Here is a 60,948-nt window from a genome sequence, read left to right as displayed (position 1 = left end):
AGACCAGCCTGGGAGACTACAAAGTCCCGTCTCAGACAAGAGCATTAAATATTGTTTGTATCCTTTTTCCATTTAATCTTATAAAACACCACGCTCTGCCGTTTCTACAAACATTTAAAGCAGTCCCAAACTAGCTTAATACAAATAATCCAGTTTGTCTTAACGCTAACCCCAATTTCCCACTAACTAGAAAGAGGTAATGTGGATGATGAGGTTTAATCACAGAAAGATCTAGAACACTGCAAAGGTTATATTTTCAAATTGCTTTCAACGGGCTTCTAACAAAGCTGGAGCAAATTTAAGTCTTGACTTGTAAGGTTGGACACTTTGACTTAACCACTGTATTGAGCTGAGAAATGGTCCTTTGTGGTGGTTTCAACCCCCAACCTCAGCGTGCTGGGAAACAAACCCAGGATGACTTCACAAATGCTGGGCAAGCCTACCACTGAGCAATGTTCAGCCTGCTAACTTTGTTTGCTATCCTCAAGTGATTAGTCCATTTAAAGCTACTTCCTGGGGTTAGAGAGATGGCTCAGAGGTTAAGAGCACTGCTCTTCCAGAGGTCCCGAGTTCAATTCTCAGCAACAACATGGTGGCTCACAACCATCTGTAATTTGATGCCTGTCTGAAGACAGCTACTGTGTACTCATACTTAAGTAATTCTTTAAAAAAAAGCTACCTCTTCCACCAATCTCGGTTGAAACCACAAGTTTGGTATTGCTATGGTGTTTTGGCCAGAAACTCTCCACATCAGCTACTCCACCTCATTTGCTCTCACTGCTTCCTAGCTATCAAAAGTATCACTAGACTTGTCTTGTTTACTCCTAGTTCTACTAACCCGAGTGGGGGAGACACTACACACACCACCTCACCCTACATCACACCAGCTATAACACACTATGTACATATTTCCCTCCTCCCAACACACCATCTAGCCTCTTGCTCAGTCTTGTTTAGCAAACACACAGTGGAACTATACTACTAGATGACTAGTCCAGTACCCAAGATGAACTACACTAACAGAAGCCAGCACATGTACACGTCATGTGTACGAGTCTGAACACTAACAGAACTGAACTGTTGCAACTGACTTGGTAAAGAGGAAAGAGACAGCCACTCTGTGAGCACTGAAACCATTTCCAATCAAGTAAACCAAAGAGGCGTACACGCAAAATGTCAAGGTCTATACTGTCGTTAATGCAGAGAGTTTCCCACAGCCACTATGGAAACTGGTTAACTAGATTAATATTATTATCTATTCATCTTGGGTTGGGCCAAACCTAAGAGAGAAGTGGCCTTTTAGAATCTGGAGGAAGGACACTTCAGTCACAAAGAACTAAGTTTGAGAAGTCTGTCCCTGTCTTTCTCTTTCCTGAGACCTGGTCAGAGAGACAGCACACACAGTGGAGTCCACTGGGATCCATGCTGATGCTGCCGATTGCTGGGAAGCAGCTTGTTAGTTTTGACTGAATATCCACACAAACTTTAAAAAAAAAGTCTTTCTTAATTATGCACAGGTTCCTGAGGGTGGGCATGTGCACGCCAGTTACAGGCCATTGTAAGCTTCATGATGTGAGTTCTAGGATCTGAACTCAGGTCCTGTGTTCCAGCAGGTAACAGCATACACGCTAACATAACAGCCATTTCTCCAGTACCACACATACATTTCTTAAGGAAATGATACAGCTTTTTAGAAAACAACACACCAATGGCTTCAAAACTGAATGTTAGATACTCCAAGAATATTATTAAAAAGGGAAAAAAGAAAGCCAGGATGAAGCTTATTGGTAAAGAACTTGCCTAGCATGTATGCTCAAAGCTCTGAATTAAATGTCCAACATTACCAAAGGAAAAAGTGAAGGGGCACAATTAGACCCAGTTCATCTTCCTCACTCACCTGAGCCAAATGAGCGGCATCCTCCTCCACCTCGTTCATTTGTGCGAGCTGCTCTTCCCTTCCCGTTCCTGTCTTGGGATTTATATACCAGTCAAGCATAGACTTAGATGTCTAAACTCCAGATCTGGTGCCATCTCTAACCATGAAATCAGATAATGGTTCATCTTTATACACCTCAATTTTCATAAAAATACTAGATTGGCTTTATAAATTAAACAAGGAACACAAATGTTGCAGGTTGACATAGTGAAAGTTAGTAAGTACACTTTAACTGTACTATGGCAATATCAAATTTAATGTGAAGAATCCAATCCTGACACAAGAGTATGTGATGAACAACTGAATAGTGACAAAGACCTCATGAAGACGTCTTAATCATGTTCAGTACCAACATCAAAAGCAGAATTAGGAGCTGAGAGATGGCTCAGCAGTTGCTGCTTTCAGGACTGGGGTTGAGATCTTTGCACCCACAGGCAGTTCACAAACCCTGCAACTCCAGTCCTGGGGAATATGGTGGTCTCTTGGGGTCTGAGCACCAGGCATGCACATGGTACACACAGAAAGAACAGCTATAAACACAGACACAGGGCAGGTTCAAAGAAACTCCTCTGTGAATGAATTATTCAGATTTAAGATATGAATATTCTGAAATTCACTGCACCAGAGTACACAACATTAAAAGCTCTAATGGTCAATCACAAAGGGCGCTCACAGTTAAAAACCAACCACATGACCTGCTGTCACTTACAGAGAACATACTGTATGCACATACTGAGGCAGGCAATGAGCAATCCAGCGTGTTCACACGAAGGGAGGCACATGAAATGTACTTTGCCACAGCTCAAAAAACTAGTTTGACAACAGGAAAAAAAAATTTTTTTCTGGTGTCTCTATATAGACAAGAAAGAAAAGAAAAAAACTTACCTTAAGTAAACAATTCTAGTAATAATTGAAAATATACAAATTTATAATTTCAGAATCTTAACAAAAATTAATGAACAGCCAATTTTTCAAAAAATTTTTCATAAATAACAATGGAAAGTAGGTATAAATTTTTTTCTACAAAAATGTTCTCCTTAAACAGCTTTGGGTTGTTTTTGAGAGTATCTTGTAACCCAGGTTGACATCAAACTCAGCTGATGATCTTAAATTCCTGACCATCCTTTTTCTGCCCCCCAAATCCTGAGATCAAAGATCCATGCCCTATACCTGGACATAAAACATTTTAAAGTAAATCTTTGTACTCTACTAACGTATGTAATCAATATTTGTAATAGTGTCGAGCATGGTGGTGTACACCTTTAACCCCAGAGCTCTGGAAGCAAGGCAAATCTCTCTGACTTTGAGGCCAGCCTGACCTGAGTTAAAACAAAACAAAACAAAAAAAGTCCCAATACTAAGGGACAGTTTTCAAAGTCCATCTGTGTAACAGAAAACTATACAGTCACCAGTAGTCATGCTGTCAAATTCATTTTTATTCAAACATAATAGTCTCAATACATTAGTTGAAAAGAATAGGTCATAACATTTATGTGCATTGAAGCCAGGTTTGGTTGATAACTTTGAAAAGATTACAGGTAATTTTTTCTTTTGCTTCCCAGTCTCTTCCGGTCTCTTTAGAAATTAATGTTTTAAATTTCCTACAGTGATTATATAATTAGGAAAACTGCTATTAAAATATATGTTTATAGTTAACTCTGACCTTTTTTTATTGCCTAGATATTAATGTAATCATGATGCTCGTTACTTTGGTAAAAATCCAAGAAATAATTCAACACATTGGAAATGGTTTAAATTGATATAAAAGTCATCATTTCCCAAAAAACTTAATAAAATTTTTAAAGACACTACTCTGTTTAGCAAAAAAAATTTATTAGGATATATTACAGACCACAATCTGGTTTTAGAGTGTTGTTTCAGAAGACAGCACTGCAACTCATATTGCAATGTCTCAAACTCAGGCCAGCCTCTGTGCTTGAGGCCGCATGTCTTTGGGTGGAACGTCAGCAGTGCACACCAAGGCCATGGAAGGCCGACTGGAGAAGATGTAGTAGTGATCACTACCAGAACAGCAACAAACACTTACAAAACCTTTGGAATGTTAAAATAATAAGTACTACTGGGCATTTCTACAGCCTGAGTTCCAAAGGTCAAGTCAATACTGAGTCACTATCAAGAGGAACCTGCCACCCCACAAACTGTGTTAAATTCATACATGTGCAAAACTGATGTGGATTTCTGAGAAGAAAAAAAAGAGAAACAAGAATGTAAAAGCAATGCTATTTTTAATGTAAATTATGCATTTTCTAATTCAGTCAGAATATATTTCTAATATATTCCTAATCCAGTCAGAATATATTCTAATATTAGAATGTATTAGAAATAGTAAGCTATTCTGAATAGTTAACTCTTCTGAATAACTATTCTGAAGCGCTCTAGCCAGTGCCCTACCAGATACAGAACACATACCTGTTTCAATTTCAACAACAGTGGAGCTCTACCAGAACATAGGACCTTAATAATTCACACATCACTTACTTTGTTTCTAAACTTTAAAACTTGTTTTGCAAGAGCTACATGATATAAAACAAAACTTATATTGTCACTTCCTCCCCAGGTGTCAGTGAGAAGAATGCAGGGAGAGCGCATGCCGAACTACTGAGGACAGACAGCTCTTCCACACAAATGTCAAAGCAGGACTGTTCACGGGATCCTGAACTCAAAGGAACAAGGTGTGCCACTGGTGTTTGGAACTGTTTTCCAAACTTCTTAGGCCATCATAAGCTAAGCACAAACTTTAGTTAAAAATGTAAAATACTACCTCAGAAATATAGAAATGAAGGTCAAAATTTTTGGAAATGTTTTAGGACTAACCATAACCTAGCAAAGCTTATTACTTACCTAGTGCAATCACTATGGGTTAAGCTCTCAAAGTTAGCCTTCCTTTCAGAGCTAGCTGGAGAGCACTATGCAGAACTGAGAACCAGGTTGCTTGTACCCTAGGGAAGTCCAGTCTCACAGAGACCACTGTCCTCGCTAGTGAATGGGGAGGCCTCGCGGGAACATCTTCTCAGCTACTGATACCTACTGAAGATTGTAGCTTCCATCCAAGTTTATTATAGGAAGACTTTGTAGACATCCATGAAAGTACCAGTGCCACAGCACTGTGAACTTGGTCCTCATGAACATTAACACAGTAACTTATCTTCATGCTTTAAAAAACAAAAGCCACAAGCTCTAGTCCCTGATACCTATGCAAAGGTAGCATTACTTAATTACCCTTTCTCCTGTCAGACAGTTATAATATCTAGAATCATGCAGGATGCTACCAATCAAAAATCTAACACTCTGCTCCCTACAAACCACTAAGGAACTTCTGAAGTGAGAAGAGCCTCCCTCTGACACTGTGACAGATGAACAGCAACCTGAAGCCAGGGAAGGAGGTCTTGTAATCTATGCTAGGCCCCCAAAAGGAAGATCACCACCTAGTGCATTTCTCCAGTTGGCACAAATAATTTAACGTCACTGGTAAACAGAAGGTACAATGAACGAACATAGTTTTGTTTGTTTTTTTTAAAAAAAAAAAAAAAAAAAAACTACCCTTTTCCCAAACTAGTCTTCTAAATTCAACAAAGCTTTGAACAGGCAAAGTTGTAATGTAGCAAATCAAACCATAACTGTTTTTCCCCCTGGGTTGGAAAAGAAGAGCAAAAAAGCAACACACACTGTGACCTTTATCTGGTGACAAAAAAGGCGAGGAGCACCTGCAGGTTTGAGGCTAATTCTTCCTCATGATGATTTGCATCTATCTAAGCCATTTACTTAGATATGTGCTTCACAAACACGTATTTGGGACCTGCACTTGGCGTGTTCTACTAATATCAGATAAATTTAATAGCAATACACTGTTTAAATTTCTACAGTTAGAAAGCGCAAGGTCCTAAAGATCATACTGTTTCAACCTGACAGAATAAATGTATTATACATAGATACAGACATGTCGTCCACGTTCCTGGTGTACTCATCCCACTACTCTCCTAAACAGCTATGAGAGCACACTCCTGATAAAAACGCACATCCCGTCACACCCTTGATTTTCCCTTGAATCTGTTTTATTGGGGTTGAGGTTAGATATAGAAGTTGCAGTGCACAGCTATATAGTTTGAACAGAACATATCCTACAATAAAAAAAATAATTTTATCAAAACCAGATTTCCATCACAGTTGTGTATGATTTCAGTAAGGTACACGTTGAATTGCACTTTACAGATATCTTGACAGTGTCCTTTACAGTGCTCTTGTGTCAGCCTATGTTTTTTTCGGTAGATACCGGTTCTTCCAGAGTTTTCTTCTGGTTTCCCTTCCGTGAGTATTTGTACTTGTCTACATAGGCTTTAACCAGATTTGCCACTTTAGTAGAATTTACTTCTCCACTCTTACTATGACAGACCTAAAAAACAAGGGGGAGGAATGTTTTTCATGTTCAATGCCAAAAGGACGGCATTATGAAAACCCAACAACAAGCAGCTTGTTTTCATGTGCACACCTCTACAAATCACTCAAAGCAAAGAACACAGCAGAGGTGGCACACTGCTCTGCACTGTAGCTACACTTACTTTGTCCACTGCCTTCCGCACGATCTCTTTGTACTCTTCCTTAGTGATGTCTTTATTCTGGTAAAATGGTTTAATAGCCAGTTTCACCTCCTGTGCTGCCTTCTCTTGGATTTGCAATTTCTGATGAGAAGAAAATGTATGATTATCGTCTGCCAGTCTTACACTCTTGAATACTTTCTAGAAATTTATGCGCTTAGACATTGTAAGGACCTTTTCATACGACATAAACAGGATACACACACATATCCAACACTTCTAAAAATGGTGCAATATTAGAGTAACTCACCAAGCATCAACACCATCTAGACAAAATCCAACTTTGAATTTCAAACTCCCAACCACAAATCCCTCCACCTCTCATAAAATCCAAGCTGTCATTTGTCCATCGTTACAGAGTTGTGTGGTTGCTGTCAACCTTGAACTTGCCTTGTCTGTCCTCGAGCTATCTGCGCTGGCTTCCACTGTAACACTTACTTTGCTTTCTGCCAATTTTACAGCAGCGTTAGAGGCTTGGACGTGACTTGATGACGAAGTATTACCAGAACTTGGTCCCTGAACTGATCCCATGTTTGCTGGGGTTGCTGACGGAGCAGGCAACACTTGTGTATTCATGTTATTACTTACATGAGAAGCACTCGGAAGGCCCTGTTTTAGAGTTAAATGAAAACAGCTTAAATATCTGTCAATAGAGTACTGTACTCAAAAGAAATATGTATACCATGCATCAGGAATGATAGAAAAACAAAGTGATTCAGCCTTATTCTTAAGAGAAGCACTTATTTTAGGAAACATATACATAAAGGGCCAGTTGGAGAAGCACGAATGTATTCTTAAATACAGCCTTTATTTCGATGTCAAATGTCTTATAAATTATGCAGATGGAGGTATCAAAATGGCCCGAAGAGTAAAAGTGCTTGCCACCCAAGCCTGCAGACCCACATGATAGGGAATCGGTCCTAAAAGTTATCCTCTGACATCCACATACTCACGTGGCAATATGCACCATGCCTACATTCCCTCTCACACATTCACACTCTCTCTCCCTCCCTCCTTCTCCCTCCCTCTCTCTCTCTCACTCACACACACACACACACACACACACACACACACACACACACACAGAGCAATAAAAAATAAAATCAGTAAAAAAAAAAAAAAATTACAAGCACCAAAATGTTTGCCAAGTATCTACATTTCTGCCTCCCACAGTGATTCATCTTCTTAGTGCAGTAAATCCAAAATGAACATGGAGCAGATGGTAATGGATAATGTCTTTATCCAAAGTTTACCCAAGCAGGACTTCCAAAAGTACTCACTAGTTCCCAACTACCTTGCTCCAAAAGGCCTTTAAAATTGTAAAGAAAAATTTTAAAATGAACTGAAACTTGATAACCAGAATTCACTAGTTTGATCGAGCCAACAACCGAGGGATGTTTGGATATAATAAGGCAAGCACAAGCTTGTATGGCCCTGGACAATGTTCTGGGGATGAGAATGGGGATTGGCCGAGAATAATAAAAAGGGATGATAACGAATAACTTAGCAAGTATATAACGAAACATACCACTATTTCTACATGCAAGGAAGCCCTTTCTTAAAACATCTGTCCCTAGCTGCTATGTTTATAAGGACTATTGATTTAATGCAAGCTAAGAACATACCTGTACTTGCTTCCCATCTGGTTGAGAGGCGATGTAGCTGACCTGCTGGGATGGCGGGGGAGGGGGTGGTGGTGGCGGTCCCTGAGGTATACTTGCAGGGGCAGCTACCTGCATGAGAGGTACTCCTGTGTGGAGATGCAGGGGCATTGGAGGGTGCATGGTGAATGGGTTCCGCTGCATATTCATCATAGGGGCATGAACACCCACTGGGTACGGGAAGATACCCATAGGCTGATGCTGGGCATTCACTGGAGGCGGCATTATGCTCATGTGTGGCTGCATTATATTTACAGGTAACTGAGAACCATCAACTTGGTTTGTTTGGTCTTTTAAGTTAGAATCTGTCAAAAGAAAAAAAGCTTTGTAACAACATCAACCAAAAAAAAAAAAAAAAAAAATGATGTTATACTCATCACAAGTGCAGAATCAGAGCAGTAGGCTCGGGACAAAACCAAAAGCTACTATTTTTAACAGCAACAAAAAATGCCCACAATTACTAATGTCAGTTTACATAGCATACATCAAAATTATCCAAAAAAAGCTGTAAGTGATGGCTCCTGCTTTTTAACCCCAGCACTCAGGCACACCTCACTCAGCTCTGAGGCCACCCTGTTCTACTTAGAAAATTACATAAGGAGACACTGTCTTTAAAAAAAAAAACGAAAAAACTAAAAATTATTAATCCAAAAGACTTGTTTTTAAAAAGTCATAAATTACAGAAGTTATCTTTATCTTTTGTTTTAGAAACAAATGAAATACAAGCTAAATTATGTATAGTAACAATGCAAATTCCACTAATGTACAAAACAGCACATAAAATATTCAAGCCTTTGGTAAAATTTGGTGCTTAAAAAAAAAAAAAACAAAAAACCCTCATTTAGCATGTGAGGTGGTTCACTCAGGAAGCAGAGGTGACGACTCTGTGAACTGAAGACCACCTGGTCTCCTACCAGTTCCAGGCTAGCCAAAATCACACAATGAAACCCTTTAATGAATATATATATAAATCAACATTGATTTTATTATGTACCTGTGTAACTAAAAGTGTCTTGGACTTTGGTTTGACAGTGTAAGTTTAGTTACTATTGAGTTAAAGATCATTTCAATTCGAGCTGTTACACTCACAGCATCTTTCCCCCACAAGTTAAACATTAAGAACAAGCAAAGAGTGTTACCCTGCTCAGGTGTTTCCTCTTCCTGCCTCATCCACCCAGACTGTGGACCTGAAGAATTCCTGCCGCGCCGAGAATAATAGTTTTGCACATCTGCTGGCAGAGTCTTTCTTACTGCCCAACTAGATGCAGATGTCCACCCTGATCTGTCTGCTGGTGTGCCAAAGGACAGTTCTTGCTCACTTTTCCGCTTAGAGGGCTGCTGCTCCACAGACTTGAAAGAGTCACTCCCTGAGAGGGGTGTTCGGCTTTGCCACCTGTTCTCGCTCTGGTCACCACAGGCAAAATTACCTCTGTAAGCACCTTTCCCACGGCTCCCTCGACCACGGCCGGACATCCAGCCTGGGCCAAAGTTTTTAGTCCAAGAATTCCCTGAATTTTCATTTCTATTTTCTTCCCAGTGGGATTCTTTTAACTTTTCTGGATTTCTGGTCCTTGGATCTGGCCCAGAGTTTATTTTTTCCGTTACCCAACTGGGACAATCATCTCTATTCTTGTCGGTGGAACTGGAATCATTGGTATCTGCAGTGATGTCTTTTTTTTCATTTCTTGTATTTTCATTCTGCTTCTCTGAATCATTCCTCCGGTACCGGTCATTTCCTCTGGGACACCTCCAACCATCATTTGTCCATTTTTCCCTCCACCGAGGAGAGTAATTATCTCTTTCATTTTTACCAAATGATGAACTCTTACTTTTTGTTCTTGATCTTGAAGGTGATCGAGAGCGAGATCTGGACCGGGACCATCTTCTAGCTCTCCTCTCCCGATCTCGGTCTCGATCTCGGTCTCTCCTCTGAGCATCTCTGTCATTTTCTCTCTCTCTGCTCTGGGACCTAGATTTTTCTCGTGAGGAAGAATCTTTCACTCTGGACTGAGACCTCTGGTTCTCTCTAGAAGCATCTCTTCTTGGGGAGCCTGAATCTGACGTTTTAGCTTCCCTTGCATTCTCTCTCTTTGGAGACCGAGACTGCCTCCTTTCTCTTGCTACATCTTTTTTTGGTGAGAGAGAACGAGATTTTCTTCGTCCTCTGGCAGACTCTCTTTTGGGTGATGGTGACTGAGAATGTTTACGTTCCACTGCAGTCTCTCTTTTTGGAGATGGAGACTGAGCACGCCTCTTTTCTTGTGCAGCATCTTTGTTAGGAGACCAAGTTGTAGACGGAGAATGGAATCTAGATCTTCGAATACGAGGCTTTGGGGCTTTATCCACTAGGCTTTCAGCTGGTTGAGCTACAGTTTCAACATTCTCAATTGCAGGATCAGAAGACAGCTTGCTGTCAGAACTGGGCATCACAGAATTTTCACTCGGTTCTTTAGAGTCAATATTTGCCGACGAATCTACTTCAGACTCATTCTGGTCACTACAGAAGGACTCGCACTCCATAGGCACTGTTTCATTATTATCTTCACTGAAATGCTTCTCACTCTCTCCAACCTCTTGGTGTGGTAACTCTGTATGGATAGGATGTTCAACCAGAGATTCTGTCTTTTCTTCTAAAGCTCTATCCAACTGAGTGTTGTCGAGATTATGTGTTAATAAGTTATCTTCACAATCCTGAACAGCACCAGAACTTTCATTTTCTGAAGTGCCACATGTTGGAATTATTTCTGTATTTTCTGTTTGAATATGCTCAGGCAACTCGGTGTCTGAGCTGGGAACACAATGTCTGTCCAGTCTGTGTGTACTTTCACCCTCAGAAGATTCAATTTTGGGGCTCTCTACAAATGTTTCTGTGTTTACTGCAGAGTCATTCAAATCAGTCCTTTCTGCCGTGAGACCCTCCTCTGTTCTCTCGTCACTAGCCACTGGTGCATCGTTGTCAGACTCTTCACCCAGGGGACTAGACGCTGGTTGGTGTCCTTCATTGTCACAAGGTGGACTTGTAAGAAAATCCTCAGGTGGACTCTCCGTACACACGAGTGCCTGTACCTCTGACTCTGAGCTTCCAGACACCTGCTCTTGATTTTCTAATGGATCACTTCCTCTTAGAGAAGTATCTGTGGAAACATCATGGTCTACACATAACTCCTTAGCCTCTATCCCTGTACCCTCTTCAACAAGCGCTGGAGGATACTGAGTGCAAGATTCAGAATTTAAATTTTCTGTCTGTTCCTTGACCTCATGATTTTTGGTTTGTTCATTTTCTTCTGTCTGTTCACTGTAACTTTTCAAGCACATAGCCAAATGATTCTCTTCATCAGTTTGAACAGAGCAAATGCTACTACTTTCTACACATGACTGTTGCTCTTTCTCTAACACGGGTGGAGTGTCAGAGTCCACAGTTTCTTCCTCTACTGAATCGCTTGATGTTGTTTTCTCAGCAGGAGGTACAGATTTCCGAAGTTTCTTTTTCAATAAAGGCGGTTTTCTTCCTCTCCTTACAGACTTCCGTTTTGGAGCCTGCCTTGTTTGCTTTTCTGATTCAGCTGGAGGGGAAATACTTACAGAGGAATTACTATTCCCTGGGGCATCGCACTCAGAGTAGTTTGACACTGGGGACTTCTGGGACTGACTGTTTGTCTCAGTTCGTGTGTTTCGTGTGGACCTCCTTGTAGGAGCAGTTGTTGCAGGTTTTCGTCTTGATCCTCTGGTATTCGATGTGCCAGACGTTTGCTTTTTTTCTCCTCCTCCTTGGGTATGTGCTAATGCATATCCCTTATGAGAAGTACCTGATAAGATAGAAAAGTAAAGGGCTTTCTAAAGGTGTTTCAACAGACAATTTGACCATAGTTAGTTTCAGAATAAGTAACTAAAATACAATAAAACAATATATTTATGAATCAAACTGTGAAGTGTATCGCTAACAAATGAGTAATAAGAGAGTTCATCAATATCTAGGAGACAAGAGATTGAAAATCTTTTCTGTATCCAAGGTTAGCCTTCTGTTCATTATGTAGTCAGGAATGACCTTGAGCTCCTGGATCCTCCAACCTCCCAAGTAGGGGTCACAGGCATGTGCCACATCACATGCAGCAGGTCACAGGCATGTGCCACATCACATGCAGCAGGTCACAAGCATGTGCCACATCACATGCAGCAGGTCACAGGCATGTGCCACATCACATGCAGCAGGTCACAGGCATGTGCCACATCACATGCAGCAGGTCACAGGCATGTGCCACATCACATGCAGCAGGTCACAGGCATGTGCCACATCACATGCAGCAGATCACAGGCATGTGCCACATCACATGCAGCAGGTCACCAATATCTCTCTAATGCTACTGACACAAGGGCACAGACACATTATGAACTCTCGTTTTCTAGGCAAAGGAAACAGGAAATGCTACCCATGCACGAGTCTTTAAAGAACTCAGATGTGATTTCTAAAGAGCTATGATTTAGACATTGGAAGCCTAAACAAAAGATTTCATCAGTTTCTCTAAGTCTTAAAAATGTAGAACAGTTTTCCTAGTTAGAAAATTAAATTCATGAAGCTGTATGTATTTACCATGTAAAACATGATGTTTTAAAGAGCAAACTGTGAAATGACAAAAACTATCTAATTAACTCATACACGCTCCATGGATATATCTGTATGTATAGTGTGGATGTTTCATACTCACTCAGCATTTTCCAAGAGGATACTGTTAGCCATAACCACCACTTGTAACACTAGGTCCCTTTCCCTTATCCTTACTCAACCACACCCACCGCACTTCAAGGTGATCTCAATCCCACAGGAGTGGAATCACTGTCATTTCATGCCAAGATTATGCAACTTAGCATAACCCGGCCCCAGGTTCACCCATTTCAATAGATAGAGTCCCTTCTTTTAAATGGCTCTATAAATAATTCATTGTGGATGTGTAGTCTAGTAGTAATGACTTTAAAGTAACTGATGGCCAAAATAGTTATAGAAGTATCCAAACTCACTCTTTCAGTTTTCCTAAGACATCTATACTCACGCGTTTGAGAGGACAATTGGAGCTAATAATTATATTTAACAGAAAGTAAATTCACAAACATTACCAAAATTTTCTAGTGACATGGTACTTGCTGGAAAAATCATCCTTGGCAACGCTGAGGAAAGCAGAGGAAGAACCGCTGTCTCCACACTCCAGGGGACAGAGCCAACACTGAAAATTTAAACAAAGATTTCTTTAGTTATGTGGTCTAAAAACTTGAACTAGGAATTAAAAGCTACTAAAGTCTCGAAATTAGACTAGCAACATTAAAATACAGTCCTTACTTTTTGGCTCATTAACTAAACATGTAAGCTCTAAAGTTACTCATTACCCAAACAAGGCTACAAACTGTTTTCGAAGAAAAGGAAACAAAATAAAACAAAAAAAACTTTGTGTAAAAATGAAAGCAAACATTTGTCTTTTAAATAATGGAATATTTTACACAGGCTTGTTTTCCAGGGCCTGCGGTGGGGTGAGTTGGGGGATAGAATGACGGCTTAATGGTTCAGAGCACTTGGTTCTCCTTTAGTTCCCAGCATGCAGGCTGTGTGGTTCACAACCGCCTGTAACTCCAGACCCAAGAGACTGATGGGTCTGGAGTTACAGGTCTCCAAGTGCAGTCACACAAATGTGCATATACTCACACATGGACACACACACACTTAGACATATTATATCTTAAAATATATTTATATATATATAATTCGGTTTTTTTAAAAAAAAATTGTTAACTTTTTTTCCTGCTACTATAAAACATCAACTTTGAGGTACAGCTGATGTAAAATATAAGTTCGTTTAACTATACAATTTGATGACTTTTAAACCACGAGGGGTAAGGGGAAACATTTTTATTTCTCAATAAGCCTCCTCTCTCACTCACTCTTTTGAACCCTTCTCCCTCCAACAGGTCAGTGACTAAAGAAATCTTTATACTATGTTTACAATCTAAACATCCTTAAACTGACAGTGATGTCTTTTCAGTTCTGAGGATTGGTATAGAGCAGGTAAAATCCCCAGATTGTCTGCATTCAAGTTCAACCCACTTCGCAAGTGTTTTTTAAAAAAAATTTAAGTCTAACAAAAGACCGCTTCAGTTAGTATCAGAAGAAATTCTAAAAGAAGACTTGAAAGAGAATGTATAACTCGTGTATACTTGAAAGAGAAGTATAAAAGCAGGCAACTGTAAACAATAGTTCGGCCTATAAACATCTGTAAGTCAGAACTCATTGATTTCTGTTCACACAGAGCTCCATCACAGTGACAGGTAGCATCTGTAAATAAGGAACAAACAGGAAGCTCAGGAATGCCTATCAATGCAGGCAGGAGCTGAAGTTACCTGTCTGTGCTTGGCACTGTACCAGCTTTGGGATGATTAAAGGAAAGACCGGATTATAGAAAGTCCTGAAGGCAAGGGCAGAGCAAGCACTTGACCAAATCATTACTTAGAATATGTTTGAAACAGAAATACAGAAACAACGCTTCAGCAGATAGCACATAGGTATTATTTACAACACCAAGTTTAATTTATTCAGAATCTCCTTAAGAAGCATAGATAAAATCTATAAGAATTTTGTGATACTTTTCTGTCTGTTGTAGATATAAATTTTAGTGAACAATTTTTACCTATTAGGAAACCATGACAACTCCAGTTCCTGTCGTTTCTGCCTAATCAATGCACTGATTTCATTGACTTCTATAGATTCTGTACTAAAAAAAAAAAAAATAAATGTAAAGTTTCATTAGAATTCCCAAAACTAACAAGTTATTTAATAACTGAAAAACTGGAAAAAAATTGAGTTATGACAGTAACAGTATAGTTTCCACAACAGATAAACACTTTGAAAATAAGCATATCCCTACCATAAGTAGAACTTTTACAATACAAAACTATTTAAATGCAGAATTCTCAGAATCCTGCATGAACTGGCAGGATGTTGTGAGCCTTGTGAGAGTCTGCCCAGATACAAAGTCATCCTGCACTGACTCTGATGAGGACTGACAAAAAGCCATGAAGACCAGGGCAGAGTGGGCACTTGATCAGTTATTAAGACAACCTTCCATTCAGACACTAACTCCAACTGGTGAGACAAATTCTTACTCAGGACAATCATGTCTGCTTTAGCCCAAAAAAAGAAAATAAAAATGGGTGTCGTTGTCTTGACCAAAAATAGATTTACCTCAGCTTTTCATAAAGGTAATCAGTGTAACTGTTCCTTAAGCATTGTGCCAAGCCCCAAAACACCACAATTCTGTTCTTCTTTGTTGGCTCAATTAAGTCTGTGTGATTTTAAAACTTCAGTATTTAAATCACACAAATATATACCCAACATCTACCTGTCAATCATTCTCTATCCAAAGATTCCAGTATCAGCTCTAACAGTTATTTTAATAGGTACTACACTTATGATTTCACAAATGCCTTGTTTCCCAGCATATATCAAAATTATACTCAGCAACTTACTAACTCAGGCAAACATTATAGAACACTGAGTAATTCACAAAAATAGCAAGTTCTCACTTTTGCTAGTACTAGTTTTCCACAAGGAACAATAACAAAATGAGTCCTATCACTTTAACTGAGCCCAATTTAAGTTTCTACCATAAGTCAATTATGACTAAAACATAATGTGTAACAATTACAAACCAAGGACAGTAAGCACTAACCAAGAAGCTCTATAGGTGCGAGATCCCCAACTGTGGCTGCCACATGAAAACACACCAGACATGTCATTTCTGATACAAGAATCTGTACACTGATTTGATCTTTGAACCTAAAAATATAAAAAGTTGTTAATACACAAAAATACTTTAAAGGATTTGTATGCACCATCAGCACTAAATCACTAAAAGTATTACTAAAAAAAAGTATTCCTTTATTTCAACAAACCTTATTTGTCTTTACTGTAGCATTTTTCTTTCCACCCATTTTATTGTCTGAAAAGTTTCCTATAAAGCAAGAAAACACAACCTGGTTATGTGCCTCAAATTTTATTTCTAAAGTCTGTACACCTTTGACATTGATAAAGACTGTCAGAATGTCTAGGAGTTTACATTTCTAATAATATTTATGTTAAAAACTTTGCAAATGCTAGTTGCATTTTATTAGACACAGACAAAAGAAAAACACACACAGTTATAATAAATACAACCATTATACTCACAGCATCATGAGTATGATTCTGATTAACACGTTTTATTACCCTAAGCAAAAAATGTGAAATACAAGTCTTTAAGCTAGAAGTGCAATGAATTATATTTAGGGCTCCTTATCTACCTATCACTTAAGATAGTTAGTTACAAGCTCGTCTCAAGTAGGAGCTTCCTAAGGGAAAGTGAGGTTTGGGCCTGACTAGTGGTCACCTTTAGCTACTAAGCCTTCAGGGCAAGTACCTCATTCTTCAAACCTACTGGACAGAGGTGCCGACTGGCACTGCTTCTCTGCAGCAATGCTGCTGTCCTGTTGCTTATCACCTTCTCTTTTCAGTTCTTTTCCTTTTCAGTTAGTCTCATCAGGAAATTATTTCTGTCATTTCAAATTTGGTAGTGTAAAGCAAATATTCTTTTTGTTTAGATTTGTTTTACTATGTTTAAATATGTATGGGTGTGGTGTCTGTGTATGGGTGTGTGTGTTTAAGTGCTGGTGCCCAGTGTCCAGAGGCATCAGAGTCCCCTTGACTGGAATTACACAGGCAGTGAGCTGAATGTTGGGAAATACACCCAGGTCCTCTGGAAGAACAGTACGTGATCTTAACTGCTGAGCCAGCTCTTCAACCCTTTATAAAACATAAATTCAAGAAAGATAAATTCTATTAGCAACTTTATACCTTATGAATTTTTTGTTTACTAAGCCTCATGTATGTGTGTATACACATGTTCATAAACGTGTACCATGCATGCAGAGACTAGAGAAAGATCAGGCATCTTCTTCTACCACTTATTCCCTTGAATAAGAATCCCTCACTGACTGTGAAGCTCAGCACTTCAGTTCGGCTAGCTAGACTTCCCAGGACTACCTAGCTCTACCCCACACAGACAGGAATACAAGCTTCACTGCTAGGAATTTACACGGGTACTGAACACTCAAAACTCAGGTTTTCACATTTGCACAGCAAGTGTCTGACCCACTGAGCTATCTCCCCAGCCCAAGAGGACAATCAGTGTATTTATGGTTCATCTTAAACTGTTGCTGATACAATCACTGGTATTTCCTAAGAGTGGTAGGAAACATCTACATTGTAAATAGCAACTGCAGTCTCAGGTGTGCTTGCTTCACAAAAGGTCTACAGATCATCCCATCACTAAAAAACAAAAGCAGCTGGACAAAGTAGGGAGACCTCTTTCCTGTTATGCAAGACCTTGTCCTCTGTTTTCTTATGTTAACACTGCTGGTGAAAGCATATTTTCTACTTAATAGTACAATAAGGTCTATATTTGATTGCCATCAACACTGATGGTGTAACAAATAGAATATGGATATAGGAGGCAAGGAAGCTAAGACTCGGCAACTTACTGTGATGCATAACTGAGAGAAGAAATCATTTTTTTTTTTTTTTTTTTTCAAGTCAGGGTTTTGCTGTGTAGCCGTGGCTGACTTTTCCTGGAACTTGCTCTGTAGAACAGGCTAGCCTCCAACTCAAGAGATCTGCCTTCAGAGTGCTAGGATTAAAGGAATATGTCACCATTGTCCAGCTGAAACAATGATTTTTTAGTTCCTTAAAAAGCCAACAGCAAAAATTTTAACTGAGTGTCCAGCTACAGTTTACAAATAGTCACATTTTAGTTCAACACATATAGAACTGCTGTGCTGTAGTTACACTGTATCTTTTATGTCTCAAAGGCATTAAATTGTTTAGATTCATCCACTACTTAGTAAATGTGTGTGTGTGTGTGTGTGTGTGTGTGTGTATTTTACATAATGCTGTTTGTTCTTTTAGAAACCTTTGAGAACCTGTCATTAGACAAACAGCTTGGTGGAGAGAACTGTTCATTTTCTACCAATGTTAAGTACTGAGAGTTCCAATGACACTCCTTAAAGGATTCAGCGCTGGGGAAATGACAAAGAACAACTAGGTTGCAAAGGGACAAGGTCTGGTTCTCACCACCCATAAGGCAGCTCACAATCATCCAGAACTTGAGGTCTGGGGTAAAGAAAGCCTGTCTAAACTTCAAGGGCACCAGACAAAACATGAGTACACACAGAATAAAAATGAATCTTAAAAAATTCTCTAAATTGTGATTTTTTTCTAGAAGTAATTTCACATACCCATTAATCTTTCTAAAATAATCTACATATTTTAGAAAAACAATACCATCTATTATTCAATTTCTACTTATCAAAAGCATTCATCAAATTTAAAGTTTCCTGCAATGTTTATTTTATTGTTTTGAGAAAAGATCTCACTCTATATTCCAGGCTGACCCTAAACATAAAATATAACCCATGATAACTTAGAATTTGTAGTAATACTCCTGCTTTGGTCTCTCAAGTCCCAGTATTAATATAAACCACCTCAGCTTTAAAGTAACAACACTTTAAAAAGTGACCAAAGGTAAAGACCAGACATTTCGTCATTTGATTTAATATCTCTCTTTACCACTGTGTCCTCTGTGTTCTTTTGTCTAGAATTTCACCTAATTTAGTCTCTACTCCAGTGAAATCCTGCAATCTAAATGGATAATGATATCCCCTTCCTCTACTCTACTGAGGTATAAGTATCTACTAGAGGAACTGTACCTTTAAAAACTGTTAAGCACAGCATAATGGCGCTCACCTGACACAAACACTTGGAAAGCTGTGGAAACTAGGTTTCTCTGAATTCCAGACCAGACAGTTTTACAAAGTGAGCTCAGGACAGCTAGGACTACCTAGTGATAATATTTTTTACTTTAAAAAAAAAAAAAAAAAAGTAATGTAAAAAAACTGTTTCTTGAGCCAGACAGTGGCAGCATAGGCCTTTAATCGCAGCCCTCGGGCGGCAAAAACAGGTACATCTCTGAGTTTGAGGCTAGTCTACAGAATGAGTTCCAAGTCAGCCATAACTACAAACAAACAAACAAACATTTAAAAATGCAAAACAAAACTATCACCACGCCTCCTATCTATCTAAACCGGTGAACTGACTCTCAATCGTTAACTCCATTCTCCCTATGAAAGGCTGAAGTCTCTGCTAAGGTGACTTTCAATCCCTCTTAGAAAAATTACATTCAAGCTTGTATTTTAAGGTCATCCCTTCCGTGCTCTTCCTTTCCTAGTTCTCTGTGTGGCTTAAACGGATGTTTGGTCTGTTATGCTAAGCTGGAAGCATGGCTTGTCTTTAATTTGGAATTTCCCTGTTAGGGTACACAGTGTGAAGTAGGTCTCTGCATATTCGACTGTTAATTCTGTACCAAAGAGATCTAATGGCCCATCCTTGGTCTCATAGTTTGTAAATATTTGTTCTTTCTTCTCTGCCTAAAGCAATCTAGAGTTGTACCTGATTGACTGTAATAAAGAGCTGATGGCCGATAGCTGGGCAGGAAATAAAAGATGGAACATCTGGGAGGAGAAAGAATTCTAGGATAGAGCTAGGCCATCAGCCCAGGAGATGTGAGGAGATGAAAAAATGGTACCTGAACACAGGCAACCAGACATTTGGTAGAATGTAGGTTAAAATACTTGGGTTATCTAAATTATAATCTAGTCAGAGAAGAACTTAGCTATATGTCCAAGGTATTCATAAGTATATTTTGAGTGTTGAGTATTTTGAGACCATGCAGCTGGAAGGAAGAACCATACCAACTTCTAGACTAGGGAGCCAGTGAACACAGGGTAAATGTACAGAAAGATGAAAGCCAAGAGGTAGACCTGGCCATATAGCCAACACAGTGCAGAATTAGTCAGATTAGAGTAGTCAGGAGATTGCTCAGTATCATTATTTACATCTTTGGCGGGTCTGAGATAGTCCCGTTATATCTCCCCAACACATTTCAGTAAACACTAATCCCAGAGACATTTTATGAAAAATCTTTTTATGGACTAGGGGCGAGCTCAGTGGTAAAGTTCTCATCCAGACTATAGGATTTTCTAGGGTTGACTCCCAAGCACTTCCAGGCAAGTGTAGGAAAGAAATCTTTTGTACAATATAAACTAAGATAAAGTCTGAACACCAAACAAATTTGTAATTAGATAAAGATAGTGTGTCCTAAAGAGATGCCTGAAAGGAGCTGGAGAGAAGGCTCAGGTGTTCAGTGGTCGCTGAGCAAGCATAAGGACTTGCATTTGGATCCTGAGAGCCTCCATAAAAACTGAGTGCAGGAGGATGGCTGGGATTCCAGAGCTGAGAAGGTAGAGACAAGAGCCCAAGGGATCAGCAGCTGAATAATTTGATAATCAAACTGCAGGCTTACTGCGAAACCCTGTCTCAAAAACTAAGGTTCAGAGTGATTCAAGAAGACACCCAACATCAACCCCTAGCCTCCAAATGCAAGTACAAATACACACACAGGCACATTTTGAACCAATTAGTACAAAAACCCTAATGTGTATTAGCATGATCCTCTCAGTCTCGGAAACAGAAATAATCAAGTGACTATCACTCTTGGTATTAAATTCTTATTTCTCATTATATTATTAAATCAACAGATTGGGAAATTTTCTTTTGTTTGATTTACCCTTCTATTTTAAAGGTACTCTGACACACATGCTCTCTCTCCCCTTTCCTCTCCCACAAGCATGTGCCATACACATATACCCACCCCCAAAAAAAGGGAGAGACTTTGGGGGAGGGGCTGAATTTACTATAAACACAAACAGCTTGCCTTTAAATAAACACAAACAGTTTGCCTTTAAAGACAAAATGCAGGGACCTCCCTGAGATGATACTCATCCAAAAATCACTGCAAATACTCCAAACCCAAAATGTCTGAGACCCAGGCATTTTACCACCTCCCCTAGATATATGGAATAAGACTACAATACAGGCTACTAAACACAAAATAATCAGGAAATGTTCTTTCTCTCAACAATACTTCCTTTCCTACCTTCTCCCTTCAAACTAAAAGAAAGGGAAGGGGGAACAGCAGAAATGACCTCCATGAAAGCAAAACAACGTAGAAAGTATGGTATATTGTGGAGATATGTAAGCAGTTCCATTATCAACTATTTTCAAAATCAAAATATTACTAAGAAATATAGCATTAACTGTGAGTTACAATACAAACAGAAAGGACACACAAGCAGAGTTACTTACTATACAACACCTTCGAGTCATCAGATCGTTCACATAATAGATCTTCTCTAATGGTGTTTCTTTTTCTGTAGATATGAGTTAAGTTTAAAAGAATTAAAAAACGAAAACTTTGTCCAGTTATTCTTTAATCCACTGACGATCACCACTCAGATCAAATACACAGTGAGTTCTATTATGTTAGTATTTAAACAATAATCTTACTGATTTTCATGACTGCCTACTGAGACATGAAGAATAGAGGTTATTACTTGTTTAAAGGAAGGATTGGAAATGTCTAATACAATAAGGTCTGCACGAGTGCCACCTGCCATTCATTTAATGCTCTTCCCTTGGTCGAGTGACCGCCACAGGAGCTTTATCCAGGCAAACATTATTTCTGCAACCCTTTCTTAGGAGTGGAAAGAAAAACTCTCACCCCAATGTCCTACCCATCTGCAGGAAGCACCCACATTACTCTTCACACTTACGTAGGTCACACTGAATCCCAGTGGAAAATTAGTCACTAACCTTTTGTCACTTCTGGAACTCTCATGATGAAAGAGTTGTTTCTTAAAAGGCCTTTCATTTTCCTTGTTGTCTATTTCTCTCAACTGTCTCTTTATTTGAATCTATAAGAAAAGCAAAACTACCCATTAAATAAGTACACCAACATTGCAAGAGCTTTTTCAAGTCTCCCTTGTAATTACAAAATTAAAGAAAAAAGCCTGTCACACTAAAAAGTACAGTGACAGTCTAACACTATGGTGTACACCTTTAATCACAGCACTCATAAGACTCAAAAACACAAATCAAGAACGAAGACCTGCCTATGCAGAAAACCATTGTCTTTAACAATATGATTTTATAAAGATGGTTGGAAAACATTTGTCTTCCAGACAATCTACTCTGACTTTTATTATATTAATACCTAAGTATGTTTTGTGTAAGATAGGATAATCTGCATAGGTGAAGACATAAGCAATCACACAGGCAGATCCTTTGGTTTTGGGCATACAAGGTCATGTCCAAGTATGAGCGTGCTTGTATAGGACAGAGGAAGACTTCTGGTGTTTTTCCTCAGCACTGTACATATGTTTGTTTGCCCTGGAAGTAGTAATGAAGTAAGTGGTGCTGCTGGCCAGTAAGACCCGGGCTGGGATTCCCAAGTACACACTTTTATTCCAGCTGTTCTTTATTTTTTTTTTTTTAATAAATGACTTTATTTTACAAAACAAAGATAAATGTACAGATTTTAAACATTTTTTGCTTAAAATTATACATTTTTGTCAGTACTGTTTTTTCAGATATTAAAATAATTTTTACATAAACCTATGCGAATATATTTTTTAGTCAGTACTTGATTTTTTCAAGGGCTTGACAGTATGCATTGAAAACCTAATAGTTACCAGGAGCATAAAGTACATGCAAAACAAAACGCAACATGGAAATAGTCAAAGTCTTCTTGTTTTGTAAATATATTTTTTTTTTTTGTTTTCTTTATTTCTTGGACTTCAGTCTGTGAGTTGTTTCCGGGGGAGTGCAAGCCTCTGGGGTTAGCATCCCACTATCAGTGACTGCATATTATGTCTGTTCTTTTGTGACTGGGTTATCTCACTCAGGATGATATTCTCTAGATGCAGCCATTTTCTTAAGAATTTGGTTAAGTCATTGTTTCTGGTGGCTGCCAGCTGTTCTTTAAATACAAGGATGGACTCAAGGACTCATGCTATGGCAAAAAAAAAAGGGGGGGGGGTCTATGGCCCTAGTCCTTCTCTAACAGTTTTTATGTGCACTGCACACTGTTTGTACTTTATATCAGGACTCACAGAAAAGGAAAAATCAAAACAAGTTAGAAATGCCTAAACTGAAAACTAATGCTAAAATAATTGTTTTCCTATAAGCAAACTGCCATAGACTACAGTCAGTCCCTCCCTTAGTGTCATGTACTGTACGTGTGTTATCATTTATTTTCATATACTAGTTCTTTCTCATACATCTGACTTACCACTTTCCTACTTTCTCTTTTTTCATGAACTCAGCAATGTTTCTATTTATTTTCTTCTTTATGACAAGCAAAAAAAAAAAAAAAAAAAAAAATCAGCAATAAAATAGTAATCATTTGTAAGGGCCAGAGAAGAAGACCAAATCTCCTAGAAATGTCAGAAGTTCACCCTTCAGCAAGGTTGCTTAAACAAGATCTTAGTAACAATGACACCACTGGACATTCTAACATAGAATGGGCAATCTCACGAGCCTTCAACCCTAGGTGAAGAACTAGTCATCTAAGAGATGTTGTTCCCTTGGAAACAGTCCCCTAGTTAGTTATCCAATACCAAGAGGTCAGCACTGAAATCATACATACAAGTAACATTATATAGACTGGGCAGACTCTAATTATATATTTAGGAATACGCACGCACGCAACTATGTAACAACAAAGAGGCCAGAGTTAGCAAGGCAGGAGGAATACCTGGGAGAAGTTGGAAGGAGGAAAGGGTAAAATGATCTAATTTTATTTTAATCTGAAAAACTAAAAATGTTTTTAATTATAATCATGACTCATACTAAATAACAACACTGCCACGTAAAAACAAAGATATCAATTTATGCTTAATTTTATTTATCTAATCTCCAAATTATGTTTTTCACTACAACAGTTTTTAAAGGTTTATTTATTATGTATACATAATACTGCCTGCATATACACCTGCAGGCCAGAAGAGGGCATCAGATCCCATTACAGATGGTTGTGAGACACCATGTGGGTGCTGAGAATTGAACTCAGAACCTCTAGAAGAGCAGCCGGTGCTCTAACCACTGAGCCATCTATCTCTCTAACACCCATATAAACGGTTTTTAGATATCTGGAGCCTAAGTTTTATGGAAATTTATCTTTAAATCCAATACTTCAATTAAAACATTTTTGATGAAAAAATGTATTCAAAGTGTTGTCCAACTAAGATGTTTTGAAATACAAGAAACATGCTGATATTTTGGAAAGAAGGCAAAGGAAAAGCAGTACAGTATTAATTATTGGCACTAAAAGCTATGACTTGCCATGTTCAAGAAAAATGATGGCACACATTAAACCTAAAGGTGAACAATTTTTAAAACTGCGTTACCTAGAAATCTATCAAAGCAAAGCAGCTGTGGTTAATACCATGAAGTCATAAACTCAAAGTAAAATCAAAGGCTTACCTTAGCACAACCTTCAAACACACTGAGTTCAAATACGGCCTGAAAAGGTTTCCGATCAATTGGACAAGAAGCCAATATCTGAGAAATGAATACAAATGTGTCTTTAGAAGAGATCACAATTAAACTACACTAAATACAGTCATAACTCCACTATCATAGAAATATATTTTTCTAATTTCAAAAATAAAGGAGAGGAAATACTTTCAGACTGTACCATACCACAAAGCAAAAAACACTGTAAGTTTGCTTCACTCTTTCAAATGTTTGCTGACTGTGTAACTGGAGTACAGTGACCATGTGAAGTCAAATATCCACTCCTAAGGCCCCCTCACGACATGCTGCTGCAGTGAGAAGCACAGGTGACATCAGGGCTGAGCCTCGTCTGCTGTCACATACAGCTGGCCACACAGAGGGCCTTGAGCAAGCCATCTCCACATTCTGATACTGAGATTTAACATTGTTGTCAAACTTACTACACTGACTAAACAGCTGTTAGCAATGAAACTGTATTTAAGATATGAAGCATTTGTCCAGTCTCCTTGAACCTAAATAACACCCCTAAAGCTAAGGACTTAACATACTTTTGCAGCTACCTAATATACATTTATCTTTTTAATATTACAATTTACATGCTGAGTTCCATTTTATTTTTTTCTTGTAAAGTAACAATACATTGGTTCACAGTAACTTTTTTTTTAACAGCATGGCATGTCACAATAGCTAGTTTTCATTTTCTTTAAAAGACACATAAGATTTAGCATATTTTATTTTTAAAAACATACTCAAGTTTCTTTTTATCCATCCATACTCTTTACCTAGTTTTTATTAGGTTTCTGTTTTTTTCCAAATTGAATTATGTGTTCTTTATTTTGTAAGAAAATTTGTCTTTCAATTATTTTACAATTATAAATTAATCTAATTTTGATTTATGTTCCTGTTTCAAAATATATACTTTATATGCATCAACTATAATTCCATTATTAAATGTATGTAGAATGTATTTATATTATTAAAGAAATTTAAGATAGACTTTTGTACTAGGAGGAAAGACTACAATTTAATGAGGACATTACTAATTCCTATAGTTGCACAGGTCAAAAGAGAATACTAGCAACTTAGCAACACTCATCTGAAAGATCAAAGATAAATTTTAGAATGTAGGTAATTTACTTTATACTATTCCTTACTGGAAAATGTGATTTTTGCCCATATTTAAATAAGCTTATAGAACAGAGTATGTGTAGCCCCTAATCATATAACACATTTCTACAAAACTCATTGAATTCTTAAAAACAAGCTAAAGTATCAACGAATTACTTTCTACAACTTGAGTAAAATGTATACATTTTTAGTAAATAGGCTCTGACATAAAAATGCTTCACCACTCGAAAAGAGAAGATGAAGAGTTAATTACTACAATAAATCAGTCCTGACAAAACTTTAATGTACTTCCAAATTCTCAGGATTTACGATGCTATAAATTTGCTACCAAAATGTGTTTTAAAAGTAGCAAAAAACAAAGTACTTTACATCTTACTCATAATGCATTTCAAATTTAGTGAAATTTAGCTATTTTAATTTAATGAACTAGATATCCTAACAATGCAACAGCTTGTTGGCAAAAACTATAAAATTGAGGTTACATTCTTACACGTATATTGAAAATATATAAAGTACTTTCTACTTTAAAGGTAATTTTCAAAGATTAAACAGTTAATAAATAAAAATTAGGTTTTCAATGTGTTTTGAAAACTAAAATGCACAGAAGCACTGTATTTACTGTCTTACACATTTTCTCTTTTGCCCAAACTCTGGCTCTGTTGCATAAACTTTTTGTGCGTCATGTATAAGAACTTTAAGGTTAATTTATGGTAATTGACTGTTAACAATTCTTAAGAGGAACCTGTGATATACATTAGTTCCTACATAAGAGTCAGTCTAACCACACTGACAAAAACACAAAAGGACGATCTACAATGTGATATATGAAACATGAGTCCTTAAGAGATTTACTTTGTTGGTCTACCTATAATAACTTTATGAGCCAAAGAAATAGATGTATCAAATCAGTCGGTAGCTGAAATTACACAGTCTCATTGTGTTTCTTATTAAATTTCCTTGACATCAACTAGCCATCATTCCTTTCTTTGTAATCTTTAAAGTACCAAGATTTTAACCTGATCCATTCATGCTTTGGCATGTTCCAAACATACAGGTTCTAGGCAAGATCTCCATCTTTGATCCCACGATGGCTACCTGGTTTGGCTCTGACTAGATTCAGTGAAAAGGATCTCCACTACTATAACAAAAACATATATACAAACAGAGTAAAACAGGGAAAAGTTGGCAGTAATGAGAAACTCCACTGTGTCATAATATAGACACACTGAACAACTCTCATAAAGAGGACTGAATTAACATTAGAGAACAATCTAATTCACTTTGACCCAATCTTAGCAAATGGGGAAAAAAATTACCCTAAAATTACATTATCTTCTTCAGGTATAAAAGTTTACTTAAAGAAATAAACCCAGAAAAGTAGATAAAAAAAAATCTTTGCTGGGGCTAAGAAACAATGCTACCTGCATGTAAACTTAAAAACATACTGTAAAAGAGTACTTCAGAGAGGAAACGGCAATCTATCACTTATTCTCTATTTTCATAGTTCACATAAATTACAGAACTCAGTGAAAAAATCAAAGCATGTTTTAAAAATTAAAAGCCATAATTTTCCTTAATATACCCTTTATGCTTAGTTTATTTAATATATACAAATATCAATCCACGCATCACATAATAATTGCATTAACAGAAAAATTTTACAAAAGGGTTTTTGTTTTGTTTTGAAAATGCTTAGATTGGCTATTTTACGCCATTAACAGGGAATTCTCATCCCCACATTTAGCAGATAATGAGACAATCCCAAGATACTTTGGTCCTCAAAATAGTGTTTTCAGAGTAAAGTTTGTTTGGCTATACATACTAACCTAATTTTCAAGCTGCAAATTTTTAAGCATTCCTATTTAAAGCTAATGTATAGAAAAATTAATATTTTAAATGAGTTTAACTTTAAAGACTATCAAACTTTTTATATTTAAAATTTTAATGTTCACCATTTTGATTACTTTTACAACAAAAATATCTTTACCTGTTTAATGTAACTTTAAGTAATTTTTAAAATATCTAATTAGTTCCATAATCAAAAGATCTAAGAACACCATTTAACTTTATGATACAACTACAAAGTTAATGAAACTTGCTCACTGTTTTACGAATAATGTATATTAAAAACAGAGCACATATCTTACAACAAATGCTCTGTAGTACTATTACATTAGGAGGAAATCTTGATAGAAAAAAAAGATCTTTCCTAATGATTTCAGTAAAACATACCCTAGTATTCTGGAGCGTTGTAAATTCCCAGTTCAGACAAACTCATATTTAAATATAAGAACAGGAAGCCTTCCTTATTTGAGAATTCAGGATTCTTGGTTTCTAATATTTCTTGCTTCCTGATGCTGCTCTATCCTCAATCACAATGGCTGCCTATAGATAGCCCCTCCTAGAGAGAGAGAAGCAAGTGTTAAAGGAAGTGTTTAAAACTAAGTCTCAACACCTATGCTTACTTACAGGTCAGTTTTCCTGTTCATGGTTATCACCGCCTGTCTCTGCCACTAAGAACTAAAGCATATTGTGTACAAAATTACAGTTCATAGTCAATGGTGACTTAGGGATGCAAACCATTAGAGGTCGGTGCTTACTTTAAAACTGTTGACCATTATCCCTTCCCCAGTGATAGTACCAACACAGCTAGCCATGGATCTCCAAAGGGCTCACCAGGAGTCAAGCTACATGTTCCCTATCACATCTAAACATCCATTCCAAACAGCCTTGTCAATACCCATTTGGTTCTTTACAGCGGCTTTCAAAAGCATATCCACTAAATTAACAGTTGTCAGTGATAAAATTAACTCTAACAATACGTTCAGTACACCCACTCAAAAGGAATTTTTTCACATTTCCCAAGATATACTGTAACATTAGGGTAGACTTATTCTTTCTCTCAATGTCTTCTGACATCTAATAATTGAGGCTTTTTTCCTAGCATACAAACAGAAAGTTCAGAAAATTGCCTGTATAAATCATTTTAAATATTCTGACATTTCCAACTGGCCTATATAGAAATATATATGTATATTAATTTACCTCATGGGTGAAAAGAATATTAGATAAGGATTCTCACAAGTATTCTTATATTCTATGCAACAAATGTCAACTGCTCTGAGATTTTTACCTTTGTTGTTTAATCCATCTAAAAACACACTTGCACCTGCCTGTATTCAACACTGACCTTCAGGAGCTCTGGGTCACCTTGGGAACATCTTCATTTCTATTCTCAGGAGACTGCCTCTGCTAACTGTCCATCTGACTTTCTTAACCTTTCATTCTCAAACTGAAGCTGTCAGCATCCCATAGGTATAGAGGAAGTTCAATCACTTCTTTATGTGGACAAACTAATTACATTTTTTAAATGCTTAAAATAGTTAAAAAGAAATAATGTAAGAAGAACTGGGGCTGGGGAGATGGCTCAGAGGTTGAGCATACTGGCTGCTCTTCTAGAGGTTCTGAGTTCAATTCCCAGCAACCACATAGTGGCTCACAACCATCTGTAATGAGATCCAGAGTCTCTTCTGGCATGCAGGCATTTATGCAGCCAGAATACTCTACATAATCAATAAACCTTTAAAAAAATAAAGGAAGAACTTCAGTAGTTGTCAGACTATACTAGTTATACACACTGTAAGTACTGCACGTCCTTGTAATGCAGCACATCTTAGAGCATTGCTTTTAGCATATTCAACACCTGAGGTCTTAGTTTAATCCTCAGCATCAAAATGCATAGTAAGAACTATTAAATCCTTTAAACACGGAATGCTTCTAAGTTCTCAAACGGTAACTCTCTAAACACCAAACTTTTTTTAACTTTCTTCTGGTGACTGTGCCAAGGTAAAAAACTTATCCTCATTCAATACACAGATATTTTGTCTGTAGAGGATCATATATATGACCAGCTGTCACTATTTCTATTGAAACATGACTTTTCTAGCCTTCATGCACATGAACATGAAAGTATGTCTGTGCAGGAGCCCCAGAAGTCAGAAAATCATGTCAGATCCCATGGAACTGGAATTACAGACTATTGTGAGACACTGTGTGGATACTGGGAATTGAACCAGGTCCTCTGTAACAATGGCTAATGTTCATAATTGCTAAGCCATATTTCCAGCTCAGAAATAAAGTATGTAAGATGAAGAAATCCTTAGGAAGGGTGGTAAACATTAGCACACTGCTCTTAGCATACTTGGCAGTACAAAGGCTTTTCTCAGTTTCAAGATTCTTAGCTCCAATAGTAATGGTTTAATAAAAATGTCAACAGGACCCACCTGCCCATTACATTTCTGTAAATATCCTATTTCTCTTTCTTCTATTCCCCATTTCTCTTATTTAAGACAGAATCTTGGCATTCTGTCTTAAATAAGAGAAAGACCTAGCTAGCCTGTACTTGCTATGTAGCCCAAGCTACCTCTAAAATCCTCCTGTCGCAGCTTCAAAAATACTGAGACTGCAGGTGTACAAAACCATACTGGCTTTTCAGAACAATATATATTCTGGCTACACTGTTAAGCTAAGAGGCTTGCCACCTATGAATCCTGTAACTGACACCAATATAAGAGACTCAGTATGTTCTAGTGGACCTATGGTGGGGCCATTAGGTTCTGGAGACATCAACATTACCATGAATGTTGACATTCTTTTTCCTAAGTAATGTGGGTTCTACAGCATACCTAAAGAGCAGATGGTCATTTACTTTAACACTTCAATTTTGCTTATTTGTTTAGATAACCACGAAAACAAGACCTTAAAGCATAAAGAAGCTCAAACTCATTTTTATTTAAGGAACAGGTATTTGGAGACATGAAAATTTTCAGGAGTGTGTGCAATATAAAAATCACCAGACTAAAATGAATTCAATCTTTCAAAATACCAGTTTCTTGTGATAAAATTTCTTCACTGACTAAATAAGGTAGAGAGGGAAGGGTATGCTTGATGCCCTTCTTTAGTCAGTCTTTAGTGAACTTCAACTACACCCTGCAGCAGAGCTAAAGCTCTAAAAGACAAGACAAGATCTAGGAAAAATGACCCAGAATGCAGTCTATGCCTTTTCTTAACATACAGATTTCCAAGTACAATGTTGCTTTGATCCCTATACTTCTCCTAGAAAGGACATTAATAAAATTTTAAACTTTAGAGTCTTAAATTTTAACTTTGAATTACACTTGAGGTATCTGGAAACAAATTAATACTAGAGTCCAGAGCCTTTATTTTGTACTTAAAATAAACATTAAAATAGTAGATTAAATGAAAGAATGTTGACTAGAACCTTCAAAGTCTCTACATATATACATTCATTTCTAGTACTGATTCTAAAACACACTGCATACCTCTTTAAACAGGAAGTTGACAAGAATGAGAGCAAAGTCCTTTAATGATGGCAATGAAAGAGATGACACTAAAATCTATTTCCCAAGGCAATATACTTCTAATTGTTATCACAACAAGACTAACTGAAAATTGAGACACCTAAGAAGATCTGTAAGCATGTTATTCATGGTTTATAATGAACAATATGAGGCCCACCATTATCTTAATGCAAAGGTTGTCAACCTTCCTAATGTTGCAACCCTTTAATACAGTTCATTTCTCATGTTGTGATGCCATGAGAATTATTTTCATTGCTACTCTATAACTCAACTGTTGCTATTGTTACAAATCATAATGTAAATATCTGTGTTTTCATATGCTCTTTGACAATCCCTGTCATAATCCATACGTTGAGAACTGAAGACTTAATGGCTTACTGGTGGCTGCTCTCTCCACTAGGGACAACGAAATAGTTCAGAATGTTCTCTCGTCTCCCCTTTCAAAGTTAATTACTTTGTTAAACAATAACACAACTCCACACTACCCTGTAATCAGTACTTAAGACAGCAGTACACAGAACTTGCTTTTGAAAAGCAAAGCAATTTCACTTCAATAAATTATTTATTTTCAAAAAATTAGGGGCTGGAGAAATGGCTGAGCAATTAGAAACACATACTGTTCTCTTAGAGAGGATTCAAGTTTGGTTCCCATGTTGGTAGCTTATAACTACCTGTAACTCCAACTCTACGGGCTCAGACATCCTCTGCTGGCCTTTGTAGGCATAGCCCCCCCCCCCCAATTCCCCTCCACACACGCACATATATAAAAACAAGTATTTCTTATAAAATAACAAAAAACAAAGAATACATTACATGCAAAAAAATGTGTTGACTTTTATATATACTACCAGGCATTTTCAAATTTAAAATAAATGAGCTGAAATATAGTTAAGTTTACTATTGTTTATACATTAAATATGTGCAGTCTATAACCTAGCAATTACAACTTCTCAATAAACCCAACTTCCAAAGAAACCTGTAACACGTACATCATGACAAAGCTTATAGTAAAGATGCCCTTGAGGTGGTAAAGGAGGGAGATGTCTACACATTCTTACTGTCTTAAAAAAACACACATCTTATTGTTTAAAATTCCTAATTGTGTAGTCACTGAACATAATCAGGAAAAGACCAAAACCTTTAACTCATGCAGAAACAGGGTTTCTCAACTACCACCTGGTCAAATATATATATACATGTCACAGTGCACTAATCTACGACTGAATGACAGAAAGGCATTAGTCATCACGACAGCTACATATGGAGATTTACCAACAGTATTCTGCCCAAACTCATAGTATTTTTCTCAAAATACATTTTCACCTATTAGTTAGGTTTTTAATCTAAATTATGTTTCTTCTTGTACTCTTATTAATTCAACTAGTATAACAAATCTCTTACATAAAAGTTAACCAGAAAGACAGCATCCACTATACAAAGTCAGTTCTTTCAACAATATTAAGGAAGATAAGTACAAGAAAAAATAACTTTGAGATACACCTAATTCTTTACAAACTGTAACATAATATAAAAAATGGTAAATGTTTTATTGTATAATTAATAATAGCAAGGCTTAAGATTAATATATACTTCAATGTATCTGGCCCAAACTGATTTACTATATAACAGTCAAAGCCTAAAATATCTTGTTTTTTAATTACTTTTATAAAAAATCTTAAGTAAAATCTCTAATGCAGATTCTGAAATTAGTCCACACTAAAGATCCCTAAACCTTAAAGTGAAAGAACACCATGGCATCTATTCTGATTATTCCAGAAGTTGACAGAAAGAAATCAAATAACCTGTGTAAAAATTCTCTGAAAAACATAAAATAAAAAGCAGACAAGGTTGTTATTAGTAGCAAGCTGGTAATACCCTGTAAGGGTCAGAAACGGTTTGGCCTGCTCTTTGTGTAAGGTTTTCTTCAAAGTATAAATTAAAATTAATTATAAAAGAATGAAAAGACCAAGAAAAAAAACAGTTGGAAGAAAATATGCAGACAGAATGTAAACAAATGGAAATGTGACTAAAGCAGAAGGGAAAGAACTTAGTATAAAATAATTTATAAAAGGCAGTAGCAATAAGCAAAATAAACTAAAAGAAATTAAATGCAGTAATTACCTATGATTAATGCTCATCTCAGACTTACCTCTGCCCATTTAAGAATACAGGACATACAGAAGACATGATTACAACTTTCTGGAAAACCAACTTCCTTCCCTAATAGGCAACTAAGACATATTGGACATCTGTCTGCTTCACTGTACAGTAAGCCAGCGGTATCAGCATTATTTCTGATTTCTTCACCTGCAAAGAAAAAGGACAGTCATGTTTTCAAAGGCCCCAAAACCAATGGTTTATGCTTCTAAGCAATATGGCTACCTACATCCTCAAAGGGCCAGCCCTACCTTTTTGCAACTACATCCTTGATGTCAAATGACAAACACACTCTTAAAGTTCAACAGCACCAGCATTTATTTTGTGTGTACTCTGAATGTGTGTGTGTAATAGGGAGATTCTAGGAAATTTAACCCAGACCTCTTATATACTACATACATGTCCTACTACTTAGTACATTCTCAATCAACTTTCTTATATATTTCAGTGAAGAAGGGAGACATACATGGACCATGAATTAATTTTAAATATTATTTACCTGGTTCAAAATTTATAAGTAAAAATGACTACAGTGACAAACCTAGTCACACACCCATCTACTTCTACTATATCCAATAATAACTTCTTTTGTTATACCAGTATTTTTAATGCATAGAAAAGCAATTGCTTCCCTGCCTTCCCTCAGTTAAAATGAGGTTTCTCGGCCTCATGATGATGAGCACTCCTTTAGCACCAGCATTTGGGAGGCAGAGGCAGGTGATGTCTCAAGACAAGCTTGTTCTACAGAGTGCATTCCAGGACAGCCAAGGATGAACAAAGAAAAGTTATCTCAAAGAAACATTTAAAACAAAAAGTTTCTCAATACATAGGTTGGCTTCAAACTCGGGATATTTCTATCTCAGCTTCCCAGGTACTAGGAACACAGGGGTGAGCCAACAAGCCAGCATATATACATTCTACATCTTTTCTTTCTTCACACAAACACTGGAGTACTAATCTGCCTCTTAAAATAACTTATGAATGGACATTCATGTGTCTTCCACCATTGGCTATGACAACAAATGCTGAGGATAGAACCCAGAATCCCATTAGGCAAATTAAGAACTCAACCAGTGAGCTTATATTACAGCACAATTATTTCAAATTTCAAAAAGTGTATCTACAGATCAAGTCTTTAAAGATGGAATTACTAGCCAGGTGATGGTGGTGCATGCCTTTAATTCTAGTATTTGGATGGCAGAGGCAGGCGAGGCCAGCCTGGTCTACAGAGCAAGTTCCAGGACAGCCAAGGCTATACAGAGAAACCCTGTTTCAAATGACCAAAAACAGGAGCAGTGTGGAGTCAACATGTATATTTATAACATAAGAATAAACATGCCAAATCTGTCCCTGTACCAATTTAAAATCCTATCAGTAAAGTAATCAACTTACACAAAAATGTGTAAGCAAGTAATAGGAACTGTATAATTCAATATAACCTGGAGCCTTCTCAGGTAGGATAAATTAATCTAAAAGATCAGGACTAAGCCAAAACACTCAAATAGAGCCCATATGGTTCCAGTATGAGTTTGGAATGAAGGAAATACAAATTCTATAAAGAATACCTCAATTGGGCATTTAGGATTTCAGATTAAACTTAACAAATACAAACTAAGATACACACATAGTACACAGACATACAATGCAGGTAAAATACCCATATACATAAAATAAGCAAATAAATAAAAAGATTAACTTTACAGGGAGAAGAAAATATTAATGCTATTATAATTTTAAAAAGGAAGAATGCTCATGAAATAATGTGCTTGCCAATTCCCAGGAAAAAAAAAGGAAAAAAAAAAATTTTTAAAAACTTGGCCAAGTAAATGTGGTTCCAGTGCTGAGAAGACAGAGACAGGCCAATTGCTGAGGTTTGCTGACCAGCCAACTTGGAAATTCCCAGGCCAGTAAGAAACCTTGTCTCAAAAACAGAAAAAGTGAATGGTTCCTGAGAACAACATCCTCAACACCCAAGTTTGTCCCCTGGCCTCCACATATACACAAGTACATGTACATATGTGCCTATACACACACACCCCTACAAAGAAACACACACAAATAATCCATAAATTCCAAAAAAAAAAAATCAAGAATTCAACTAAAAATGTTCAATGAAAGCATTAGAAGGCAAAGTGTATAATTCTTAATTCTTATATCATTTGTTTCAGAATATTTTTAAAAATGACAGAAAAATTTAGAAACCTTAATTTTAAAGTCTAGTAACACTATTTGATTTTCAACATAGGCTTTATAACCATTTACCTTCCATATCTTCACACTCCTGATCACCCACATTCTGATTATATACAGATTTCTTCTTCATCTCTCCTTGTGGAGTTTCCTATAGAATAAATAATAAGAGAATGTTTGTTTGCCATCTCCCAATCAAATGAATTTTAAAAGTGTTGAACCATAAGAAACTACTTTATACATAATGAATGAGCCAAACCAATCAGTTTGTGAACAACTCAGTATTCTTATTAAAAGTATTTATCTATCTACTATTATTATGTGTGTAGGGTGCACACTGAAGTTCATTTGCAGCTGTGGAGAGAGTTGGTTTCTCCTTCCACCTTTTAGATGGGTTCTGGGGACTGAATTCAGGTTGCTAGGTGTGCTGCAAGTGCCTTTATTTGATTAAGCCATCTCGCCTACTCAATCATCCACTACTCTTTCATAGTACTTACACATCAAGAAACAAAATGTTGCCTAATTGACAAGACCTAGAATCACCTTAGAAACAAATCTCTAGATATATCTAACAAGGATTATCTAGCTTAGGTTCAAGTGGGAAGATCACCCTGAATAAAATGTGGGTAGTGGCATGCTCTGAATTACAGAAGAGGATGGATGAGCAGCTGGCCTCCCAATCCTGCCACTTAACCCTCCCCTACTACGATCACATTTATCCCCTTGAAGTCTAAGGCAAAATAACCCCTTCCTTCAGTTGGTTCTTCTCAGGTATTTTTTTTAACAAAAACGAGAAAAGTATATAACTAATGTAAGAAGTTTTGTATAACTGTTAATTAACAAGTAAAGTAATAAATTCCGTAACACAGACCTAAGACTGTGGAAAAGAGATCAACGTAGAATGGAATTATCTGGTAAACTGAGGTGATGTGTAGAACTTACAATATTCAAGAAACAACAAAATATGGAGAGATATTTGATAAGTTCACAGAAATCCCCACGTCGCATCAATAACCACGTGTAACCTACCCTGCTATCATCATCATCCCACACCAGACAGTATATCTGTTCCAATCAATGAACCTTACCTAATACAGTATTATCACCCAAGTCCACAGTTTGGATAGAGTACACTCTGGGTGTTGTACACTCCAAGTGTGGACAGATGTAAGACTTCTAGTAGCTGTTTACAGCTGCTGTGTCTAAAGAGGTTCAGTACCCTACAACTCATCTGTGTTCTACCTATTTCTTCCTTCCTACTCCAAATCCCTGACATCGTTTTAGTCCCTACAGTTCTGCCTTTACTAGAACATTATCTGGTTAGAATCATAGCTTATATCCTTTTTCAATGGTTTCTCTTAGTAACACATGCACTGAGGTTCTCTTTTCCTTAGCATATATTACTTGTATGAGACAAGGAGTTTTGATGTGGTGTTTCCCTACATGTCCATTTCACACCGAGATCATGGTCATATTCACCCTCCTCCATCCTGCCCTGGCTCTTCCCACTGACCCCCATGTCCTCCCTAACAGTCTCCTTCTGGGTTTAGATCTACCAGTACCTTTTCTAAACTCAGATGAGTGAAAACATGTGACACTTTCCCCGAACCTAGCTTTTCTCAGTTAACACGATTTCCAGTTCCAACCATTTTTCCTGAAAATACCATAATTTCATTTTTCTGTTACCATCAAAATGACAAAGTCAAATCTAAAAACCTCAAATTTTATTTTTTTAAATCAGTAATTCCATGATGCTTATGCTACCTGATGAGAAATATTATATGTATAAAAAAGAATTGATATTTAACAGATTAAGCCTATGTCTATTAGAAACAAACAAACAAAAAAAGACCACTGAGATGTTACAGGCTTATTTCCTAACCAAACACACCACACACACACACACACACAAACTTGTAAGGCAATGAATCACAAATCAGTAGTATACCCTCACATTTGGCAAGCAAAAGAACTAAGAGAAAAAGGTAGATGGCAATATCTGAAATGGAAACTCAAGGGTTCTTTGAAGAATCAGTTGTGTTGGATGGTGTTTTCCTGAAGTGAAGACAGGTGAAAGGCTAAGGCAGACTCGGGAAGGAACATTTTGCTGAAGCAGACACGGGACAGAGGATGTTCTGCTAAAACACACATGTGAAAGGACATGTGATGACTGATTCTTTGCTAATGACACACATGTACTGGTCCGCCTTACATTGAGTAGTTGAGCTGCATTTGTCAGGACTCCATAGAAAGAAACACACCAAAAAGCTTCTGGTAGTAGACTAATTGACTGAGCGATGTCAGCTGAGACAAACTCACGTGGAGTTTTGCTAAGTCTGACTTCAGTGTTGATGCAAGACACTTGGTGAAGCAGGACCCGTGGAGGACACATGTTTGGAGGGTATAAATAGGACTCCATGGAGTGATGGAGAGAGAACTTAGCTTGCTGGTACAGCTAGCTGTGCAATGCTTGTGGGTCTCATTTTTGCTGATCTTTGCTTTGCTGAGAAAGGCACAGCCAAGAACTTCTACCATTTCTCCGGGTCCCTCCTATTGACTCGCACCAAGGCTTGAGGCCTGGCTGTCTCTGCTAGGTTCCACAGTGGCTGATTTGTATTTGCTATCTACTGGACTGAACTGCTGGTGTATCCTGAAGTGTTTGCGAGTGCATGGAGCTGCCACTGCTGACCTGTGAACTGAACTGCCGATTTCCAGACAACACAGATGGGAGTTGCTGCAAAAAAACCTTTCTAAACAGGTCCACTCCCCACCCCATCGTTTCTTTTCCACTACCTCTGGTGGGTGGTGGACTACAGGGGAAATTAAAGCATTTAAGAATCTTCATTAAGGGATGGAGAGATGGATCAGTGATTAAGAGCACTAACTGCTCTTCCAGAGGTCCTGAGTTCAAATCCCAGCAACCACATGGTGGCTCACAACCATCTATAATGGGATCTGGTGCCCTCTTCTGGTATGTCTGAAGACAGCTACAGTGTACTTATATAATAATAATAATAATAATAATAATAATAATAATAATAATAAATTTATTTTTAAAAGTCCCTAATACAGTAATCATGGGACCTTTCTTTAAAAAAAAAATCATCATTAAAATAAATTTTGAAAAAAATTAAAGTTAGAAGTAAAGAATAAGATTTGGTCATTTTTGTTGTTGTTGCTGTTGTTAATCCTTCTCTCCCAACAAAAACATGACAATGAACAACTAACTGGTAATTCCTCCCACTCCACCAACCTTCAAAAGAATGGAAAAATAAACAAATCTGTCTCATTCCATTTGTGCTACAAAACACTTGACAGTGTTCTCCATAAATAATTGAAACTTAGTCCTCACAGTACTGTCCTGGCAGGTCTGTATTTCACAGAGGACTTGTTTCTGCTTTCTAAGATGGTGCTTTATTGTAGTAGCATCACATGACCTAACGGACAGATGGGCAAAGGTGGCCCACCTAGTCAGGCCCCTACTGCCCTTTAAAAGGAAGTGACTAATCCCATCCAAGAGGGCAGAGCACACATGGCCTAACCACCCCCAAGTGTCCATCTCACTAAACTAGGAACCAAAAGATTCAACATGAAATCTGAAGGAGACACACATACTTAAACTATGACAAAAACTCAAGAGTCCAAGATTAAAATTAATAAAAATAAATAATATAATTATGAAATATAATTATCATAAAGAATGAGAATAAACTTCATCTACAATAGGAAGAAAAAGAAAATGTTCAACATGCTGTTTCTGAATTACACTTTATTCTTTTTAAACAAAACTTTTAAATCTTTAAGTTTTAATTCCAGAACTAGTCTCTCGCTGCAGTGACCATAGTAAAATGCCTTTTAGACATGTAAAAATATCTTAGAATACCCACTATGCCCAAGGCTGCCCCTGGTAACCAGAACTCAGTGACATCCCTCACTCAGGTAACCAGACACAGTCTAGAACCCCATGATGCACACTGCACAGTATATAAGCACAGACCAAGAGCAACGCTCTGCTCTGCACATCTGGAGAGACACCACCTTGATCTGCTCTGCATCCTTAAATCAGTAATTCACATTCCTTAAATAAGCATTTGACAATCTCCAGAAGTTCTTGGCTGTGCCTTTCTCAGCAAAGGGAAGATCAGCAAAGATGTGAGAACCACGATCGTTGCACCAGCTCAGTCTCCATCAGTATCCTTGGAGTCCTACTTATACCCTCCAAACACCATGTGTCCTCCATGTGCCCTGCCTCAGTACTGTGTCTGTCTCAGCTGACATCACTCTGCCATCAGCTTGAGTGCAAGTAAGCAGCAAGAAGCAGCAGCACACCACCAGAAGCTTTTTGAAGAGATCCTCTCTATGAAGTCCTGACAAATGGAGCTCTGCTATGCAATGTAAGGTGGACCAATCAATACATGTGTATCACTAGCATCATGTGTCCTTTCACATGCTTGCTTTAGCAGAACATCCTTTCTCCTGTGTCCACTTCAGAAAAATACTCCTTCATATGTTCACCCCAGCAAAACACCATCCAACCCAACTGACTTTCCAAAGAACCTTAAGTTTCCACTTTAATCAAATATAAAAAATTTCTACCACCCTAAAAAAGAAACTATTCCCTCTCAAGATGTACATTAGGTGAGCAATTTCTCTGGTGTCCTTTCCTACCCACGTCCCCTGAAGTTCATCACTGAATTCCTTCTCCCTCTCTCATCTCCACACTCCCCTATCTGTCTCAAACACAGGAAATAGTAAGGACCAAAAACTGAGCTTGTCCTCTGACCTCCATATATGCTGTGTTATATATATATGCCAATAATACACAGAGAGAGAAAAAACTGAATTGTATTCCTAACTCCCTAAGAAACTCACTTTATGTACCAACATAAAAGTATAAGTCCCTTTGTATAAAATATGGAAAAACACGCCACACAAACAATAAAGAAAGATGGAGTAGCTATGTTATTAAAGCATACTATTTACTTTGGCTTTCCCAATAATTCCAATATTATTACTTCTGTGGCAGTGTTAAGACTCTTTAGATATGTGGATGTTTTGCCTTATTTAAGTCTGTGTATCACTCACATGCCTGGTGCCCAGAGGCCAAAGGGCCCCTGGAACTGGAGTTACAGCTGTGAATCACATGTGGTGCTGGGAACTGAACCCAGGTCCTCTGAAAAAGGAGCCAGTGCTCTGAAGAGTTCAGTCATCTCTCCTGCCATCTGTAGCAGTTTTGAAGCAATAAAGACAATTACTGCTTCATATATTTCATTCATATTATGTTACTGTCTGATTAACTGTTTCTACAGAAATACAGTACTGCACTAAAGTCACCCTACCCAAAAAGTTCTTTCAAGTGAATGACAGCTTACAAATTTTCTTCAAGTTAGTAACACTATTCTCCATTAGTACACTAATGTTACAAAATGTTTTCTTACAAGTTATCAGGCATACAACAGTGCTACAACTAGATTTACAATGAAATACCATATATAATTTGAAAGATTCACTGCTCTGGGAATTTTCAAAATAACATATTGTCTTAATGTTTTCATTATTTTATACTGTTGAACAACTACTGTGTTAGGGTATGAAGCCTGACACAGGAATATAAGGGCAATGTAAATTAAGATACTGTACTCTTTTGTATACATAAATACGAAAAATGAACAGAACTTCAAAAAGTGCCAAATTTTTAATATGGATAAGGAATGTCTAAGAAATTCAGAAGAGAGTTAACTACTAATTACAATTTAAAAAAAAACTGTTTAAAAACATTTTCAGGGGGCTGGAGAGATGGATCAGTGGTTAGGAGCACTGACTGCTCTTCCAGAGGTCCTGAGTTCAATTCCCAGCAACCACATGGTGGCTCACAACCATCTGTAATGAGATCTGATGCCCTCTTCTGGTGTGCCTGAAGACAGCTACAGTGTATTCCTATATAATAAATAAATTTTTAAAGACAAAAAAAACATTTTCAGGGCTAATTCAGTCAAATTTGTTTAGTCTGGGCCAGAAAGAAATGAGAGTGAATGGTAAGCACTAGTCTCTGGATGACAGTAAGAGCCTGGTTAAAACGCAGCTCCATCTAATAATGCAAGAGTCATACTTTATCCTGTGCCTAGCAGTCAATAGAAATAGTACCAACACTAGTCTTTAAAGACTGCATTAATGAATGCAGTGTTATCTATCAACCACTGCTGGGACCTGTTGATACAGTTCATGTTGTAGTGACCCCAACCATAAAATTAGTTCATTACTACATCATAACTGTGACTTTGCTGTTACAAATCGTAATGTAAATATCTGATGTGTATGGTATCTGAAATGTGACCCAAGAAGTCATGACCCACAGGTTGAAAACAGCAGCAGTGAGCGATAAGTTGTCTTAACTGTCAAAGTACTTGCCTTACAAGCAACCTAAGTTTTATTCTCAGATTTGTGTGCAGAGTGAGTTGCATTAAGCAAGAACTGTTTTGAAGGTTTCTAAGGATGCTTTTCCCTGGCATTAAACACAAACACTTTCCAATATCCTTAAGTTCTGTTTGCTCACAGTTGAAAGTTCAGAACATATACAACTAAGTACTTTTTAAATAAAAGACAATAAAAGTCTAACCTTACTGTTGGGGGAGGAAAAAAGACTTGTGGAGCTAGTTCCTGGTATGCAAGATGCCCAACTTTTTCGTCTCTTATTTTCTATCTCACATTCAACACCCACTCATCCCAACCCTCCCCCTAGAAAGTAAGTTCTCAACATACTCAAAGCAACTGAAAAAAAGGCTAACAGAAACAGCACTAAAAGACTCTTTCACTGACCAAATCTGGACATGTAAAGATAAATAAATAAGAATCAAGTTTAACAAATGGGCCTCAGAATTCTTTCCTACAAAATACCAGTTACTAAGACCTTAAGATTTTCTAGGTTAACAGTCTAAAGAGACATTAGAATGAAATGTAAACCGGATTGCTTTTGTTACAAAATTACTAAGGAAATTAGCAAAACAATGAGGTCTGAGGCTAGGTAGTAGTAATATACCAAGACTAATTATTTGACCTTGATACTTACATTATAACTAGTAAGAGAACTGGGTGCCATGAATCCCAGCACTTGGGAGGCAAAGGAAGGTGGATTTTTGTGAGTTTGAGTCTAGTCTACATAGTGAGTTCCAGAATAGCCAGGGCTACACAGTGAGACCCTGTACTAAAAAGCAAAATCAAATTACAACAGAACAGAAATGTATTCATTTAAGATGAAAGACTGCATCTGCAATTGAATCAAATGGTTCAGGGTTTTTAAAAAATGCTTAGACTTACAACTCTTCTAAAATTTTTGATTAAGTAACCTACAAAACTTACTCTAAAGTAGGTTTAGAGCAGTGGTTCTCAACCTGTGGACCATGACCTTTACAGCAAATTCTATCTCCAAAAAGCATTCACATTACAATTCATAGCAGCGGCAACAAAAACAATTTTATGGTTTGGGGTCACCACAACATGAGAAACTATATTAAAGGGTAGCAGCATTCAGAAGGAAAAAAAAAAAAAAAAAAAAAAAAAAAACTCACTGTTTTAGAGTGAACATTTTTCCTTTTGGGGGTGGGGGTGAGGAGTTTAGAGATAGTCCTTGTACCTATTAAGCTATGCTCTACCATCCAACTAAATCACCAACCCCTTCACTTCTGCTTTTTATAAGAGTTTTCGTATTTAGGAGATTCTCAATGACTTATTCTATAACTACCAAGGTTCAGTCAGGTAACCAACCACAGGTAACCACACTCTCCAGTTCCCCAACACCAGCAGATGTCTTGTTCTCAGCAATGGAGCTAGACAGACAATATTTACATGACAGAACTGTCCTGGACAGCAGTGATCTAAAGGCTGGAAGGACAACTGACAGAATGCCTATCTAGAAGGCGACATTAGATGACCCTACAAACAGAGAAGGAGCAGAAACTACAACACTTACGTCATTTTATCTAGAGGTTCAAGTCACTTCTGTAAAACAGACTAATACATCTATTATTACAAAGGTACTGCAAATAAAAGGTAAGGTATCTACAGCAAATTGGCTGCCAGTAATTATTAACATCAGGTGTCTTATATACTTTGGGTTAATAATTTCTTAAACTGATTTCAGCACTTTTAAAACTAGTTGAGCAATATTACAAGCACCAATTTGAAAAAAAAAAAAAAAAAAAACCAAAAACTAAAGGTCCTACTTGGTCAATAAAGCCAATGTGTTTCATACTGTTATATCTAACAAAACTGTAATTCTTATCCAATGTTAATCCACATTCGACCTTACTAACTACACTCCCCTTGAGACACTTTGTGGCTTCTGTAACAACACATTCAACTCAGGCTCCTCTGACCTTCAGTGTTCTCTGGGAGCTCACATTCTTCCAGTAAACTTAAGATCACTGTGTTTCCATTCTAGGGCATCTCTATTTTTCTTCTAGTTACAATCCCTCCCATGGGCAATTTCATCTATATCTATTATTCCAATTACCTAGTCAATGTTTTACATCTCCCCTGACTCCTGCTGAAAGCCTCCACACAGATCTTCCATATATACTATTGCTGCCTCTCCTTCAAGGCCTAGCACCATAATGCCAATTCAGTCTATCCTACCAAACTATCAGAAAAAAAAAAAAAAAAACCAAAAAAATCCAACAGAGCTTCTAAAAGAACTTTCTTAAAAGCAAAAGACAGGTCATACCACTTTGCTTTTAGCTAAGTACTCTAGGATTTCTATGTTTCCACAGATGGCAGATTGAAGGCCATAAACTGCCACTCTTCTCTTTAAAAGGACTCCTGGGCTACAGGGGGTTAGCTCAGCAGTTTAAAAAAAAAAAAAAAAACACTTGCTGTTCAATAATAAGAAGCAGAGTTTGAATCCCAGCCATCAAGCAGCTCACAAGCACCTGTAACTGAAGTTTTGACCTCTGCAGGCACCTAAGTGCACTTGTGAACAGACTCAAGAGACACATACATGTGTGCACACTTAAAAAAAAGTGGACTCTGTGAACATGTTCTATATGCATGAACGTAAATAATTTGGCAAATTATTCAGGAGTTGAGACTTACTAAACTTTAAAAACCTACAATAAAAACTATAATTTAAAAAACTATAATACTAGCTTTAATAGTTACAGAACACACATGAATCCATGAAACAGTTGTCACTTATCTACTACAATGCTACATGTTGTTCAAATTTATAGGAGTAAAACATTGACAAAATGGCAAACCCTGGGCCAGTGAGATGACTCAGCAGGTAAAGGCAATAATACAAAGTCTGGTGCTTTATTCTGATACCTAAGGTCCTTAAGAAAATCTCTTCCCTCGGTTGTCCTCTGAACTCCATTCATGAGCTGTATGTGCACACGCACATACACTTGCAATATGAATAAATATAATAAGAAAGAAAAAAACTAAGACAACAAAAGCCTGTTCTTACGGAAGCCGAATTAGACTGAAGAAACTGATAAACTTGTTAATAATTTAACAGTAGTATGTTAGAAAGAGATAAAATGCTTTGGGGAAAAAAAACTGACATAAAATGGAATAGGAAGCATGGGAGATGGGGATGCTGTCTCAGATGAACAGTCAGAGAACACTTCTGTAGCACTGGAGAAATGTGGTTGGAGAAAAGGTAAAAGGATGGAGTCAGAGAAGAAGCCTAAGTAACTTCAGAGCATGTAAAGGCCACAGTGAGAACTATGGATTCACTGAGACTGAGAAAGAAAGCCATTTAAGAAGATAATCTAATACAAAAGGCTCATTCTGCTGGAGTATGTTAAAGACTGTGGGTTAACAAAGATAAGTGTGGTGCTGTCATGTTTGTCTTTTCAGGAAGTTATTTTCCAAGCCAAAAAAGATTAGTGTTTTAAAATTCTCACACTGAAATTTTATTGTGCCAAAACTTTAATTTTTAAAAAAGAACAAAATTCAAAGATAATTCTTAGGTATAAAATTCAAGATCTATTTTTCAATTAATGTATTACTATTGTGCTAGGGGTAGGGATGTACAACATGCACACTTACTAAGGCCAGAACAACTTTCATCTTCATATGTGTTCCAAGGACTGGACACTCCAGTGGCCTTTACCCAATGAACCATCTCAAGCCCACAAAAGTCCCCTACTACCAGACTGACTATTTTAACACTAGGCTCTTCAGGTTACTACAGTCACTGCTCCGACGTAAACAAAGTGCAAGGTGAGGAACTGAATTTTAAGAATTTGGGTTTGGAAACTAGAAAGATGGCTTAGCAGGTCTTCGAAAGAATCAGAATTCAGTGGTGGTTTTGGTAGTTCACAACTGTCTTTAACTCTAGCTCCAGATCACATGTAGATTTACGCTAAGTCAGTACATGACTGGACAGGGAGAGGAGGTGGGAAAAAGGAGAGGAAACAGAAGAGGAGGAGTCAGAGGAGAAGTTAAAGAGGAAGGAACGGGAACAGAAAGACAGTTAACAGCAATTTATAAGGGATCTCTTAGGAGGGGAACAGAGCATAGAGGTAAATCTGCCCAAAATAGACGCACAGTTTGTGTTCCTAATTACTGAGTTGTGTTTTCACTGAATGGGTTTATTTGGGTTGAAGAGGATATCGCAACAATCACATACCTTTTTCCTGACCTCCATGGACATATATAAGTAAATAACAAAATAAACCTTTTTTAAAAAATGGCCTGGGGTTTAAAGCCAGTACAACTGTAATTTCTAGCACTTGGGAGGATCAGAAGTTCAAGGCCAGGCCACCATGAGCTACAAGATAGATAAAACTCATCTGATTTTCAGTAAAAACAATTTATGTTACTAAAAAACAAGAGCAGATGCTGGGATGCACGGTGCACAGTATTGTGTGACTAGCTTTTATTACTTGGAGGCACACTGCCTCTCAGAATGGCGATTACAACTATCTTGCACTGAAGTAACTGAAATGTGCAGTTAGTAGGATGATGAGGACGGACCATCGTACATCATCACTAAAGGCATCTGCTAGTGATGAAATGACAGCAATGTTAGGCGGGTTTCATGAAAGCCGCTCATAAAATGACTGGTGCTCTAGGAAGATGAAAAGTTGAGAATACTGAATAGAAGACCCAAAACAACTTGAAGGAATTCCAGGAAAAAAATTCTTAAAATTTTCTCTGTACCACATTTTTAAATGATCTAACCTTCACTGTCTTTTGTATTTTTCTCCTTTGTCATATTGAATCCTGCCTTTTCAGTATATTTACGGAAGGGCAACTGCATTCAAGTTTAACCCAACTAAAAACTTAAAAGGTACTTCAATTGGAAAAATAAATCCTGCTACAGTGAAACTGAGTGATTGTTTACTTAATTACAAGCACTGGAAAAAGAAAAGAAAAAAAAAAATTAGGTAAAGAAAAGCTATAGTAAGAACTGCTAATCTTGGAAAAACTGACCCAAAGTGGGACAATGATGGGAAATGCCTTTAATCTCAACACCGCAGAGGCAGGCAGATCTCTGAGTTTGAGACCAGCCTAATCTACAGAGTGGGTTCCAGGATGGACAGGGCTACAAAAAACGCAAATTTTTATGTAGAGATATTTTAAATTTTTTGCCTTTTCTACTGAGTAAAAAACAACAACAACTACCAATCTTTTAAATAATAGTAAAAGGGTTAAGTCGAGTGCCAAAGAGGGGAGGCGCATATGGTGTGGAGAGACAGGATTGCACAATACAATTTTACTAAAAGTACGGGTTAAAGACAAGAGCTAAGAATCTATTGCCTTCACTGTTGTGGAGCTGCAGAAAAAAAATGCATGAGTTATCTTCCTTGAAGACAAGAAAACGCATGTATTGATATGTTTTTCCCAAAATTTAGAAAAAAACTCCGAAAACTGCCCAAACTGGGAGAAATTTTAATACTAGCATCTATTATAAGGCATACTAAGAACTTTTTCATCAGTTTTGCCTAAATAGTTTAGTTTGCTGCTAGTATAGGGATGGTAGCCAAAATATGTAATCCAAAATGAATGGGGGTAAAAGCTGTGACCAACACTGTAAAACCGGGTAGTTTTACATAGTACAACCAGAATGTAAAAGTTACACTATGTACTGTTTACTACATCACACATGAAGATGATTAACTCTGCACTACTGTAATACCGTAGTATATATATTGACCCATGGGGAGTGTAGTTTCAATTCCCCGTTTCAATCTGGGAATGTTTCCCTCAATCGCAACCGGGTGTCTTAAATTCCCCGCGATCCCTGCAGGACGAGCATCTCTCTGTAAATCTCCTAAATGGTACAAATTCCCCGGGTCTAAGACGGAGTGAGTGGTCAGCCTGAGTTCCGGTCTCCTGGCCGGTTAGACCGTCGTCAGCCCAGGCAGCGGGTTTTTAAAAAGAAGAAGAAGAAGAAGAAGAATAAAACTGAGGCGGGGGTGGGGAGGCGGCCGCCGAGGGAAAGGCCGAGGCCAGGCGGCGGCTCTTCCTCATTCAGGCGCTGGAGAGGTCACAGCCCAGTGAAGTTTGGTTACACCAGCGGGGCCGGGAGGCTCGGAGACCAAGGCGAACTCCAGGGTAAAGCAGCCAGCCTGGGAGCGCCTGGGAGCGCCCGGAAGCCCGGCCGACACGTTTCCACTGTGGGTGGGGGAGCTGCGGGCCGGGCCTGGAGCCCCTTCCTGCCTCGGCCGAGGCCCCGCAGCCCGCGCCGTCCCCGCTCCTAGGCCCCGCGCGCGCCGAGACCGGACCTCCGCCCCGCGCCGCCCGGGGCCGCGGCTCCAACTTTGCTCGCAGCGAGAGGCGCCGCCCGAGCCGCGCGCGAGCCCCAAACTTTGCCCGGCCCGCGCCCCCGCTGCCACCCGGGCGGCCCGTCCGCTCTCCCCGGCCGGCCGTGTTTACCTCAGGCCGAGGTCCAGGCGTCGCTCCGGCGGCCGCGCCAGCGCAGGAGGCCCGGTCTCCGTCAGTCCGCCGCCAAGTTCTGCACCATGGACTCCTCCGGCCGCTCGGAAGCGCGCGCGGCCCACGGGCTCGGACGGCCGGGTCGGGAGCACGCAGCCACGCAGCAGTAGACCCGGGCAGCGCTGCTCCGCGCGGCTTGCGCCACCGCCGCTCCCCTCCCCCGCCGTGTCTGGCGGCTCCCTCCCTTTCTCCCTCCCTCCCTCCCTCCCTCCGCGGGGCTCAGCCGCGCCGCCACAGGTCGGCGCGCTGTGGTGACGACGCGGGCGGGCGGGCGGGCGGCTGGACGGGCCGCACGCAGCCTGCGAGCGGGCGCCGCAGTGCTCCCACCGGACCTCCAGGGGGCGCCGGCAAGCTGCGACGGACGGACGGACGTGGTGGGCGGGGCACGCCGCCTGGCCGGAGAGCCGGAGCTCCGGCGGCTGCGAGTGGCCGGGGCTTCTGGGAAACATTCTTCTCGCCCCGCCCTCCTGCCCACTCGGAACGCAACGCGCACGCGCCGCGCCCTGGCCTTTCCCTCTCCTCCCCCCAGCTCTCTCTGGTGGCCTTTCCTGGCAAGGACCTTGGGGAAAATAAAGATGTTTTGGAGAGTCCGCAGTCCTGAGAAGGACTCGTGCGTTGTTGGCACGGATGAAGTGCACGGCCAGCTGCCTTAGGCGCACGTGCGCGGCGGCCCGCCAGCCGGGGACAATCTCCCACGCCCTAAGCCCGCGTCACCGAGGCTAAGCGAGCCGGCTGGCTGTTAAGTGCTTCCACTTTCAATTGCTCGGCGATGTCCTGCCCTGCAGCGCCCTAGGATCTTTTGTTTCGCCTCAGAAGTGTCTTTACAGGCTGTTCGTCTGGCGCTGGCTTTTTCACCTCCTGCCCCTCGCTCTCGCCTCTGCTAGTTGTCCTCTTGCTACCCGCGCTGTCGCCTGGCCACCCCAGCCGGGACTCTTCCCTCCCCACTTCGAGCCCAGCCAATCACTGAAATCCCCGCGTCCTCCCAGACTGCTGGCTGCAACGTCCCCTTTCCCTCTGATCTTGTCGCCTCCCTGGCACCTTCATCCTGGGCTGTTTGGCTGTTGAGTGCCTGTCACGGATTGGGATGGTGTCTCACCCAGCTCTTGACAGAAAGGGACTGGGTAAATATAGGAATGCATGAATGGCAGGCAGCCTTCTCTCCTTTGCGATGCACTATCTTCATAGGTTTGGAAACGCGATGGTGTTGATGTATGCGGGTGTTTTGCAGTGATTTAGAGGTGTCAAAATACTTTGTTCTAACGAAACAAAACTTTCTGAGGGACCTTTCTCTTGTAATGACGACGACCGAAGCTGGTGATTAGGAGGACCTAAAAACCTGTTGAAACTGTTGTGCCACAGAATCTTATCAACGGCATGGTTAGCCATCCTGCAGAGATGAAGTTTAGCTTTCTGTGTACACTCAGGCTCCAGAATTCACCCTAGAGAATCTTATCAGTATGAGTATTTCCCGGTGAAAATGTACAACACAACGTCCTTTTGTACGTATTTTTTTAATGCAGAATCCCACTATGCAGACCAATCCTCAAACTCCCGATCTCCTACTTCAAATTTATTGCTCTACTTTTGTTCATAACACTTAAAATCCACTCTGTAACCATCGTGCTGGTTAACAGAGCACCCGAAACGACTCCTCCTGCCTAACTAAAACCGTGTGTTCTTGGACCACCTCCCCCTCCCCATCATCCACCTCCCACCCACACAACACTCTTATTAGAAAAGAAGGTGCACTGTAATAAGCTGTCTCTTGTTCCCAAGGAGAGAGACCCCGCCTACTTCTATATACAGTATTTCCCCTCTTTACTGTGCTTGCATGGTAAAAACGTGGTTTGTTTCCAGTTTCTTCTTTTTTTTTTAACTTATAATAGGATGACTATAAAATGGATGGCTCAAGTAGGTGTAGTTGGCCTACTTGTTAATATTTTAGATTCACTGATAATAATAAACAACTGAGGGCTGGGGAGATGACTTACTAAGTGCTTACCACACAAGCATGAGGGCCTGAGGCTGACTCCCCAGAACCGGTGTAGAGCCGGGCACCATAGCAGGCATCTGGAATTCCATGCTCTCACCGAGAGAAAAGGTGCCAAAGGAGAGACCTCAGGAGCTAGTGTGTGACCAGCCTTCTCTCAGTGACTACAGGCCCCACCTATAGAGAAGGCAAGATTCCATACCCAAGGTTGTCCTCTGACGTCCACATGTGCACTGTGGGGCACGTACACTTTCACTTGCACAGAGAAGTGCTCCATGAACATACATGTACATACAAATGAGTTTTTGTTATTTTTTTTTTTGTGTATGGGTATTTTGCTTACATGTATGTCTGCGCCATACTTTTATGTTATTATTTAAATTTTATTTTATTTTTTTAATTGAACAACTAAAGATAAACGTACAGATCTTAAATGCATTTTTGCATAACAGTATATGAATACATTCTTGTCAGTACTTGATTTTTTTTTAAAGGTTTGATAGTGTGATTAAGATCTTACTAGTTACAATGAGCATACAGTACATGTAAAACAAGATGTAACCTGGAAATAGTCAAAGTTTTCTTGGTTGTACCACATTGTTTACAGTGCCCATGGAGGTCAGAAAAGGGAGACAGCCCCTGGAGCTGCACTTGCCGATGGTTATGAGCCAGCGTGTTGTTGCTGGTACTCAACCCCAGCTCATCTGGAAGAGAAATGCTAATAATAGCTATCTCTCCAGCCCCATAAAAAGAGAATTGCTAAAAACTACAAATGGTGCACATAAAAATACCTTCACTGAAATGCACAATTGGGGTGTGCTTTCCCGAGCAACTGTCCTTTCACAGTGTAACAGAAGCCCATGTGGCAGCTTTGAAAACAAAAGGGTCAATGTATAGATCTTCATGGGTTCATCAGAAATAATTGCTATAATCTGTCTTTTACCAATAGAATGCAAAACAAAATTCGCATTAAGAGAAGAAGTCATGGTATAAAGACCTTGGATTACTTAACCCCTTGGCAGTTTTGGACAAATAACCCCATGTTTTTTATATTCAGTTCTTATATAACAGAGGGAGTCTTCAGTTTAATCTGTATAGTGTGTTTACATCAACAAATTCAAAAGGTTTACTGTTAAGACACATGAACAAATTGTAGTCAAATATGCTATGCCCATATAAAGAATGGAAAATAAAGGCTGCAAGGAAAACTTATTTTATAGGAATATCACAAAATAATATAGCTTTAGTAAAAAACTAATATTCTACTCAAGAAAAATGAACCTCCAAATACAAATACAGTGTCCTTTTTTTAAGGACTTTAAAAAAGATTTATTTATTTATTTTATATATAAGTACATTGTGGCTGTCTTCTGACACACCAGAAGAGGGCATCAGATCTCATTACAGATGGTTGTGAGCCACCATGTAGGTGCTGGGATTTGAACTCAGGACCTCTGGAAGAGCAGTCAGTGCTCTTAACCACTGAGCCACTTCTCCAGCCCCTAAATACAGTCTCTTAACCCTGATCAACATAGCCAAGCACAGATGTAGTCAGTGATGTGCCCCATTAGCACTCTGCATTGTAAGTCAATAACGCAAGCCCTCCTAGCTCCAAACCAGCCACTGGTAAATACACATAAATGATCATACACCATGCAATACCCTAGCTGTGAGCTTTGAACCATGGGGAAAATTGCTATAGGTGTGGGTGACACCAGAACCCACAGCCCTAGCACTCAAATCGGGGCTGGTCAGTCCTGGCATCAGCCCCTTTACACCACCAAGCAAATACTGTGGCCAGCCATTGCTGACATGTTCAAGTCCATGTCATTTTCCCTGTGTTTCAAGTTATCCAAGATACATCACCTACCAGAAAGCTGTTCTCTCTGATGTCCTACCCTCTAGCAGATGCTAACAAGAACTGGGTTCTGTGTGTTGTTAGTCCATGATGTGCAGGTAATAGTTGTCAAACAGCAGGGCAGAGACATCTTCAAAGGCGAGCAGGGCCAGTTTGCTATGCCAAATGTCCTGATTACCCTGAGAATATAACAAGCAACGCTCCACTGGTAGTGACTGACTACAGACAGCGCGTTTGGCATCAGAACAAAATCTTGGCTGCAGGCAGATACTTCTGTCCTCAGAGGCAAAGTCTTTCAGCATTGGTAGCTGATTTTTTCCTCAACCAGACAAATTTTAATCATAAACCAGACCAATGTCCACCCTCCAGGAAATATAGATGCTCTAGACATGCAAGAGCGGCTTGACTGCACCTCCACAACACTACCTTGGTCACCCAGTCCATGTGCCAAGTTTGCATAATCACTCTCCTAGACAATGAGTTTATTGCAGTCCGTCTCAAACACCACCTCCCACCCCATGTGTCCCTGGAAGCGCTGGGTCCTTCCTAGCATTCCATCTCAGCAGGCCAGTGTTAGCCTAACACAAGCGTCTGCCCATCAGATTTCACTGTTATCCAAGCGTGGGTCTGGATGCTGTAGGCAAGCTCCCTGGGCTTCCACCTCAGGGCTTGGCAGACAAGTCACCTGACTGTACAGAGACGTTCACCTTGGTATCAGTATCTACTCTGGCACTATGTCCAGTTAATGATAAGATTTCTAAGGCTTCATTCTCAAAATAGCCTTCAGATAAACCTCTTCCGGTACAAAAACGTCCTGAATGAAATCCGTGTCCACAAGAATGTCTACCTGCAGCCTGCCACGCTTCCAGTGCAGATGCCAGCCTCCACTGTTTATAGAGACAAGTCAGCATGAGTGCAGTCTGAGGATCAAGACACTTTAGCACATAGAAACTGAACCCCCAGGAAAGGAGTTTGAGGAGAGCATCGTGTTATGAAAGAAGATGCCTGGGCTGATTGGTCTCATTCAGACAAATCAGGTGATCCAGAGTTTCATTTTTCTGCAAATCTGTTAGGAAAAGAAATGTAACAGAAATAATATCGAGTCATGTCTCAAAGTCCTTTCTTTCCATACGTTTATGAAAATATTTCCTTAAGAGAGCCTGACAGTGGCTGAAGTCACTCCTGGTCATAGTACCGGGGACTGCAGACAAGAGACATGTTATTTGCCTGTTTGTGTGTTATTTTTCAATTTATTAAACATCTTGATGCATGTGTATAACACATTCTGGTTGCGATTATTACTCCTGCTGGACTTTCATTGTCTCTCACCTCTTGTTTCCCAGCTCCTACCCCAATTCACAACTTTTTGTTTTGTTTTTGTTTTTTCTTTGTGACCCACCAGGTTTAAACAAGGCCCTTTGCATGGACACAGGTTTAATGCTCTCCACAGAGCTAACCATCTGGACAGAGTTTATATCAGTGACGATAACGACTTCCTCTTCTCCAGTAGCCCCCAACCACCATTAGCTTCCCAAGGCTCATTCCTGTGCAGGATCTGTGCTGCAGAGCCCTTTTTTAGGGACAAACAAGAACAGAGTCACAAAATAACCTTCAAGTAAGCACAGACAAATGGAGGACAGGAGACACTGCAGCTCTTTATTGGTGAGTTGAGGCTTGAATGTTTCATATTATTTTAGAGAGATATTTACTGATTCTTATAAAGAGCTGCAGACAGACTAGATTTAAAAACTAGTCACAAGTATCTTTTTTGTCTTCAAGAAACACCCCTCACTAACAAGAAACACCCCTCACTAACAAGAAACACCTACAGACATAGTGTCAAAGGGCAGAAAAAGTCTTTCAAGTAAATGGACACTAAAAAGTTGGCATAATTATTCTGGTAAAGTTAGTAGATAAACTTCAAGCCAAAATTAGAAGAAAAAATTAATAAAGTTCATCAAGACAATGGTGTTAAATACATGTATGTACCAAACAGTAGAGCCCTCTCTTTCATAAAACACTAATGAACATGAAAGGTAAATTTTGGTATACAATAGTAGGTGATTCTAGGCCCCCACTGTGACTGTCAACTTGACAGACATAGAATCACTCTGGGCTTGTGTGTAAGTGAGTTTCTAGTGGGCTAACAGAGGAGGGAAGATTCTCCCTAGATGTGTAAAGAACCATTTCATGGGCTGAGGCCCTAAAGCAAGCAGACCACCAGTTTTCGTATCTTTCTGCTCAGTGTTGATGTAATGAACCAGCTCTCTTCCTTTCTCCATGATGAACTATACCTCCTCCAACAATATTCCTAAATAAACCCCTTCTTCCTGAAGTTACCCCAGTTACGCATTTGATAATAACATTGACATTTCCATAAAGGTAATTAATGTACTTATCTGTGTCTTTATATAGGTCATTCAACTATGTTTCAGCATCCTCAAAAAAATTCTAGGTTAAACTATACCATACATCAAATGGACTTAACAAATATATACAGAATATTCAACAAATATGGAATAAACACCCTTCTCAACAGCCCCTATGACCTTCTCTAAAACTGGTCATATTCTAATCAGAATAGGAAATCTGGAGAAAACTTTGAGATAATCATGCTTGGGTCTGAAATGAGAAGACCAAATCTTATCTCTAGATGCACTTTTCAGTGAGCAAAACCAGCATGTGACAATATATCTTTAATATTATCCATACTCCAAAGGCATTTGTTTCTCTATAACTGAGAAGTAGAAGCAACATCAAGTGTATTTAGGCTTGGTGGGGCAGAAACAAAGGCAGAACACAGGTGTCTTAGGTAGGATGTCATTGCTGTGGAGAGTCACCATGACCAAGGCAACTCTGATAAAGGAAAACATTTAATTGAGAGTGGCTTACAGTTTTAGAGGTTCAGTCCATTATAATCATGGTGGGTTTTAAATGCGCAGCTATCTTGGAGTATTTCTGTTCCTGTAGGCAGCCCATATTCCTGCAAATTATCCCAAAATGCAACACACAGCTTCACCAAGTTGAACTTCAGTGGTGCCTTAGCTTGTGTTTTATTTGCTGCAAAGAGACATCATGACCGCAGCAACTCCTGGACAACATTTAATTTGGGCTAGCTTATAGTTTGAGAGGTTCAGTCCATTGTTATCATGGTGGGAAGCATGGCAGCATCCAGGCAGATCTGATGCTGGAGGAACTGAGAGTTCTACATCTTGATCCAAAGGCATCCAGGAGGAAGGTCTCTCTTCTATACTGGGCAAAGCCCACCTACACAGTGACACTCTCCAACAAGGCCACACCTCCCCCAACAAAGCCACACCTCCCCCAACAAGGCCACACCTCCCCCAACAAGGCCACACCTCCTCCAACAAGGCCACACCTCCTTCAACAAGGCCACACCTCCCCCAACAAGGCCATACCTCCTAATAGTGCAACTTCCTATGACCAAACATTCAAATACATGAATTTATGAGGGCCAAATCTATTCAAACCACCACAACAGGTATAGCATAAGGAAGTCCCAAGAACAGGAGAATGAATATCTTATCTCAGTCAGAGGAAGAGGTCCTGAAAACCCAAAGGAAAGCTCCCTCCATAACCTTTACCTTCAGTCTCCTGCCCAGGCTATGCAACAAAGGGTCTTTTTGGTACCAAACAACTGAGCACAAATCCTTCCATCACTCTGAATGGGTCTCTTGACTCACCAGTTGTCCAGACTGCTATATTACCTGGCTCTTGGTGGAGATAAAGAAAGGAGGGGCTGCTCCACTTTGGCTCACCTTGGTAGCCATTGTGTGCCCTTTAGCACAAGCCTACCTTGCTGGGACCTCATCATGCAGACCTCAGCCCAGTAACATACAGGGCCCAGCCAGGTAAGACTTTATGGCTTAGTCGGGTGGTGGTAGCACACTCCTTTAATTCCAGCACTTGGGAGGCAGAGGCAGGCAGATCTCTGAGTTCTAAGTCAGCCTGGTCTACAGAGCCAGTGTACAGAGCAAGCCAGGGCTACACAGAGAAATGCTGTCTTGAAATAAAACAAACCAACAACAACAACAAAAACCCCTTTATGGCACCATTCAGATAGAGGAGCCCCTTGGGCGAAGACGATCAGGAGCTCACTAGGTTCGAGTTCTATGAGAGACCCTAAGTGGAACTGACAACAGGGATAAAAGGAGTTGAGACTGAGACCCTGAAGGGTGGAGAACTGAGAAGAAACAGAAGATCTGGTTGGGAAGGAGGGGCCAGATAAGGACAGTGAAAGACAAAGGGGCCTGGAAGGGAAATTGTAACTTCAATTTTTTTAACACCTATTTTTAATGGTGGTTCTTAAATGTTTTAACCTCCCTTCTGTCCCACCACCCACCATAGAAAAGAAAGGTTATGGGGAAAGTGGACCTGTTTTGAAAGGTTCTTTGGAGCAACTCCCATCTGTGTTGTCAGGAAATCTGCAGTTCAGTTCACAGGTCAGCAGCAGCAGACGCAGCTCGATCCACTTGCAAACACTTCATGGGGGCACCAGCCGTCCAGTTTGGTAGAGTCAGGATAGCAAACAGAAATCCACAGCAGTGGCACTACCCAGCAGTGACAGCCAGGCCTCAGCCTTGTCTCAAGTCAGTAGGAGGGACCAGCAGGAATGCCAGGAGAAGTTCTTGGCTATGCCTCTTTCAGTGAAGCAAAGATCAGCAAAGACAGGAAATCAACAAGCCTTACACAACTAGCTGTACCAGCAAGCCAAGCTCAACCTCTGTCCCTGTCTGTCGGGCCCTTATATACCCTCCAAACAACAAGCATCCTCCATGAGTCTTGCTTCAGCACGTGAATCTAACGTAGCAAAACTCCACGTGAGTCTGTCTCAGCTGACATTACTCTGACAATCAACCTCAGACTGAGGAAGCAGCCACAGAGAGCCACAGCAAACCACCAGAAGGTATTTTTGGCACATTTCTCTCTGTGAAGTTCTGACAAATGCAGCTCAACTATAATGTATGGTGGACCAATACATGCGTGTTGTTGGCAAAAAAAAACAAAAAAAAAAACAAAAAAAACCCTTCATCACGTGTCCTTTCGAGTGTTTGCTTTAGCAGAACATCCTCTCTCCTGTGTCTGCTTCAGTGAAACGTTCCTTCACGAGTCTGCCTTAGCCTTTCACCTGTGTCCACTTCAGGAAAACAGTCCTTCACATGTTTGCCCCAGAAAAACATCTTCCAACACAACTGACTCTCCAAAGAACCCTTGAGTTTCCACTTCAGAAAATGGAAGGGTCAGCTCTGGCATCTGTAGATGAAAGACAAACAGAAACCAGATAGAACCAGAGTTTACTGGAACTCCCAGTATAACCCCAGAAAGGGATTAGCACCAGTCCTGGGACACAAGCAACAGGGGAAGTGTGTGACTCTCCCTCAAGGGTGAGGCGCATACCCTGGGTTGGCTTCTAGTTAGCACTAAGTCAAAAAGAGCTTAGAGAACAGACCAGCTTTCTTGTCCTTGAGACAAAGTGAGACCAAGACACCAACAACGAAAACCAATATTCTCTTGTCAGAATCTGCCCAGACCGCATTCATTATTCACACAATTGGCCACCCAGTCACTCAACGCCCTGTCTTCGTACAGTCTTGGGAGGCAGAGTCAGACAACCTCTGTTGTCAGCATCTCAGTGTAGAGTGAAGGCTCCTTGTCGGGCTTCTCAGTCCAGCTCTGTCCCCCATTTTAATAGGGCTATTTGATCCTCTTGGTTCTAACTTCTTAAGTTCTTTGTATATATTGGATATTAGCCCTCCCAAAGAGGGGTTCTTTCAGTCCTTCTTAAAAAGGGGAACAAAATATTCACAGGAGAAAATGCAGAGTCAAAGTCTGGAGCAGAGACTGAAGGAAAGGGCATCCAGAGACTGTGGGGGATCTATCCCATCTACAGCCACCAAACCCAGAGAATATTGTGGGTGCCAAAAGGTACATGCCTGACATAGGTGTCTCCTGGGAGGCTCTGCCAGAGCCTGACAAATACAGAGGCGGATGTTCACAGCCAACCACTGGACTGAGAATGGAGTCCCCAGTGGAGGAGTTAGAGAAAGGACTGAAGGAGCTGACGGGGTTTGCAACCACATAGGAAAAACAACAGTATCAACCAACCAGACATCCCCAGAGCTCCCAGAGACTAAACCACCAACCAAAGAGTACACATGGAGGGACCCATGGTTCCAGCAACATATGGAGCAGAGGATGGCCTTGTCGGGCATCATGAGAGGAGAGGTCCTTGGTCCTGTGAAGGCTCAATACCCCAGTGCAGGGGCATGCCAGAGCAGGGAAATGGGAGGGAGTAGGTGGGTGGGGGAGCACTCTCATAGAGGCAGGGGGAGGGGGGATGGGATATGGGGATTCCAGAGGGGGAAAACAGGAAAGGGATTAATATTTGAAATATAAGTAAAGAAAATATCCAATAAAAAATAAAAATAAATAAATATTTCAAAAAAAAAGAAAGAAAGAAAAAGAAAAAAAAGGGGGGGGGCTTCTCAAGAGACCTATTCTCCTTAGACCTTAAAAAGGTTCTTTCTCAAGAGACCAGTAGTTATTCATTTATTTACATCCCAAATGTTGCCTCTCTCCCAGTCCCCCCCCCCCGTGCTTGAAGAGTTCCTCCCCTCCCCCTCCCTTCCTCCCTCCGTACATGCTGGCGAGACCCTTTTTTGACAAGAACTGACTTCAGTATACAGACTTACCTCCTAGGAGTGTCAGAAGGAATTGATCCATTTTTGTGTCCAGGATGTGGCAGTCATTCCAGATCTCTCTGGACTCAGTGGTGGGCATGGAGCCCTGGAATGTTGTCAGGGGTTATCTCCCCTACAACCTCTCCACTGGCCAGGAAGGTCTGAGTCCTATGTATGTATGGGATGATCTCACTGGGGTCTCAATATATCCAGGTAAGAAAGTTATGGACCACCACACATATAGAGCCAAAATAGGGTCTCTTATTTTAAGCCAGTGACCAAGAGCAGGTTATCGCCTCAGAAAAAAACCCTTAGCATCTAAGTTCATGAGGCAAGAACCACAAAACCACAATGTCAAGTGTAAGTGAGGAGAATCTGGTAACATATTTGCTTTGATTGCACAGTCAGTAGACTAACTGTTTTGGCTGTGCACCTGGTCAGAGTCATGGACAGTCTGGAGAATATGGCCCAGGAAGCTATGACTGCTCAGGGGCTAGGGCTGAAGGGCACCTGCTCAGGTACAGATGGAGTCAGGGTGGGGTCAGGACAAAGTAACATTCACAGACACATCGGTGCCCATTTAGAAATACCTGCATTTTAAAATGTACTCACTTTTCAGGTCAATCCTTTTTCCTGAAAACTGCATGATTTCATTTTTCATTACAGCTAAGTAAAATATTCGTGCACCTCAGGGGTGAGACTGTCGGGGATGCAGTAGACTGTTGGGTGGTGATTCTTATCACGGGCATTAATGAATGTTAAGTTGACATCCTCTATCTTCCGTTATCCTATTTGTAAAGAATGTGCTTGCTCTGAAGTGCTTGTGTACTCATTTTAGGGAAGTTAGAAAGAACTCTGTCCTGAGAGGGATCCTAAGAGGCTAATAGTCTTACAGACCAGCCTGTAGCTGACTCCTTGTTTGGAATGGCAATTATGTATAGGCATAGGGCTGAGGTTCACAGGGGTGGTGTCAGTAATGTTACATTTCCCACCACGGTGTAGAGTGGAAAGCCTCTTCAGGTTTCCGTGCTTTCTCCTGCCTTTAGCAATGCTTTCTGTCGCCCTTCACGTCTCATCAGCAATGCATCTTTAGTTTTCTTTGTGGAACACAATTAATTTTTCATAGTCTAGCGTCTACCGAGCTTGGCAGTCGCTCTATTCTGCTACGTCTGAACAAGATAATGTTCACGATATGAGCTAAGACATCGAATAACCTGCACAAAACTGAGAGAGCAAAAGTAACGGAAGGGTTCTCTCCGAGAGACGAATCCTGAAGCTCTAGGACTCAGCCAGTGTGCAAGTGCTGAGAGAATAGATACACCAATAAATCGGAGCAGGGCTGGGGGGGGAGAGGGGGGAAGGAGGGGGAGGGAGAGAGAGAGAGAGGGGGGTACACCAATGAATGGGAGCAGGGCTGGGGGGGGAGAGGAGAGAAGGAGGGGGAGAGAGGGAGAGAGGTACACCAATGAATGGAAACAGGACAGAGGGAGGGGAGAGCTGGGGGGGGAGAGGGGGAGGGAGAAGGAGAGAGAGGGAGAGAGAGAGAGACTGGGATTGAGCAACATAAATGTAGCAAATTGAGTTTTGACAAAGATACCAAGTCAACTAGTAACAAATCAGTAGGATTCTCTAGAGGAACAAAACTTACAGAATGAATCTGTTTCTCTTTCTCTGTGTCCCCCCCCCCCCATTCCTGTCCACAAGGCTGGATGTCTCAGCTGCTCTTCAATACGATCTCAAAGAAGCAGACTCTAATGCAGGTGAAGGAATGGACTTACCAGCCAGAGGAAGCGGACGAAGAGAACAAACAAGCTTCCTCCTTCCAAGTCCTTTGTATGGGCTGCCACCAGAAGATGTGGCTCAGAGCAAAGATGGATCTTCCCACCTTAAAGATCCAGATTACAAATG

At 39.6% G+C, this 60,948-nt stretch overlaps 1 protein-coding gene across 3 annotated transcripts; it reads right to left on the bottom strand.

Annotated features, from left to right (window-relative positions):
• Nucleotides 1-3,418: 3,418 nt before the first annotated feature.
• SCAF11 (SR-related CTD associated factor 11) lies at nt 3,419-48,643 on the bottom strand. 3 transcript variants are annotated; one of them, XM_080939385.1, is made up of 16 exons: nt 48,432-48,643; nt 35,622-35,700; nt 33,352-33,509; nt 24,661-24,738; nt 21,991-22,091; nt 21,484-21,548; nt 16,143-16,201; nt 15,920-16,026; nt 14,879-14,962; nt 13,320-13,426; nt 9,350-12,016; nt 8,399-8,515; nt 8,175-8,299; nt 6,940-7,158; nt 6,514-6,633; nt 3,419-6,347 (listed from the first exon to the last, which is right to left on the bottom strand). In XM_080939385.1, exons 2-16 carry the CDS (start codon nt 35,680-35,682, stop codon nt 6,201-6,203), a joined length of 4,215 nt encoding a protein of 1,404 aa, XP_080795511.1. In that variant the 5' UTR covers nt 35,683-35,700; nt 48,432-48,643; the 3' UTR covers nt 3,419-6,200. The 3 variants fall into 3 exon arrangements, with proteins under 3 accessions (XP_080795511.1, XP_080795509.1, XP_080795510.1); XM_080939383.1 differs by having other exon boundaries at nt 8,175-8,515; XM_080939384.1 differs by having other exon boundaries at nt 6,988-7,158; nt 8,175-8,515.
• Nucleotides 48,644-60,948: the final 12,305 nt, after the last annotated feature.

Source organism: Micromys minutus, assembly GCF_963924665.1.
Source record: "Micromys minutus genome assembly, chromosome: 27".
Lineage (NCBI taxonomy): Eukaryota > Metazoa > Chordata > Mammalia > Rodentia > Muridae > Micromys > Micromys minutus.
The sequence above is the reverse complement of the archived record's forward strand: the minus strand, read 5'-3'. Positions and strand labels throughout refer to the sequence as shown.

Bases quoted from the DNA above. Each gene is read 5' to 3' on its own strand.
- SCAF11 (XM_080939383.1), bottom strand. From the start codon at position 35,682: ATGAAGAAGAAATCTGTATATAATCAGAATGTGGGTGATCAGGAGTGT. The intron at 24,739-33,351 runs GTAAGTCTGAGA...TTCATTTCTCAG, and splicing joins GTATTCTTAAATGGGCAGAG to ATATTGGCTTCTTGTCCAAT. The intron at 21,549-21,990 runs GTTAGTGACTAA...TCATATCTACAG, and splicing joins AGTTCCAGAAGTGACAAAAG to AAAAAGAAACACCATTAGAG.